Raw genomic sequence first — 72089 nt, 5'->3', positions numbered from 1 at the left:
TGATTGCTCCGGAAAGATAGAGATTTGTGGACTGACAAGAGTCTAGATTGAATGCAAGAAAATGATGAGAAGATTTGCTTGTTGGATCTATGCACCAAAAGCACCTTCTTCCCCTCCAAGGTTGCCAAAACACCACCAAAAGCTTCAAGAGGTCAACAATGGAGGCTATTTGATGTGCTTTATATTATTCAATAAAAGCTTTAAATTTATAAACCTAACTAATTTACTAGCTAAAACAAATGTGCAAGGTACCTAGCCGTGTAGTAGTATAGTAAAGTAAGTAAGGTGTCGAACATAGGGAACATAAATTCTAATTAAGAAAATAAATGCGACTAATTAAACTAAAAGAAATAACTTTAAATATCGGTTTTTATCTAATTTTGCTAGTTAAGAAAAACTTAACTCAAACAATCAATTATAAATACTTTATACTAAAACGAACTAGCATAGAATGACTCTTAAATTAAGAATAAAGGATACTTCGGTTTACCTTCGAATCCCCTCTTTTCCTATGATTGATTTCTGTGGAAAGAATTAATTTTGTTGGTCACCGAATTATAAGTTACTAGTTATGATGGTCTGATTTCCTAGTATTTTACCAATTCATGAACTACTATCCAATGCTCAAGCATAAGTTGGACACTAAATTGATTTTACATATAATTGGACTATGAATGATAAATCTAATTATTACGTATCTATGGTAAAGACAAGAAATACAAGCACATATTATGAATCTACAATGCCTTCTAATACAATCAAAGCTACTAACTTTTACCACCTAACTCTAGGATTTGTTCACTTACTAGATCTAACAATCCAATGTTCATAAACAACTAGATATCAATTTTATGCAATTGGAGTGATCATCTAACTATACAAAACTTGCAGGAAAAGCAATAAAGATTAGAACTTTAACAGGCTAGGATGATGATTTATCAAACACAAGTTAAAACCAAGTCTTCCATGTAGATTGTCCAAGAATGTTTCATGCTTTGACAGGTTACCACATTGTAGCATGTAAGTGACCACAACGTGGCACACATATTTTTTTGCATGACTTTTCTCTTCTTTTTCTCTATATGAACGCTTCCAACCTCCAAGTTTCCAACTTTTTCCAATTTGGCCATTTACCTATGAGAATGTCCTTTTTAGCTACAAAATAGATTTTACACTTTATAAGCACCAAATATCTTAATAATTAACCAAAATGTAGCTAAATATACTTAAATATTGCACTAAATATATGAATAAATATAGCACTATAAAAATACCACACACTTACATTTTGCTTGCCCTCAAGAAAAACTTATTATTTTCAATACATCACATCAAAACTTTATTCGCCATTATCACACAAAACAATCCAACTTGAACTCAATAATTACATATGACCTCAATGTATATATTTGTGTCTAAAGAAATCCTAAGTACTTCCCAAGACCTAAATACTTACAATCATCATAAACATTTCCTATTTATTTAGAACAATATTAATTTTTGCATTCCTACCACATATGCCCTTTTATTTACCCCCTCTCATTTCAAAAGTTATTGTCAAATTCCAAGTGACTCGAATTTAAAAGAATATAGTATATATAATAATTATCCTAAAAATATAACTAAAATTATTGCAACGTCTTGTTATTTTTGGAACTTTTTCTCTTTTTCACTTTTTTTTATATTTTTCACAACTTTTTCCATTTTTTATCTCTTCTCATAACTTCAATTTCTACTTTCATATATAAGAAAGCAAACAACTCTAACTTTATTTTTAGTAATACTATAGTTTGTGATTTTTTAAGAAATTCATTGGGGGTACTCAGAATCTATTAGGTCACTAATGGTACCAATGAACTTTGATGAAGCCCATGTAACGACTTTCTTCCTATCCATCCAAGTTTTTATAATAAGGTGGATAGAAATAAATATACATGGGAAGGATACTAACTGAGTCTCAAATGCCACATATTCACTTCACTCCTAAACTATTACTTATTCAATATATAACTAGACTCAGAGTGTAGAAATTAAATAGATAATACTTGGAACTTGACTCAGTTTATTTTAACAGAAAAGACCAAAGAGATAAATCGTCACCGGTAGGCTTTATATAGGGTCCAGATTTTCACAAAGCAAAACATCTTATGTCCTTCAAATAACACAAGTTCGCGTTTTTGTCTCATGATTTTAGTAGGATTGGGAAGCCACAAATAGATTATAACATATTTGTTTGACTAAATCTTAGAGTTCGCATTAACTCATCCCATACAACACTAGGAAACTAGTCCTAGCATAATAGTAAAAAAAAAAAAAAAAAAAAAAAAAAAACTGGATTTTTAAGTTAGACCATTTTTCAAGTTTATGTATTTCCATTGTTTTTAATCTAGCATTTTTTAATCATTTTTTTAATCTTCAAAATTCTTAAATATTCTCTCATAAATCCATGGAATAAGCTGACATGCACCCCATACTTATCAATAGTTGTGGCTCTCGATTGCTAACTTCAAATTCTCTCACAAATTTTTCTTTAGAATGTTAAACTCATTTTCTACATTCTAATTTCTACGAAACGAAATATCAAAAAAATCCTAAAGTAAAACAAAGCAAACAAACATCATTAGGTTACCATCCCAAAATAAAAACAAACCAAATAAACTAAAAACAATTCAAAACAAGCACACCAAACAAATAAAACATAAAAACTAAAAATAAAAAGGATAATAGTTACTCCTCATCATTAACATGAGTTCTACTCATTTAGCTCCTCCATCTTTGGGCGCACACAACTCTTGCCATGTCGGAATTTAAGAAAATTGTGGTGGCAAGTGCTCTGGTCGAACGAGTCCTATATGTGTAAACATCATATCATTCAAAGTGCCAATGTAAGATACTCCTCCATGAATATAGGCATAATATTGACCAACCCAAACTTGAAATAGGTCTACAGGTGGTATACCCCCATAGGTATGTTTCTAGTGGGATCTCGGGCTAATGCTTATGTCGGCGTCCTCCTATTATGTCATGGTTCATTTACTCCTCCCAACGACACCTCTAGATAATTAGATGGTATAGCATGTCAAACGCCAATATTGACTAGAACTTATATAGTATCTAAATTGTCTATCATGAGATTGTGACTCAAAATAAGTGTTAAAGTTTGAAGTGTGTCTGTGTATAGAATTCCATGTGATCATGCTATTTCGGTCACAAAATGACCCCTAGTGATAGGACTTCCCACTCATGAAGTCATTACTTTCCTTCCTAAGAAATGGGACAACACATAAGGAATGTTGTAGAGAACCAAAGAGTAATGATGCTCCATAAGTAGAAAATAGTAAGACACATGACTTTATCTCGATGTTGCTTGTGGTTGATGCTAAATATGATGAGGCGATAGATAAATCAGTGGATGGAGACTGGATTTGACTTTCATGTGATGTTCTCGGTTCGTGTAACCTATTTTTAATCGTGGTTCAAAACTCAAAATCATGAACCCCGACTGTGAAGTCCCATAGTAAGGCTCATAAAAACATGCCAAAATGTGGATTCATAGTTTCATTGCATCCATATAGTACCATCCTCCATGAAAGCTTAGCAAGACTACATACCCAATATTTCCCACCAAGTTGAAACGTGAGTGCTTGTCTATAGTGTAGGTCATATGTACTTTCCTCAAAACTAATGGCCACATAGAACTCAAAACAAAGCTCCTAATAAACGGGTTATTCAATTTCAAATAAGTGTGACCACCCATTACATGTGATCGCGAATCCTTCCCTAATGTAAAATTTAGTCCAATATTGGTTGAGACACTCTGTAACCCCATTTTTGTTCATCCATTCCCTTTCAATGATAGGCGATATGGAAAATTCTCTATTGTAAAGCCATCCAAGCCGATTGTTGTATGTCATCAAGATGTCTCGCAGAATGTCGCTCGGGAATTGATAAAACGGGTGCAATGGTGTTACATTTTCTTAGGGTTATTGACATGGTCTTCTCGTTGGAGCCATTTGACTGCAAATCAGATAAACAAAATAGCACCAAAAGATCCGCTTAATCATATTAAGATAACAAAGTTACCCACTTCCCACCACATGGAAACCAAGCCACTATGTCGTGGTGTTCATCCATGAATAACAAAAATTCTCGAAATCGGGGATTTGTTTTTAGCCAAATTGGCTCATGAAATCCAAGGGCTTCATCTAAAGGTAATTCTAAACATATCTACTATAAAATGCATCAATACCTCATAGTCAAAATATTCAATTTTTGCAAACCCTTGCCCTAAAATTGACCCAAATTTTCTGAAATCACGTGCATATCTATCAAAAATAAACAGATTAGGTTATGGAAATCATAACATTGATGGAGTAAGCATGAAATTAAGAAAAGAGCTAAAAACAAAAATTGAAGTGAAGTATAGGAGGTTGAGAGAATTACATCGTGAGTGTCGTTAGGTCGATGAAAAGCGAATAAAATTTATCGTTTAATTTCTTTCTAGTCCCCCCCACATGTCGCCACGTCGTGGTAAATATATAGCCACGTCGTGGGGACTATATGTGCACTAGGAGAATGCCCGCGCGCTGCGCAGAAACACCTATATAGTTGAAGTCTTTACAAATATATGGTTTTTTAAATATAACAATAACGTTGTTGTTAAATTTGATATAATAATTTGTATATACTAAATTGATATAACATATTGATTATTTTGAATTATATGATAATATATACATTTATTATAACTTCATAATCTCAATTGTTTGAATAACTTCTACCCGCGAGTTACACATGAATAAAATTAAATATAATATATGATTTGATGTTATTTATAGTTGTTTTTATTGTTAATTGATTTTTTTAAAATTTATTTGCTTAATGTTTTAATTTCTATCATTATAATTATTTAAAACATCAAACATTGTTGTTTTATTTTAAAGCTAACAATATAATCATTTATATAGAGTTGTTTTTAACTATTGTTATTGTAAGTTATTTTAAGCTACTTATTTGAAAACTTTTAACGATTATAAAAATATATTTAAGAAATATTTTAGTTAAATTGAGATTACAATTTAGTTTTTTTTTCTTTTATCACTACAATTTATCACTTTTTCCTATTTACAAAATATTACTTAGTTTTTTAAACGGAACTGAAATTTATATTTGAGTTGACATTGTAATGCGCAAAAACACTTATATAGTTGAAGTCTTTACAAATATATATATATTAAAATATAACAGTAACGTTTTTGTTAAATTTGATATAATAATTAGTATATTAATTTGATATAATATATTGATTATTTTGAATTATATAATAATATATACATCTATTATAATGTCATAATCTCAATCGTTTGAATGACTTCTACTCGCGAGTTATACATCAGTAAAATTAAATATTATATATGATTTAATATTATTTATAGTTGTTGTTATTTTTAACTAATTTTTTAAAATTTACTTGCTTCATGTTTTAATTTCTATCATTATAGTTATTTAAAACATCAAACATTATTTTTTGATTTTAAAGGTAACAATATAATCATTTATATAGAGTTATTTTTAACTATTGTTATTATAAGTTATGTTAAGCTACTTATTTGAAAATTTTTAACGATTATATAAATATATTTAGGAAATATTTTAGTTAAACTGATATTACAATTTAGTTTTTGCATTTATCACTTTTAACTATTTACAAAATATTATTTGGTTTTTTAGTGGAACTGAAATTTATATTTAAGTTGACACTGTAATGTTATAGTTAAATTAACAATTTAAGTATTTTGTCCAAACTGTTTAAAAGTTGTAGTTTTAAATTGATAATGGTTTACATCCAACAATATTTTAAATCAAATAAATTAAGTATAATATGTTAAAATTTAAAGACATAACTTGATAAATAGAAGTAAAAATATTATTTTAAAATTGAAATTTAATCTATTTATGATTACACTTTAGGTTTGATATTTATTTAACCTTATTAACCAACTTATAATCATTATTAGAAAGACACTACAATTTATCACTTTTAACTATTTATAAAATAATCTTTGGGTTGTTTAAGTTAAATAAAATTTATATTTAAGTTGAGCCTATAATGTTATAGTTTAAATAATAATTTAAGTATTTTATACAAATTGTTCAAAAACTATACCTTTAAAATGATAATGGTTTACATCCAACAATATATTAAAACTAATAAATTAAGTATAGGGAAAATGACTCTTGAGGGTAATTAACTTTTGCGTTTGTACTCATTTGGTCCTTTTTTTTTGTATTCAATATACCATCAAACTTGTTGTTGGTGTTTACCATAGCCCTTTTGACCGACTTTTGACCTGTGATAGCCGGTCAAAGGGTTATGGTGAACACAAACAACAAGTTCGATGGTATATTGAGTACAAAAAAAGGAAAGGGACCAAATGAGAACAAACGCAACAGTTGGTTACCCTCCTGATTCATTTTCTCTTTACTCATTTACAGCAAATCCCACGTCATCTCCTACTGAAACTAATTACTATGAGATTCATTATTTCTTCTCTTCAAAACATAACTCACGAAACGACATTATTCATGCATGTACAATTTTGTAATGCACTTGAATATTTATTAGGGGAATCTTGACTAAGCAGGCGCGTTTCATGACTATATTTACATTTGCAATCAAATGATTTATCGTATCATGGATTCTAGACAAGTCTATAAACGAGTGGAATCACAAGTGCTGTGATTTTTTAGTTTACTTAGCTTTAAGATCGAACTCATGGGATAAGATACAAGATCAATATGTACAATATCATGCTGCTTTTGTAGACACATCACCATAATATTGTACATATTGATGTTGTATCTTATCCCATGACTTCGATCTTAAAGCTAAGTAAACTCAAAAATCACAGCACTTGTGAATCCACTCATTTGTAGACTTGTCTAGAATCCATGATACGATAAATCATTTGATTAGAAATGTAAATGTAGTCATGAAATGCGCCTGCTTAGTCAAGATTCCCCTAATAAATATTCAAGTGCATTACCAAGTTGTACATGTATGAATAATGTCCTTTCGTAGGTTATGTTTTGAAGATAAGCAAGAATGAATCTCATAACGTCATTAATATCAGTAGGAGATGATGTGAGATTTGTTGTAAATGAGTAAAGGGAAAATGAATCAGGAGGGTAACCAACTGTTGCGTTTGTTCTCATTTGATCCATTTCCTTTTTTTGTACTCAATATACCATCGAACTTGTTGTTTGTGTTCACCATAACCCTTTGACCGGCTATCACAGGTCAAAAGTCGGTCAAAAGGGCTATGGTAAACACCAACAACAAGTTCGATGGTATATTGAATACAAAAAAAAAAAAAAAAAATAGACCAAATGAGTACAAACGCAAAAGTTAATTACCCTCAAGAGTCATTTTCCCTTAAGTATAATATGTTAAAAGTTAAAAAACATAATTTTGTAAGTAGAATTAAAGATATTATTTTAATATTGAAATTTAGTTTATATATGATTACACTTTAGATTTGATATTTATTTAACCAAATTAACAAATTCTAATTATTATTATAAAGAAATTGAAAAGTCATGGAAGTTTCAAATGAATGTGGTGAAATGAAAAAAGAATGGGGGTTTCAAATGCATGAGATTCAAGAAAAAATGCTAGCATTATAAGTATGTATGATTTTCAATTGGGAAAATTTCAAAGACCCATGTTGTGGTCATGTGGCGTCTACATCGTGGGTTATTTAATTTATAAAACACAAAACAAAACTTTCAAAATTTTATTTTTATTAACAATAAACATGCTCTAATGACCCACACTGGAACAAAGTTAGAAGATAAGACGAGTGAGTGACTTAAAAATGAAAACGAAAAACAAAAAGCAATAAGAAAAATAAATGAAAGAAAATGCAAACCATTTTAAAAAGCCGGATTGCCTCCCAATAAGCACTTTTTTTGTGTGAGTCTTAAGCTAGAGTCCTGACTTGATAAATTGTTAATCTTCTCATTGACAATTCGTTCGTTTCTGTGTACACTCTTTTCAGACCAATTTTGTAAAATCTGCCTTTTTGTTTCGAAAATCAGCCAGTTGAGCGTGAATTTATAAACTCCCCAAAAATTGACAAGGGTGGGAACTAGTTGGCCACTCATCAGAAATGGATTGTACATTAGAACCCTCTCCAAAGATGGAGTCGTCACCTCATGCTTCGAAACACAATCTGAAAAATTAGGAGACTATGTCGTGATAATGATCAAACCACGTCATGGTTCCGACAACTCAGATTGTTCTCGTTCTTTATCTAATTTTTCTACTAGCGATCCTTCTAGTTCCTCTAACTTTTATTCTATTTCATATCCCTCATCTCCTTGCTCTGGTTCCTAGACCACTTCCTCAAAAAAGTCATCAAAAGCAATGAGATTTGGAAAATACATAATAAGCAAAAAAAACTATATAAAAAAACATCAATTTGCACATCGTGGCATAGACATCGCCACGTCGTGGTCCCTGTAAACACAGAAAAACAAGAAGTAACTTTTTGCATATTTTACCCCACAAAAAGGATCGTTCAACTAATGGCATATAATTTCTAACTAAAATTAAATTGTTCCCAGACAACGGCGCCAAAAACTAGATATGTTTATATTATTCAATAAGAGCTTTAAATTTATAAACCTAACTAATTTTAATAGCTAAAACACAATAAGCCATGTACCTAGTCGCATAGGAGTATAGTAGAGTAAGTAAGGTGTACCGAAGTTTATTCTACTCCATATTTTGTGGTTATTATTTAGATATGCAATGAGAACTTCACTTTTATCACTAATTTCCTTCAATAATCTTTCATGCTCGGTATAACAGTAGATCTTCATAGCAGCCCATAGTTTGGTGTTGATGAAGTCACAACGAAAGTATTTCTTGAACTTGCTATATAAGCGCCTTATACATTATGTATGCTCAACATTAGGATAAATGTTCATCATGGCTACTTCTAACCCTTTTGCATGTCCGATGAGATAAAAACACCATTTAGCGTCCCAAATTCTTTTTTAAATGACTCAAGAAACCATGTCCATAATTTTTTATTCTCTGGTTCAAGCACACAATATGTTATTAGAAACATGGAATTGTTACTATCAATAACAGTTACAATGGCTAGTACACCATTGAACTTTCCTTTTAAATGACAAGCATTAAGAACAATATACGAACAACAAGCAGCAATAAACCCTCTATAACAAGTTAGAAAAGAAATAGAAAAACCATTGAAACATTTATTGTCATCAACTATGCAAAGTCAATTTCAACAACACTTCCTTCATTCCATTTTAGTAGTTCTTCTCTAAATCCATCCATCTTCATGAAATAGTTGATGGGTTTTAGTATACTATAACATCCTATGGTGCACATACAACCCTAAATACCTTGGATCTATGTTTTCACTAATTATACATGCAAATGGTTTCCAAGGCATTAATCCTATAACTAGCATGCAATTGTCATATACCAAATAAGATACTAGTTAGAGTAACATACCTTTTATGTAGCTTGAATTCTTGATGTATTTGGCCTTAAGAGCTTAGCCCCAATAGTGTGGAATCCTAAAATGAAGTCACAACACACCATGGACAAAGGATGAAACTTGTGAGAGAGAATTCATACACACCAAAACCGCCCATATACTCCAAGAACACATTAGTGGTGATTTTAGCTATGAAGTAACATATTTATCTGTGGAATTGCAAAGGTCATGGGTTATCCCAAACCCATACCCATGGGTTTATGATCCATGGTTCATGTGGCCCAACTCTTTATATATCTATACATAAACTTGGTCCAACTTGGATCATAAGCCCAACACATATAAATATAACTAATTACCATAATTAGTCCCCATATATTTAATTAGATTCTTTTGATCACTAAATTAATTCCAAATTAATTCTTGATCAATACTAATTACAACATATGATTTCATATTAATATATTAGAACTTATAATATATTAATAAATAATACATAACATTCTCTAAAGAGTATATCCTAACAAATTGTCCTGATGATATGCAACCCAAATGGACCATGCTACTCTCGAGTCAAGTACATACCAATAATAGTTATGGTCTTAGACATCTAATCCAACAGTCTCCCACTTGGATAAGTCTAAAAGTATTATTGCAAGTATGAATCCAAAACCCGACTAGCAATCATAGCTCTTCAAAGCCGTTGTCGAACTCTGACCTAGTCAATGACTTGTCCATTAGATAAGGGATCATATATTCCTCCATTCTAGATATCATATGGACTGATACATGGATTATAATCATTCTCTCTATCCATCTCTTCTTTCCCGATTTCCGATTTATGATGACTGACTAATTGAACAAATCAAATTAGTCTAGGCCTGGTCGAGCACTTACGTTTGTCATCACTAAATCATCGAGAGGGGCACACATATATCGCTTTTATCCCTACATGGGTAAAAGGAATGGATAAACTTCGACTCGTATGCTTGTACTAACTACTTGTTGAATCATAATCAAAGGCACGTTTTATAACATCAAGTTACTGATGCGTTTTCGTGTGATCAATGTACAACCAACTCAAAGTCAACGACTCATATCTCTTTTTTTCAAGAATATAAGATATTATCATCTCATGATAACTCGTGATAAAATCCATGAAGTGAGTCAAATGAGTGTTGGTTTAATCCAATACTCGAATATCATTCCAGGAGCACTCATGAATGTTGCATCACCGTTTTCTATGTCTAAACACTTTAGACATCTACAAGCCCAATTCATGACAGTATTGATTCATACCGACTTCCAAAGTATGATTGACTATGGAGAGTTTGAATAACCTAGTTATTCGGGAAGTCAAAACATGCAAAGTGAAACACAAGAATAATCGAATCCAATATGGTCTCAGAACTTATAAATATAAATAAAACACCTTTTATTTATCACCATATTGATTACACATTATTCAATATATATTTTTTCGAATAATAAACTTAATACTCGAATTGTAATAACAGTCATGCCATGCTCCAAGCATGCACACTATGTTTGTCCAAACAATAGTTATGTCATACTCTAAGTATGCACACTATGTTTTTCCATGATCCTTACTTTGTGAAATAGACCAATTGAACATGATTCCAATGTTGCTCACTTAACAATCACAAATCCTTACCACAAATGTAAGAATACAAGATTCTTTGCCATTTACTGAAATCTATTAGATTATAAACTTATATGCATTGATCCTCTTGTAATGACTATGCACAAAAGTCACAAAACTTGGCAACAGACATTTACAAAGTATTCCAATGGAGAGCAATTCCATGTAAACAAAGTCTCAAATTCAAAGTACATTCCTTTGAACATCCTTCTTGCATTAAGTTTTCTAATCTTACACTGATTTAATGAATAACTTCCACCTCTGGAGACATTTCCACATTCCCATTTTGACTATTACTTCTGAACAAGAGTTGCCTCTTTTCAAAATATTTCAATATGGTCCTTCCAAAATTAACACTATACTTCCAACTGTCCATGAGCAACCAATCTTTGGTAAACCTCAGATTGTCATTGACAATTGCTTAATCACTTTAGTCGTATCCAATTCTAGACCTTTTCCCTTCTTACTACCCTAGGCATTTGGAAAATTTAGAAAGGATAAATTATTATAGCACATGTAATCGATCCTATACCCGAAGCATATGGGACACGATTCATGATGTCTCACATAAAGACATGATCCTAGACTAGTATTTTTTCTACAATATTTTTTTATTTTCCATGTTTTCATAATTCGAATATGAAGAGGGATGTCATAATCATAATCGAATTTTGAGAACGCAATATATATATAGATTTTCCTTATGTTGAACCATTCCAACATAAAATTCATAAATATATCCTTGACTAAAGATGATTAAAATCTCAATATAAGCTTTTAGAACTGGGATGAAGTATAATTCCCTCTCCCTTAATTATAACAAAAACAACTTTTCAAACCCTACATCTTTACAAATTTGAAACTTTGTTTTCTATAATTAACATTGCTAACTTGCAATACTTAACACAATAATCATGCTGCCACTAACATGATAATTATTAGCATAACACTTATGCTCCTACTAACGACTTTGAGAATGAAAATATCACAATTGCTATCTACTTAAAATCTACTTAGTGAAAGCGTTTCCTTACCATCATTTTCATGAATCGGAGAGGAACCTTATGACACTTAGATTTTATGGTGTATGTGTTCCTATCCATGTTAATTTGTCAAAACCATAATCAAAAGACAAGGTTAGTGACAAATCTAAACTCATATGGACTGAACTTGTTTAATCTTAACTTCTTGCCACCTGGTAGCACAAGGCCTACCATTTATTCCAGGTAGATATGCAAACAATTTAGAACTCATAGAACTCACATGCATAGACAAATTTAATTGGAATGGGCACATAAATAAGAATATGTCAACACGATAGATTACAAACCTCAAGTCGTGTGATAGTGACAAACAACAATTCTATTCTTGATTAGTTCTTCAAACTTTTCAAGACCTTTAAGACTCCCACTAACCTCTTAACATATAAGATTCTCTTGTTAAGAACCATTCCTTGACAAAACAAATATTCAAGAGTTAGTGCGGATACTTATCAAGATAAACACTTCACACAATTTGTCTTAGTTGGTCTTTGTTTTATCCAAAACATCACAAATTACCAATTTCAAATGTATAAGACTAGGAAAACATTTTACTCTACATTTGACAAGTGTTATAAGCCTTCTTAAGATTATGTCACTCAAGTTACAATCTTGGAGTATCACTCTAAGACTTAATTTTGGAACGAAGTATGATTTATCTTTTTGATTTAACCAATTCAACAATTCACGATTCCTCTTCTTAGTCAAGCAAATGCACTAAGATGTCCTTAGAGAATCAATTGTGATATGGTTTCATAATCACTAAGACAATCATAAAACAAGATACTCAAGTACTCTCCCATCATTTTAGATTGAAGAAACTTTTATCTTTCTGCCTAATTTAATTCTTCTCATTCGTTCTGCCATACATTTGAAACATTTTTAATGTTTCAAAATTACACTTAAACTTGTAATTATAACCATATTCACTAAACTTTAGTAAATCATGACGAATAGCCTTATCGATCTTTGTGGTGGACTTGACCAGCGTACACCCAAGTGTACCTGATCCTATAGTCCTTCCCTTGAATCACACAAACATGTGAACAAGGAATTAGTCTTAGTTTTCCAAAGATGAAAAATTATCATTCATCATACAATACAAGCTGCACGATTCCAAGTTTCTATCCAACTGAAACTTGGGTGATGAGAATCTTTCCTTATTTGGTAAATTATGACACTACCACAAACGAAATAATCAAATCCATTTTCTAATATTGCTATCAATGGAATCATATAAACAACAATTTTCACTATTCTATTGTAAGGATACTTAAAATAAAAATAAATAAATAAAAAATTCTTTTTATTTTAAAATTGTGGAAAAACTTATCCTTACAACGCAAATATATATGAAAACTATGTTGTTATCTATTCCTAAGCAATCTATCATAACTCTCAGCAGCAACTCAATATTCTGATCATCGAACCATGCGATCGAAATCCATTTATTCACGATCAGAATAAGCTAATTCTTCTTTTAAGTTCCCTTTCATTTCTTCGATTCTACAAAACATCAAAATGCGACCTAGTCACATCATGTAATAAGAGTCTTCAAATAGGAATTTAATAGACTTAGATAGTGGACTTTGCCTGAAGTAGAGTCAAACATTTTCACTTTACCATTCTCATGCTCTTTCAGGTAAATAGGGCAGCTTCGCAACCAATCCCCCTTCCTCTGGAAATAGAAACTTAAGGACTCTTTGGGAATGGTACATGGGACTAACTCAGACTTAGCCTTTCTCTGTACCATTCGGTCAATCGGGTTGACTTTGGCCGATCCCTTTCCATTCGTAAGAGAAAGCTTTTCTGGATTTCTAATGTTACCATTGTCAGTGTCCATGGAAGTTTGGGAAGTAGATTTTCCAATCAAATTTTTTTTACAAGTGCTCTAAATCATTGTTGATTCAATACCATCAAGCAAACAGGTAAGATCATTAAGGGTCATGTCATGGCCCGTCACATAGTAGTCCTTAAGGAACTCACTATGTGACTCAAGAAGTGATTGAAGAACCTAGTCAACAACCAACTTCCTCAAGATTTTGACACCAAACTCTCCCAGCTTGTCAATATGTGACTTCATCTCCAAGATGTGGGCACATATAGACATTGCTTGCCAGTAGGGATTGAGTGAACTTGAACTTTTCAAGAACTTGTGGGTTATGGAGAATAATTGGAGGAGGTGGAGGAAGAGAAGTATGATTTCCATGATCCAACCACATGACATCATCTTCATTAGGAAAGTTTGTTTCAAGAGATTTGGGAAGATCATAGTTGTCTGAACCAGACATCTACATTGGTAGAAATTCAAGTTAGTTGATTTAAGTCCTTAATATAACACCCAAAATGAGATATTAATGCTAGGACCCAACACAATACTTTATAACTTGGAAGAGGGATGTCGTAATCCAAGCAATAAAATATTTGAAGGTAGGTAAATGACGATTTACCAATTTCCACCACGAAAAACAAAAAAGAATTTTAGGTCTTAAGTGAATTAAAACTACTAGATCCCTTGAGATTCATTGAACTTTTCAATGGCATGTTTAACTCTTGATTGTTCCCTCTTAAGTTTATGACTGGGATGCTGAGGATCACAAAAAGGGTGTGAATAACCCTGCAAATTAACTTGGTACCCTTAATTTTTATCACCTTATCGATGTGTCGGTTACCCACACGCGCTCCACCAATCTATGATAAACATTAAGTAACCCTTTTCTACTCTTACTAGTCCATGTTAGTGTGCCAGTTACTCACACACGCTCCACCCACGACTAGGTAAGGTACAAAGTGTAATTTCATGGGTTAGCACCAAATTCACATTTTCCTAAAGTAACTAAGATAGGGAATTTAATATAGTTTAGTTGCTTTATATTTATCATTATACATTTAATAAAAGGAGAATTAATGTACTGTCAAACCCGTTCGACTAACGACCCTCCACCAGTCAACTGCCATTAAACTGCCATTTTATAGGCAGTAACCTTATACCCCCCCCCCCCCTTTTAAACCGGCTTCATGAATGAGGCATACTATCGGTAAGACTGACTTTGTTCTTATATATATATATATATATATATATATATATATATATATATATATATATATATATATATATATATATAACTATTAACTATTAATATTATAATAGTATAAGGGTTGAATTTTAACTTTTAAAGTTCTAAGAGTTTAACATGGAATTAAAGAATTCATGGGGGAAACTTTACAAATTCCAAACTTGAGGGCATGTTTTGAACAATTCAAAAACTTTTGGTTTCCATAACTTATGAGTTTAAAGTAGTTTTAATGAAAAAACTCTTCAAGTTCCATAACTTGATGACAAATTATGGAAGAATTTAAAACATTTAAAAAATGAGACTCTTCATTTTCATAACTTATGAAAATCTTATGAGTTTTAAAAATCATAAATGAGACTTTTCATGTAACTCGAGGACAAGTTACAAAAACACATTTTATGAACAACTTTTAGATCAATTTGGATCAAAAACAATTTATCACATAAATTTTCTATTAATCTAAAGTAACTCATAAGTATAAGATAATTCATATCAACAATCTTCAAGAAATTAGCATAAACACATAAACTAATAAAAAAAACTTGAAATTATGACAATTATCTTTTAATTGGATGAGAATCATCATTACCATAACAACAAAATCAAATTTTATGAGCAAAAACAATTTTTGGTAATGATTCTGATCCAAAACAGGCAAAAAAAAACTTGAAATTTTGCTGTCAGGGGCTCTAACTCGCCGAGTGCAAGGACCAACTCGACGAGTTAGATGAGTTTACACATGGACTCGTCGAGTCCCTCAATGGACTTGTCAAGTCTCCTGTCTAGACAACAAAAAAAGTTCGAATTTTTTTAGCTTTTTTCAGCAATTTACATCAAGTATAATTGAAAACAAGCCTTGGCTCTAACACCACTGATGAGTTTTAATATACTACAACATCCTATGGTGCACATACAACCGTAAATACCTTGGATCTATGTTTTCACTAATTATACATGCAAATGGTTTCCAAGGCATTAATCCTATAACTAGCATGAAATTGTCATATACCAAATAAGATACTAGTTAGAGTAACATACCATTTATGTAGCTTGAAGTCTTGATGTATTTGGCCTTAGGAGCTTAGTCCCAATAGTGTGGAAGCCTCAAACGAAGTCACAACACATCATGGACAAATGATGAAACTTGAGAGAGAATTCATACACACCAAAACTGCCCATATACTCTAAGAACACATTAGTGGTGATTTTGGCTATGAAGTAACATATTTATATGTGGAATTCTAAAGGTAATGGGTTAACCCAAACCCATACCCATGGGTTTCTGATCCATGGTTCATGTGGCCCAACTCTTTATGTATCTATACATAAACTTGGTCCAACATGGATCATAAGCCTAACACATATAAATATAACTAATTACCATAATAAGTCTCCATAGATTTAATTAGTCTCTTTTGATCACTAAATTAATTCTTGATCAATACTAATTAAAACATATGATTTCATATTAATATATTAGAACTTATAATAGATTAATAAATCATACACAACCTTCTCTCAAGAGTTTATCCTAACAAATTGTCCCGATGATATGCAACCCAAATGGATCATGCTACTCTCGTGTCAAGTACATACCAATAATAGTTATGGGCTTAGACATCTAATCCAACAAGAGTCTCCCTACTTACCATACCTGTTGATATAAACTTCCTCTTTCTATCTATGGACTTTTAGGTATGGCATATTAACATTGTAAGTTTTCGTAATCTAATTTTTAAGCTCCTTAGGATAACATCCCCATCAGATTTCAACTTGTCAGTAACTACATTAACAATCCATCCTTGAGTGGCATGTATATTTCTACTTTCATTGCTTCGAGTGCAAGTATGTACTTCTACCATTTTCTAAACTAAAAAATAATTAAATAAACATAAATATTGTTTAATGGAAAGCATGTTAAATGTACCGAGGCTATACACTTACTTCGAAGGTAACTCATCTTGCATAATAGAAGCATGAATTATCCACTCACGATCTATGTTTTCACACCTCACTATGAATCGTGTTGGATCACTTTTCTGAATGAAAGTAGTCAAACTCATTTGTGGTTTCATAGTGGTTTAAAGTTCTCATAAAATCGACCACATTTTCAAATTTTGAGCCAACTTCATGCTTATATTGTTCTTACTAAATGGGTAAGATTCATCATCAATCATCAGACTGTATTCATTATCAAAACTAAGATGACTATGATAACTTTCTTCACTAGGACAATGGTCTAAATCATCCTTATTGTACGGTTCATCTTTGTTCTCACCCACATGGTTAATACGGTTATTGAAGCCGAGGTTAATCTATGTTGTCACATAAATGGTTACTTTTTTCTCTTTAACGTACATGTTAAGCATATCCATGTAATTTTCATCAGAATCAAGATGAATAAATGATTTGGCTTGTGTGTATGTCAACATAGCGAATAGAAAAAATTCGGGATGAATAACTCTTTACGACTTTTCATTTAGCTAACTTAAGTTATATAAAAATGTGACTATGTAGATAGATTTTTGAGAGCTAAAGCAATATATTTTCATACAATTTTTATTCGTTAGCGATAAGTAACCCCCATTTTCAATTTTAACTTGAACTTGGATGTTGGTAGACGCCTGAAATTAGTAGACAAATGTTCATACAATTTAGTGAAAATTTAATAAATTAAAATTAAGATATTCGTACATACATACTCAGTTATTGGAAAAGCAACCCTACTCTCCCAAATTGGTTTCAAGCTGCCATTAAATGTAATATATTTTGTTTGAGAATGATCTTATGACATTGATTTGTATCGCCTGTACAACATAATGTTAAGTCGTCAATAAGAAGATATAGAGATGGAACAAATAGCATGGCAAAGCTCTAAACTTATCCATACATTGGACAACTGCATCCATGAAAAGAAACATTAAATTTTGGGACAATACGTATAAATAGCAACGAACTTTCATATTTGAACAAATAAATAACAACTAACAATGTTGATATAAACTTAACATGAGTTCTGCTCAGACATTCTCAAATCAAAAATGGCAACAATCATTAACCTTGGAACCAAAAAATAAAAAAAGCATTAAACTTTGGGACAATAGGAATATGTACAACGAAACTTTTCATCTTTGAAACAATAGATAGCACCCACCAATGTTGAACTAAACTTAACATCGGTTCTACTCACATATTCTCATATCAAAACTAACAAAATTCGTGGACCTTAGAACAAAAAATAGTGACCAAATTAAATTCAAATGACATCTCTTAATATTGGTGTCTCTGTTATATGGATATTTCACACTAATTCACAAAGAATGTTCAATATTCATGCATATTTCACACCAATTCAAAAAGAATGTTCAATTATCGAAGAATTTGTATGTTGCATTAGTTCATTACTTGTAATCTCACATTCAATGTTTAATTGACAAATAAAGCCAACAAATAATTTGTTGGTTGTAGCTGATTGCAAATACAATCTAATCACGCATTCTCATAAAATTTAAAGTTATCCATACTTCTAATCACGAGTTAAATAATCAATTAACAAATAAAAACATAAATTTACCTAATAATGTATTTTATTGACATAAAGAATTGGCAGAAGGCCGGAAAAAAAACGCAGTAAGAGTTATAGATAAACGATTATGCTAACAAATCTTGCAGGTAATGGATTATTGTGGTCCATAAGGCAAGGTTATTATGGTCCATTTGGTTATTTTTTTTTTTTAATTTTAATGATTTTTAAAATATAAAAAAAGACTATTCATAATAAAATTTATTTGAAAAATAGATTCGAGCAAATCCGATATTTTATTTAAGAAGGAAAAATATAATATTTAGAGTTTAAATCGGGAAAAATATGATATTTTAGAGTTTAAGTCGGCCAAATATGATATTTTAGAGTTTTAGTCGGATAAATACGATATTTCGATGTTTAATAAAGGTATATACGGAATTCTAATGTTTTTTTGTTAAAAAAAATCCACTTTGTTTTCCTTGTTTTATGAATACTCAAGGCTTTTTTATAGAAAAAAATGATAAATACATCAAAATTCAAATTTTGTTGGTACTTTTTAAATAAAGGTTCATATCGATATATATATATATATATATATATATATATATATATATATATATATATATATATATATATATATATATATATATATATATATATATATATATATATATATATATATATATATATATATAAAAGAAAAAAAAAAATCAAACTTTGTTCAGATTTTCATTGTATCTTAATTGTATTGATTTTTGATAAAAGAATACGCATGTGAATGCTTATTGTATCTGATTTTTCCAATAATTTTTTATCATTTACATGTGAATTTAAGTAAATTCACTTACGATTCAAGTAAATTTATTTTGGTGTGATCAAAAAGCTGAAATCTACAAAATTCGAATGACCGTCGTTTAAAAAATATCGTTAAAATGTATCGATTTCTTTGTCCATAGTAACACTTTGATTATAGAGATGAACTAAAATATTTATTTGGTTGCTCACCAAAATAGATATATCAAATTTACATATAAACTCGAACAAAAATTCATATTCACAAGTGAATCTAACTAAATTCAATATGACTACATATATTCGCTAGATTTTTGTGATGATTTTCACCTTTTGATCGTACATAAATAAATTTACTGAAAATCATAGTTAAATTTACTGAAATTCACATGTAAATAATCAATGATTGCTAGAAAACGTTGATACAATAAGCATTCACATGTAATTTTAAAAAAAAATCGACATAGGTGAAATTCACATGTAAATCTGAGCTAAAATTTCGAAAAAAAAAAAATACTTTTTTATATCAATATGAATTTATCTGTAGAGAGTACCAAATATAAAATTTGATACATTTATTAATTTTTTCGAAAACAATAAACCTCAACTTTTCAAAAAACACAGAAAACAAAATGGTTTTTTTTTCTCAAAAAAATAAAGGCGTTCTTTTTTTATATATTAATATGGATCGCTAAAGAAAGGGGGCAAAAATTTATGAAAAGTGGTATATTCGATTTTTTTTGATAAAAAGCATCGCCAAAAAAATTAAATAAAAAAACGAACTGGGTTTTTTTTGTATAATCTAATCCATGTGCGTTCGATATACAAATCTTCGGCCCTTACATTTATCGTCGATCGCTTTATATTATGATGTTTTAGATTCGTTCATTTGTTCCTTATTAATAATGGTTCTTTATATATAAAGGGCGTTCGCGGTGCGGTTTGATGCGGTTTAAAGTGAAAACCGTAAACAACACAGCATATGCAGTTTGCGATTTTTTCAAACTGTAAACCGCACTACGAAAGTCGTAAACTACAATATGTGGTGTGGTTTAGTGCGATTTGACACATGTGGTTTTGCGGTTAATGTGCAGTTTGATAAGATACTTAACCTTATTACTTTTATTCGTATCATTCAGTTTTAGATTCGATAATATTTGAATATGTAATCTATGTCTTTATGTTTGCAAGTTTACGCATTGCTTTCCAATCCATGCTTGACTTTGCATGATTTGTTGTTATGATATAACGTCCAACATTAAGCAAAAATAATATATTACACAACTCCAAATTTATTAAACGATATGTGCAATCGGATTAAACAATTGCTGCAAAAATAATTTAAAAATGATAAATTGAAGAACATGCTACAAGAATCAAATAATCATAGTTAAAGGTTATCAAGTATGCATCACTGTATTATATCATATTTATGGGAGAACATTCATTTTGTAAAATATGTATAATAGTTTTTATATGGTAAATATTAATACTATAATATATATATATATATATATATATATATATATATATATATATATTAATACTATAATATTAATACTATATATATTAATATTAATACTATATATATATATATATATATATATATATATATATATATATATATATATATATATATATATAGAGAGAGAGAGAGAGAGAGAGAGACATGTCACAGTTTCCTTAAAATAAACCACACTGCAAAACTCCAAATCTGCACTGTAAATCTAACTAACAATTATTCACACTGTGAATCTTAACTAAAAATAATTTAGTTTTTAACATATTCATAATGTGAATCTGAGCAAAAATTTTGAAAAAAAAACTGTTTGCTTACGTCAATATGAATCTATATTTAAAGAATATCAAATGTAACGTCCCAAAATTTATAACCAAAAAAATCAATTTATATTACATAAACAACCAACCAATTCTTGTTCATAGAAAACCAAAATGGAAAATCAAAGTATATCATCCACATCCAAAATACATCAGAGTCAATAATGCAGAAAACTTGGTGTGTACAATACGATCAGCCCGAGCTCTTCCCCTTCGAACTAAACGTACATAAAACATAAATTCAAAACCATAAGCACAGAGCTTAGTAAGTTTTTCCTAAAATACCACATACCATACATACAATGGGCCCCAATCGACCTCCATCAAACCCCGCCCAGTACAGGTATGTCAGTAACTTGCGTTGGCCTCCACCCAACACATTCATCAAGCCCCACCGGGTATACATACAAAGACATACAATACATGCAAGAGCCACACATACAACTAACATCCTATAAACATAAATCAATAATCGACATTGGTGCCTTTGACTCGCCAAAGACTGTGAGAAGACTCACCTCGATCCACTGACAAATAAATAACACTCGGGCTGCTAAACCAAAAAATCCCCGTACCAAATCACACATATTAAAAACCTAATTAACAATTAGACCATAAATCATAACCGAGACTCTAAATGCATAATCTCAACTCCTAGGGTAAAAGACCGTTTTACCCTTCACATATTGGGCCTAACTAATCACGGTCTAAAACCCAAAATGGTCTAAGGCCTTGAAATAACCAGAATCCATAAAGTCTTAAGGCCCAAAAATGGCCAAAACCCCATATATCTTATGGCCCAACAATTGCATGTATTAGTTCAAGGCCTAAAAGCCTGGCCGGTGAGTAAGCCAAGTGTACCACCAAATTACGCCCAACATACAGTCCAAACAGAGAGGAAGAAAATGGGACTTAAACCCAGTACACGCAACGTACTCAGATGTACGCCTAGCATACTGGTCACTGGCTTTTTCTCATCCACATGGCCTAATCCATTAACACCTTAACGTTTAAATCTCAAATCTACTTGGAAGCTTTAAGCCTTTGCATGGCTCCAAGGGGTCCAAATCCTAGATCTAACATTCTACTTTCATAAAATGGCCATAAACTTTTTCATGGTTGGTCCTCAACCATCAAGATGCAAAATTTATCATCAAGGAACCTCAGAAACATTAAAAGAACAATTCAAGTCCTCTGGAGTAGCATTTACTCACAACGACTCATCCATGAGACCTAAATACAATCAGATCACAACTAGTCCTAGATCTAAGCATAGAATAGCCAAGTTCAAGACTTTATACCTCCTAGAAGCTAAGAAAGATGAATAGAACCTGGATCTACAAGCTCCAACTCAATCAATTATCCTTCAGCAAGCTTCTTATTGTTCTAGATGCACCAAAACACACTAAAATCACTCCAAAATAACAAGATCCACACAAATGGAAGCTAGGGTTTCGTCGGGTGTCTTCAAGGGAATAGGGGTTGATGAGGGGGAAGCCTCATGGTCTGTAATGATGCTTAAATAGCTTCCAAACCCCAAAAATTAGGGTTTGCCCCTAACTCGAGTATGCCCATCGTATCATATGTACGCCCAACATACAAGGTGAAAAAGCTTTATGTCCAAGATTCGGAAAGGAACGCCCCACATACCATGATTACTCCTCGCATAGGGACCTAGATTGCAAACTTTTTATATTTAAATCCAAAAGGAGAAATATTGCTAAAATGAATGTTACAATTCTCCCCCACTTGAATCAGACTTTTTCCTCGAAGTCCGCTATGGCAAATAACTCAGGGTAATGCTCCCTCATATCATACTTAGGCTCCCATGTCCATTATGAACCCTTTCGGTGCAGCCACTATACCTTTACCAATTCCACCACCTTGTTTCATAGAGTCTTCATCTTCCTGTCAAGGATCACCACTTGTCTCTCTATATAATCCAGGCGCTCATTCACTTGGATGTCCTCCAATGGAACTACTGCAAAATCATCATTCAAATGTTTATTTTTCTGAGAGATGTGAAATGTTCTGTAAATCTGACTGAGCTCCTCAGTTAAATCCAAATGATACAGAACCATGCCCACCCAGGCTAACACCCTGAAAGGACCAATATACTAGGGCCCATCTTTCCTCGCTTCCTGAATCCGATTACACCTTTCCAAGGTGACACCTTCAGGAGTACCATGTCCCCAAACTGGAATTTTAAGTCTGACCGAATGTAACACTTGATTCCAAGTATGAAATTATTCCTAATTTTTTTATGAGTTCTTTTTGGCCATGGCGTGGTGACAAGCTTTTAGGACGGGGATTTTTTCGGACCACTACGGCATGGTCTTATTGGGAATAACAAGAGCATCAATGAATAATTAAAGTTTCATATCAGAATCTAGTTTTCAAGAAACTGCTAGAGTTTTAGCAAAAGCAACTCTCCTGGGCCGTATCGATTGGTTGAAAGGCCTGAAAGAAAACGTTGTTAGATCTTGAAGAATGAGGATGATGGAAACAAATATTAAGCAAGCAAGTTCCCATTCTTCACCTTTGCACTTTTCTAGACCTTTTTAGGTGTCCAAGACTCGGTTTTTATCATTCCAAGTTGTTAGATCTTGAGTTTTTTCCCTTTAGTTTCTTGTTCTTGAATGTTGGAATGGTTAGACCTCATAAACTTTGCAACTTTATGAATATCTAGGTCAAGGAGATCTAGGAGTGTCTTGGATCTGGACTATAATCAAGTTTTGATCTCATGCATAGATATTTGGTCACATATCCTCATTTTGATCTAATATTGGTTCAAGACAAGCATTTGGCGTGTATGTATATAAAGCACAAACCTTTGGGAAGATTTAGGTGTTAGAATCACTTCTAAAAAGGATGGACTTTGGATTGTAAGGATTAAGTGCTTATTGGTTAAGCCCTTGTATTATTAAGCTTTATAGGTTGGGTTTTGGACCTTTTTGGGTAGTCCTAATGGATAAACTTGGAAACTTTATCCCTCTAGATCATATTTTGGGCTAGATCTGAGTCTTTGAGCTCTTGGAATCGAGGAAAACAGTTGAATGTATTAAGCTGTTGAAACACAGGCAACCACAGAGTGGTTGCATGTCAACACGACGTGTTGGCTAGGGTTTTTCCCGACTGTTTGGATGTGGGCAGAACATGGCGTGGCCAAACGGCAACATGATGTGTTGGGTCAACATGGACTATTGACATTGACTTTTGACTTTTAACTTTGTCCAAGTTTGACCTAAGGGGTATTTGAGGTATTTGGAATTGTATCTAAGGGATGGTCACAAATTGATGAATAAGTGATGGGTAGAGTTGATATTTTGAGTCGGGACCTATTCAACAATTATTCATATTTAGAGGTGAGTTTCTTCACTGTGTTTAGTGGGTCGAAGGCACCATTTTCGGCTCATGGTTATTATATAAGATGCTAGATGTTTGCGTGACTATTGCATTTGTATGTGATTGTTTGCTTACTTGGTGGGGCCTGATGGTTATTCTGTATGCTAGTATCTTGTTATGCCTATATGATTTGTATGTAGGCGGTGCCCGTTATGCGGGTTTGGGCGGAGACCATTATACTCAGTGGGGGGGCTTGTTACACTCAATGGGCTGGGCCCGTTATATTCAGTGGGCGGGGCCCATTATATTTAGTGGGTGGGGCCCGTTATGCGAGTGCGGATGGGGCCCGATACACTCATTGGACGGGGCCCATTATGTGTTTATTTATGTATCGTATATGGTATTTTAAGGAACTTACTAAGCTTTGTGCTTACAATTTTCAAAGGGAAGAGCTTGGGATGATTGCTGGGAACACAGCACTCGATTCCGCATTCTACGTTTTACTCTGATAACGATGATGTATTGATAAAACTTTTATTGCCTTAGTTTTATGAAAATGATATGATTTAATGGTTTATTAATTTGAAAATGAAAATTTTCGGTCTTATTATTGGGACGTTACTTGTTGGTATCAGAGCCTTGGTTTGAGGGAGTTGAGAATACTATTGGGTGTGTCTGAACTCAAACCGAGGGTTTGGTAAAGTTTTCAAAAATAAAAGTATTTTTAAGAAAAGAGATTCCTAAGATAAGAAAGGGTATGGTGCATGCAACCAGCTCAAGAAAGTTTTTCCCAAAATACCCATACATGTTATCTGATATGATTTGATTTATGAATCTATGAATCGCATGCTAGTTAGGTCTAAGGATCTACTAATTGTTTGCATGATAGAATGATAGGAGAGATGCCTTGTATGCCTATTATATGTGCTTGTAGCCTTGCATGCTAGTTCTGTTAAGTTAATGATAGATTGGCTTGAAATGTGATGCCTTGTAGCCTAGGAAGCATGGGATGCTTGATTGGGTATTATTTGTATGCATAAGGCAATCAGCAGCAAGAGTGGGAGTTCCTAACATGAGTTGTAGTAAGTGGGATTGGATGTTCTTGGTTATTCTATGATTTGAAATGTTTCTGCATGAATGCTACTTGCTTTGCCATTTGGGGAACTCATAAGTGATGTGATTTAGCTATTAAGTGAATATTGATGGGTTTTGAGCATTCTAACACTTCCTAAGTGTACATGCAACCCTAATAACCTTGGATCTATGTTTGTCTAATTATCGTGCAAAGTTGAATTCCAAGGTTATATTCCTATCTAGCATACATGGGGAACAATTTTTAACTTGAATGAAACATAGAATAACTTACCTTGTTGTTGCTTATGATCCTTGAAACCTTGTGAGCCTAGCACCCCAAGTGTGATGCCTCAAATGCTTCACACAACACCAAATGCTTTTGGAATAACTTTAGAGAGAATACACATTTCTAAAATCGGCCTGGCCCTCTTGTTTCTTATGTGTGTAGCCGATTTTGGTGGAGAATGGGTTTCTTATATAGTGTTGACACATCTAGGGTTACACCATGTAAACCCTAACGTGTCATGACTCTTCGTTTCCATGACCCATGGGTTTGTAACTCCCATGGAGCGTCCATGGAGCATCCTATGGGTGGAACCCAACTTAATAATCCATGGAGCCTCTTAGCCCACAATACAAGTTATGGATGATTTACATAATCAACCAATATATTTAATTAGTTATCTTTTTGATCACTTAATTAATTCTAAATTAATTCTTGATCAAACTAATTAAATAATATTATTAATATATCAGAACTTATAATATATTAATAATCCACAAGTGTTAACTCTCTCATTTAGTCTATCCAATTGCACGGTGCCATGCAACCCATTGGACCATGCCGGGTCGGGTCAAGTACATACCAGAAATAGTTATGGACTTAGACACCTTATCCAACAGTCTCCCACTTGGATAAGTCTAATAACTATAACTGTAATACTTCAGGAACCGAACGGAAATCGTAGCTCTTTCAAGGTCTCTCAGAACTGAGAAGATGATGATACGCCCACTACTAGAAAAAAGGCCTTTAATGACGCGCATTTTATGACGCGCATGAATTTACGATATGCAAAAGTATGTGACGTAAAATAATATCATCTCTCCAAAATTTTGAATGATTTTGGACGCGCATTTTTGCGTGCCCAAAAATTTGTGTAAAAAATAAAATAAAAATAAAAACACGGAGGGCACTCATTATAAAGGGTGTGTCGTGTAAGTATGTCGCTTTATAATTCTTGAACGCGCCTCCGGACTATTTATTTTATCAAAAAATCAAAGGGATCATTCAAGGGTTCTTTTCAAGATGGGAGTGCTCTTTGTAACGTTCGCTGCCTTGGCTCACCTCATCCACCAGCGATCTCGACTCATCTCTTTTAGCCGGCGAGCTTGGGCTAACCTTACCTCGACGGAGACCACCACAGATGCTCAAGTTTACAAGCCCTAGGTCTGGTTTAACGGCCATTAGATCTTCTTTGTGATCTGTCTCGCACAACAAGCCCCCCTCTCAATAACGTCATCTTCCTTGTGTTGAAGGTATGCTAATATCATCTAAAACTCAGTGGGCTAATTCTCACCCCCAAATATGTGATTCTAAATACAATAATCGAGACCACAGTCCAAAAATAGTCGACATAGGGCTTTCAAGCATGAGATTTTATGAAACTTCAAACCCCGCCTCTCTCAAATCGGCATTATTCACTATATAAACATATATGGTGTTAAATTCTCTTTTCTATTGTTCGAATTTTTTCTTGGTTATGTCGATTTTGCCCTTGATTTGGTGATTCTCCCCCTCATGTTGACTTTTATTCTCTGAATAGTACTTAATTTTGACAAATTGGTTCAAAACACAGACAAATTGGAAATTTAGGGTTACTTATGGCTTATCATAAAATTATCAAGACAAATTGTGTAGTCCAAAAGATTCTTTTTCCTATAGAAAATTGTAATTCTGTTTGGAATGAGGGAGCAACATAATAGAAAACTAGAATGTGCGTGAATTCTAAAGCGCAAGAAACATTATCCACGTGGCTTCTGAATTTCTATTTGTCTGATACATGCAAAAAACATTATCCATGTGGCTTCTAAATTTCTATTTGTTTCATGTATATGTATTTGCACAGGTAATATAAGATTGTTATAGACTTGTGTAAAGATGGAAAATTCATCCATACCTGGTATCCTAGAGAAGGTAAGAAGCTATGGAGTTCTATCCTTTCTTTGTGGAGATTTTTCTTTGGGTTATATGTATACCGTATTTAGCATGTATTGAGGTGTTCATGGTTGAATTTGCAGATGACTGGGAAGGACAAAGAGTATAGATATATGGAAACTTCAGACCTATTAAACGAATTAAACAAAGAGGGGTTTAAACTTGACAACGACCTTGAGTTGAGATTGTCCAATATTGTTCTACAATACTGTTCTACAACAGCTTGATGGTGCAGCTCGTGACGTGTCTGGATTGGTTGTTAAATGTCTTGCTCCTCTGGTGAAGAAAATTGATGAGGCATATATATATATATATATATATATATATATATATATATATATATATATATATATATATATATATATATATATACTATTATTCAACTTGGTCAATAGGTTGTTACGAAAGGTAGACACTAAACAATAAAAATAACATTAAGACCCCTACAATCTAACACCCTTTGATTATTTTAAATAACAAACCTCTCCCATAATGCAAGTTTTATCATTACTTCCAATTTTTTCTTTTGTGAAGGATATTGCTATAAATATGATTGGGTAGAACAGATTTTTGAAAGTAGGATGCTATAAATTATAATAGAGTAATAGACAGACAAATGAATGAATGGAAGTTTGTTGAGTTTTGATATACTGTGCACTGCAGGTGCTTGCTTTGGAGTATCTACATTCTCTGCGTGTGGTTCACCGTGATGTAAAACCGGATAATTTATTGATTGCACGTGATAGTCATATTAAGGTAGTTTATCTATCTATCTATTATAAGCTGCTTCTGGGTTTTGGTTTTGGTTATAAACATACAAATAACTATTCGGTAAGAATTGTTTTGTGTTTTGTGAGTAGTTAACATATTTTGGGCTGTCAAAGGTTGGTCTAATTAACAGTACAGACAATTTATCTGGTCCAGCAGTGAGTGGCACATCACTATTGGGTGATAATGAGACTCAGTCATCTCTCTCATCTCCATCTCTTTCTGCCACTGAGACTCAGCAAAAAAGACACAAAAACCGCTTTGCTGTTGGAACTCCAGACTATTTTGCACCCGAGATTCTTCTGGGAACTGGACATGGTTTGTTCACAACTAACTTGATATAATAATGACATGAATTGCTTATAAAATCTCATGCATTAAAATGTTTTATTCAAATATCTTTCAGGTACATCAGACGATTGGTGGTCTGTTGGTCTAATACTATTTGATCTGATAGTTGGCATTCCTCTTTTCATTGCAGAGTACCCTCAGGTGGGGTTGGGTTTCTACTTTCACTTTTTTGTTAGTTGCTGTAATCTTACCTTTTCTTCACTGTTTTTACATGATATTTGACAAAATTCTCAACCGTAACATATCCTGGCCTGCAGTGCCTGATGAAATGAGCCCTGATGCCTAGGATCTCATTGATCAGTAAGAGAAACTTTTTAATTATCGTCTTTAAAATTTAAATACATTTTTCTGAGTTAGGGGAGCAACCGAGGTTTGCTTTCTTCTTTTTCTTGATCAACATTAATCATTGTGAACAGGAAGCTGAATAATTTGATAAATGCAGGTGAAACAACATCTGTATTTTAGGGATATTAAGTGGGATACCCTTGCCAGGCAAAAGGTGCATGAAATACATTAATTATTAAACTTTTTTGATCTAATCATTTAAAAGAAAGTAGAAAATAGAAATAATTATGTTTTGTGTCAGGTTGCATTTGTGCCTTCATCAGAGAGTGCACTGGACACAAGTTATTTCACAAGTAGGTACACATGGAATAACTCAGAGCATGTATATGCAACAAGTGAAACAGAGATCTCTAAGACTGATGATTGATAGCTTTATTTCAGTTTGTATGGCCACAAGTGGTACCTGTATTCAGCTCTTCCTCCTACCATGTTCTGCCACGACCCTACTATACCTGCACCGCTTGCCTTCTTCTATGTTTTATTAATCTTTCAGAGACATGACTTTTAAACCAGACACTGAAGATGAGAAATCGGTCAAAGCAGGAAACTGATTTTTGGTTGGGATTTAAAGGCCTGCCACCACCTCCTCCACCTGAAGAGATAATCATAAATTAATAGAGATTCATGTTGTTTTTTACTTTAACACGTCTATTTTTACAGTTTACAAATTTCCTTGTTGAATTTCTAATTTTAATTATGAATTTTCAACATATTTCTTTTATTTTGTTCTGGAAATCAAGCAGGAGGTTTTTGGTGGTTGAGTATTTTCAAAAATAGCTAAACAAAGGGACCAAATATTAAGAGTAGGATTTGAAGACCCATAATGAGTAAAATTCCCTTGCTAACTTACATGGATATAGATCCCTTGGCTCTATCATAGGTGGTTGCTTTTGGAGTTGAGCCTTATGAGCATTTGGAATGCATGGAGAATGAGTATGAAGCCTTGGCTACTATAAAGTGTAAGGCACCTTATTGCTTTCCAATAGTGTACCCACCTGCAGTTGATTGGTGACCGATTCGATTTTTGATTTTTCAGTTTTTCATAATTTTGTGCTTATTGATGTGTTCAGGTTAGGGCTTCCAGTTCAGTTCTGGGCTTTATCTCTACATTTCTATTTAACAGTTTCAAGCAAAAGCACAAGAAACAGAGCATCTTTCCTATCACTTTTAAGGTATCTTAGAACTCCTAATTTTCAAGATTTGTTCTTATTCATTCAGGATTTATGAAATTAGATAATATGTTGTGTCAAATAATTGGAAATTTTACAGGTGTACAATGTTGGAAAGGAGGCAACAATTGTATTGCAACTTAAAGGTGATTGTTCTCTTGGTTACCTCCATATCGTGTAAGCCTTTAACCGTCTTCTACTATTAATCAGTTACCCATCTTCCTTTTCTCTGTATCCTTTTACCATTCTTGAGAAATTGACACCTTGTCTGGCTTCAGACCTGGAGCTTAAACAATTATTTCTTAAAGATCAATACTTCAACTCACACCCATTTCGATTAGCAGCCTCCAGTAATCTAGGAAACTTGAAGACATGATCAAATCATAAATTAGTTGCTCAATGAACTGATCCTTATTTGGAGTTTTTTACTTGAATTTTGTTTTACAAAGTTGAGTTTCTTTATTCGTTATTTATGGTTTTGTTTTTCAATTTGGATTATTAGTTGAGATTAGTTAATTGCTTTAATTAATTTAATAATTCATCATTGAAATTAAAATCTAGATAATCGTTTGTTGTTTGTTAACTTATGTTTGACTGATGATTAGAGTATGTATGTGTTTGTACTTTTTTAATTAGAGATGAATTATGATAAGTTTCAATTTGGTTGTTATTAATTATGACTTTTTTGGTGGACACCTGCTTTTATGCTCACCGGAGAACCTGATTTTAATTGAAGCTCTACAGAAGATGTGCTAGAATATTTTAGGCAACAAAGGTAATGTTCCAACTTAGAGGAGTTATGTCTTTCTATCAATTATAGTTTACCTTCAAATCTTTTTTTAGTACTAATGACCACCTTTGTGTATAGATAGGAAGCTGATCATATCCTAAAAGTGAAGGTTCTTAATTTTATGGAAAGTTAATAGATCATATAAGTAAAAGCTATGCACCATCATCTGTATAGGTATACTTCATGTCTCCCCATAATTAGATGCCCATTTTTCAGAGTAATTATAGAAATGGTACATGTGGCTGTAAATTATTTTTCCCCTGATTTCTACTTCACAAAATTTAACAATAAGACAGTTATTTTGCATAATCTTCCTCCATCCTTCCTTCTAATGACTAACAGTTGGCATTTTAAAAATGTCATGGTGTTGAAATTATGTCTAAGTTGGTTGTCATGCACTAAAATTACTTGCCAAAGTGCCCTGCATGTTATTTTTTATTTTTTTGTTGACAAATTGAAAATAATGTGTTGCAACGGGGGATGCCTTCTAGAGAAGCAATGCATTCAAAAATTTCAATTTTTTGGAGGTTGTAATCACATACATGGAATATATTTTAATAATTTGGGTTGTGGATACTTTGACACCTAAATTCTAATATGAACTTTACACCTCTTTTTTTTTTATAATTAAGTGTTTTTGGTTATAGGCAATGAGAAGGACCTCTCACCGTATGGGAGATTTGATTTATGGCATCCATAATTTTGATTTTGATTTTATTTTATTTATTTCTGCATCATGTCAACATTTTTTCATATTTTTCTTAATTTGAGTAACTATTTAATCATGCATGTATGATGCTCGAAAAAATTCGTAACTCTGAAAGTTGTGCATAAGCTTGAACTTTTAGACATCTTAAAGGCATGGATCCATTAGTAAGATTTTTGATATTAAATATTGTTTAAACATCTTCTTAAAGGCATGGATCCATATTTTGTTATTGTTACTTCATGATTTCCCAGAGTTTCTCTGTGATTATCATTTCAGTTTCTTTGATATCATTCCTCCAAGTTGCATTCAGATGAGAAATATAGTACTCAGTGCTTTCCCTCGCAACATGAGACAACCTGACCCTTCAACTCCCAACTTAAAGGTTCCTTGTTATTTTCTTTTCTTATTCATAGTATAATTAATTGTAACTTTCAGTGATCATCATTGATTTATTATTATTAATATTTTAATTATTCAGATTGATCTGCTAGCTGAGATTAGTCGGTCACCTCGCATTCTGTCGGAAGTTGATGCATCTCTGAAAACTAAGCGAATGAAAAATGATGTGGACGAGTATCTAAAGGTACTTTAAAACTAAAGCAAACTATTAACAATTCTGATTCATTTAAGACTCTTATTTAATTTATAATTTTGTTTTGTTATACTTATATAGACAAGGCCACAAGGGACTTCTTTTCTGTCTGAACTAAAGTAGAAACTTCTTCTTTCACCAAGTGAGGCAGCAAGGGCAGGAACACGATACAATGTGCCATTAATGAATTCTCTTGTTCTTTATGTTGGAATGCAGGTATTTTTTTTTGGTTAATATAATTTTCTTTTAAATCTTAAATAGTTGTTGGTGTAAAGAATGATCGATGATAAGAATTGCGTTGAATGTTGAGGCAGGCAATCTAGTAGTTGCAGGCAAGAACGCCACAATGACAATCCATGGCGAGCAATGCTTCGCTGGCGATCTTCTTGGTGGGAGCTTGAGACAAAAGGGCACTACCTCTTTTTGAATGCAGTTGCAAATCAGTTGAGATATCCCAACAACCATACACATTACTTCTCCTTCATCTTTCTCTACTTGTTCAAAAAATCAAATCAGGTCTGCTACCTCACTTTCAATAATATTGATTATAATAATTATTATTATATGGGTTATAATAATAATAATAATAATAATAATAATAATAATAATAATAATAATAATAAAATGTAGGAGGCGATCCAGGAACATATAACGACGGTTCTGTTGGAGCGGTTGATAGTTAACAGGCCACACCCTTGCGGGCTTCTAATCACCTTGGTTGAGCATATCAAGGTAGTTATCATAAACATTAAGTCTAATATAATATAATATAATACATAGTGGTTGTTGAGTTGTTTTTATATTAATGATTAATGATTAATGATGATGTGGCCGAATCCACGATACAACTTTTGGAGCCGATCTTTCACAAGGTGTGCACCGGAGATTGAGAAGCTATTTGAATTGGTGTCGAGATCGTGTGGTGGGCCATGGGTTTCTTTTAATGTTGTACATGTTTTGTTTTCTATGACAAATATTCTGCAATATTAGCAATGTGTTACATTTACTTACTATTGGAATGATTATTTGTATTTGACATATCAATGCAATGAATTATCTTTATTGTTTATGGTATTTTATTTTGTATTATGAGACTTTTAATGTGTTATTTAATTTAAAAATTAGTAAATCTATCAAAAATATATAATTTTAAAAACATTTAAAATTATGACGCGCAAAAATGAGTGTTGTCTTCCTTTATGACAGGGGCTTCCTTGATACGCAATGCGTGTCATAAATACGCGCGTCGTAAAGTTACGACACGCAAATGCGTGTCATATTCCTTTATGACAGGGCCTTCTTTGATACGCATTGCATGTCATAACTGTGCGTCGTGAATGCATGTCATAAATGCGCGTCATAAATAAGCACGTCATCACTCGTTATGACAGGCCTTCCTTGACACGCATTGCGGGTCGTAAAAGGCTGTTTTTATAGTAGTGGCCATTTGAGATAAGTGATCATATAATCCTCTGTTCTAGATATCAGCAGTTTGTTTCCCGATTTCCGATTTGTTTGACAAAGAACTTAACTGAACACATCAACTTAGTTCAGACCGGGCCGGGTACATAGGTCAAAACAAAATCATCGAGGGGCCCAGATATCAACTTCTAATTCAAGAAGGAACATATAAACTTCGACTCATATGTTTGTTCTACCACTCATTGAATTATACACAAAAGCACGTTTTATAACATCGAGTTACCAATGCGTTTACGTACAATCAATGCATAACCAACTCATAAGTAACAAATCATATCTCTAGGTTTGAAGACTTATATGATATTACCGTCTTACGATCACTAGAGATAAATTCCATGAAGTGATTCCAGTGAGCGTGGGTTGAGTCCAATGCTCAGAACTTATGAGCACTCATGATTGTTGTAGCCATGTCCAACACCTTAGACCTCTGCAACCAATCATGACAGTCTTGATTCATACCTACTTCTGACATATGACCGACTATGGAGGTTCGAATAATATGATATACCAAACATAATTATTCTGGAAGTCAAAACATGCAAAAGAAATATAGTAAACGATTGACAAGAGATAGCAACACTTTACTCATAAATAAAACACCTTTTATTCATCATCTAATGTCAATTACACTTTACAAATTTCAAGGTTATCTAACTACTAAATCTAATATCATCCTTCAGCCCTATGCTCCGAGCATGCTGGAGATGCTTAACCCGAGTCAGTCCCTTCGTGAAGGGATCTGCTGGATTCTCATCCGATGATACCCTCTTTTGTGACATCCCCAATTTCACGGCCAGAAAAGACCGATTTGTTTATGCTTTGTTTTTATAAAATCAGAGTAATCCTTTGATTAAAAGAGTTGCAGAATTTGTTCCCAAAATAAAATATGATAAAATAAAATTTATCCAAGCATTTTTTAAAGAAATCTATTTTCATTAAATAACAAAATCTCGGGATGTCATGTTCTGATCTAGACCAAAAGCATAAACAATATAAAATAGACCCTACAACAATTATTTATAAGTACTGATCTATAATCCAAAATCTCTCGTCAGGTCCACCAACTTATACTCTTGTGCCATTACCTATAATGCAAAGAAAACTGACTGGGTCATGCTTGGGAGCCTGGTGAGCATATAGGGTTTTCAACCCACAATAATACATTTATTATATTCAATTATCAAACAATCAACCCAAATACCCATCCCCATTATCCTATTTATTTCTTAAGGTTTTACCCTAAGAATCAACTATCCTTTATCCATTCGTTCCTAAGGATTTACCTAAGGAATCGACACGAAGTCCATTGCTGCCAAAGTTTATCTATCAGGTACTAAATCCATAGCTATCAGGCGCTAACTCCATAGTCACCAAGGTTTACTCAACAAGCGCTAACTCCATAGTTGCCAAGGTTTACTTTAACAGGCGCTAACTCCATAGTCACCAAGGTTTATACAATAGGCGCAAACTCAATAGTCACCGAGGTTTAAACAGTAGGCGCTAACTACATAGTCACCTAGGTTTATACAATAGGCACTACGTCTCATAGTTGCCACTATTTCATCTACCCAAGTTCTACCAAACATATTTTGTAGATATAAAATACATATATAGTTTGAATCATTTAACACTTGTATAAAACATCAATTTCAATCCCATCTCAAATAGACAAATAATACATAACACATAGCATGTATTTCATAGCTAATACTTTATATTTATGTGTTAGAAGAAAGTAACCACACACTCATACATATAAACAACAATATACACACATAGCACGTATATTATAAAATACTTCATATCTATGTGTAAGATGAAAGTGACTATACACTCACTTGATTAGACGATGCTTGGACATCACTGCGGCTCTTCAAGTAGAACTCTTCATTGAAACCGGGATATCTTCACACATCGGGTTTCTCGCGGACAGAGCTTCGGCTCGTAAACTCTTTTCTTCTTGGGATCTTCGGGCTTCGGGACTCGCTTTGGGCCTCGGGATGTTATCGGGGCTTCGGGGGGTTAAAATAGGGCTTAGAGGGTGTATCAGGAGTGGAAGAAAAAGGATGGAGCAACCATAATCGGCTGGCCCTTCAAATCTATTTATACGGCAAATTTTTCATTTTCCACGTCATGGACAGTGTTTCCACGTTGTGGGCTTGATCGTCACTGCATGCGTCATCGCAAGTTGCATCTGGGGGACTCTAGGAGGTGTCAGAAGACTTGCCACATCGTGGCACTGCTTGCCAATTCGTGGTATCCGACAGTTTTGAGGTTTCGCGCCCCGAACTTCATAAATTTATAATATTCGCATACGAACTCTGTTTTCGATGTTATTTATATCGACGCGTAGGTGAGATTATGATATACAACTATCGTTTAGACTTCATTGGTTAATTTTGATTTTATTTTCAATATATTATGAATATATTACTTATATATTATTTTTAGTATGACGGGACAAGAAAACTCCGTTATAAATTCATAACTTCTTCATCTGACGTCCGTTTTCGCCTATCTTTTTATCGTTTCTCTACTATTAACGAGATCTTCAATTTTCGTTTAGATTGTTTTGGCTAAAAACCGCTCGATCTCAAATCGAGTATTCAGGCTGCATACTGCTCAGTCGAAACTTCAGAAAATCATAACTTCCTCATACGAAGTCAGATTTAGGCGTTCTTTTTATGCATGCTCTCGGTTTAACGAACTCTTCAACGTTCTCTTAGATTGCTAAGGCTAGATATCGTTCTATCTTAAATTCGCATTTTACGTCACGTTGTGTCGTGCCGGTTCTTTAGCGAAACTTCGATAGGTCATAACTTCTTCGTTATAACTCGGATTTCGGCGTTCTTTATATGTACAGGATCCTTGTAACATACAATATAACTTAGTTAAGATTTATCCTTCTAAATAATCATCCATCAAAAAGTCATTTTTGATGCTTATCGTCTCTAAACTAACTAGCCCGGATCTATGGGTGTTACAATTATCTCCCTTTAGGATGATTACGTCCCGGAATCATCAACGAAGTAGGCTTGTATAATGATTCCGTATGCTATCTCTTCATCCTAGGTAATAACCGTAACTTCTATGTTTCTTCGAAAGGGTATCTAAATCTAGGGCTTCTTGACTTCAAACGATGTTCAATCTTACATCTGCTTTTCGTACTATGTTGGACTTTCAATCATAACCTTCAAGTTACAAAATAAGTCCAAATTTTGGACTCCTTCTTCTTCTTAGGATAAATACTTTCCTTTATCTATTGTAATAGACTGATGGGTCGTGTCCCGATGACCTCTCATCGTAGTCGGACTCAATTTGGTATGACCACTAGGGTCGGAATAACAACCATCTTACTAGTCATTACCGAAATAATGGTAAAGATATACTTGAATAAAATGGAATCAATTACTAGCTTCTTGGTAACCTTGCGACTTCCCGTGATCCAAGCGAGAGTCCTTTGCTTCAGGTAGCATAGATCTCTACTACCATTCACACCTACTCATAGTCGTCCGAAGTATTGTCTCTCAGTCCCCAAGTCCTAAAATCACCAAACAATTTAACACATACGAATGCGTCCAAATAATCATAAAAAATTTCCTAGACTCTACTAGGACTTCTTCCATGCGTATCTCCAGTCATCAAATTTCCTAGACTCTACTAGGACTTCTTCCATGCGTATCTCCAGTCATCAATCCTGCTTCACCTTGGTTGGTGGTGGAAAGTTCATCCGATGGGACAACTTCAGGAATAACACCAATTGTTCCATCATTCTGCCAATCGAAGGTGTACTTTAGACGTACTGTACTCCTCTAAACATTCCATTATTTTATTAGACATAAACTAAAGGCAAGACACCATTCTGACGATATCTTCTGATAGGTGTCATTCACTATCATAAGCCTTTCATTTCCTCCATTTACTCAATTCTCTACGAGTCTTCACCATAACGTTTTGTACACCTAAACTGACGTACGGTGTACCGGACAAGCATTTAAGATAAGAAAGCTTTATTTACGATAGACAACAGACCATAGATCCGAACAAACAATAGCATATAAGGCAAACATATAACATTTAGCACATAAAAGCATTTTAGGCATCTTTCCTAAAATATACTAGTGCTCGTGTCTAAAATATGGTGGACACTCATCTCACAATCATCGCTTAGCATTCTAAGTTTAAGTCTAGAAATCCTACAAATTCCTAGTCCGCTTAATCTAATGCTCTGATACCAACTGTGACATCCCCAATTTCACGGCCAGAAAAAACCGATTTGTTTATGCTTTGTTTTTATAAAATCAGAGTAATCCTTTGATTAAAAGATTTAAGGAATTTGTTCCCAAAATAAAATATGATAAAATAAAATTTATCAAAGCATTTTTTAAAGAAATCTATTTTCATTAAATAACAAAATCTCGGGATGTCATGTTCCGAGACAGACCAAAAGCATAAACAATATAAAATAGACTTTACAACAGTTATTTATAACTACTGATCTATAATCCAAAATCTCTCGTCAGGTCCACCAACTTATACTCTTGTGCCATTACCTGTAATGCAAAGAAAACTGAGTGGGTCAGGCTTGGGAGCCTGGTGAGCATATAGGGTTTTCAACCCACAATAATACATTTATTATATTCAATTATCAAACAATCAACCCAAATACCCATCCCCATTATCCTCTTTATTTCTTAAGGTTTTACCCTAAGAATCAACTATCCTTTATCCATTCGTTCCTAAGGAATTACCTAAGGAATCGGCATGAAGTCCATTGCTGCCAAAGTTTATCTATCAGGTACTAAATCCATAGCTATCAGGCGCTAACTCCATAGTCACCAAGGTTCACTCAACAAGCGCTAACTCCATAGTCGCCAAGGTTTACTTTAACAGGCGCTAACTCCATAGTCACCAAGGTTTATACAATAGGCGCTAACTCCATAGTCACCAAGATTTATACAATAGGCACTACGTCTTATAGTTGCCACTATTTCATCTACCCAAATTCTACCCAACATATTTTGTAGATATAAAATACATATATAGTTTGAATCATTTAACACCTTTATAAAAACATCAATTTCAAGCCTATCTCAAATAGACAAATAATACATAACACATAGCACGTATTGCATAGCTAATACTTTATATTTATGTGTTAGAAGAAAGTAACCACACACTCACACATATAAACAACAATATATATACACATAGCACATATATTATAATATACTTCATATCTATGTGTAAGATGAAAGTGACTATACACTCACTTGATTAGATGATGCTCGGACAACACTACGGCTCTTCAAGTAGAACTCTTCAGTGAAACCGGGATATCTTCACACACCGGGTTTCTCGCGGACCGAGCTTCGGCTTGGAAACTCTTTTCTTCTCGGGATCTTCGGGCTTCGGGACTCGCTTTGGGTCTCGGGATGTTATCGGGGCTTCGGGGGTTAAAATAGGTCTTAGAGGGTGTATCGGGAGTGGGAGAGAAGGGATGGAGCAACCATAATCGCCTGGCTCTTCAAATCTATTTATACGGAAAATTTTTCATTTTCCACGTCATGGATAGTGTTGCCATGTCGTGGGGGACTCCAGGAAGTGTCAGAAGACTTGCCACGTGGTGGCACTGCTTGCCACGTCGTGGTATCTGACAGTTTTGGGGTTTCGCGCCCCGAACATCAGAAATTCATAACTTTCGCATATGAATCCCGTTTTCGACGTTCTTTATATCGACGCGTAGGTGAGATTACGATCTATAACTCTCGTTTAGACTTCTTTGGCTAATTTTGACTTTATTTTCAATATATTACTTATATATTATTTTTAGTATGCCGGGAAAGGAAAACTCCGTTATAAATTCATAACTTCTTCATCTGACGTCCGTTTTTGCCTATCTTTTTATCGTTTGACTACTATTAACGAGATCATCGATTTTCATTTAGAGTGTTTTGGCCAAAAACCACTCGATCTCATATCGAGTATTCGGGCTGCATACTGCTAAGTCGAAACTTCAGTAAATCATAACTTCCTTATACGAAGTCAGATTTGGGCGTTCTTTTTATGCACGCTCTCGGTTTAACGAACTCTTCAGCTTTCGTTTAGATTACTAAGGATAGATATCGTTCTATCTTAAATTCTTATTTTACGTCACGCTGTGTCGTGCCGATTCTTTAGCGAAACTTCGATAGGTCATAACTTCTTCGTTATAACTCTGATTTTGGCGTTCTTTCTATGTACGGAATCCTTGTAACATATACTATAACTTAGTTAAGATTAATCCTTCTAAATAATCTTCCATAAAAAAGTCATTTGTGATGCTTATCGTCTCTAAACTGACTAGCCCGGATCTACGGGCGTTACATCTTTGCCACGAGGAGTCCTTCTTCTATTCGATGTCTGATGAAATGGTATTTTTTGTCGATGTGTCTGGATCTCCCGTGATCCCTTGGTTCCTTGGCTAAGGCAACAACACTTTCACTATCATAGAAAATTTCCATTGGCTCTTTAATAGCTGGTACAACTCCAAGGTCTCAAATGAAGTTCTTCAGCCATATCGCCTCCTTTGCTGCCTCGCTAGCTGCAATATACTCTGATTCACAAGTTGAATCAGCCACTGTCTCTTGCTTGGAACTCTTCCAAGAAATTGCTCCTCCATTTAGGGTAAAGACCCAGCCTGACTGAGAGCAGAAATTATCCCTATAAGTTTGAAAGCTAGCATCACTATACCTTACAACTCTCAAGTCATCACTCCCACCGAGGGTAAGGACCCAGTCCTTAGTCCTCCGTAGGTACTTGAGGATATTCTTTATCGTAGTCCAGTGTGCCTTGCCAGGGTTCCCCTGATACCTGCTAACCATGCTCAAGGCAAAGGCTACATCAAGTCGAGTAGACGTCATAGCATACATGATCGATCCTACAACCGCAGCATTAGGTATTCGACTCATTTCTGCTATCTCAGCCTCAGTACTAGGGCTTTGTGTCTTAGTCAGTCTGGCGTTACTCTGGATGGGTAACTCTCCTTTCTTGGAGTCCTACATGTTGAATCTCTTCAGCACCTTATCCAAGTAGGTACTTTGACTAAGTCCAATTAGTCTTTTACTCCAGTCTCTCAAGATCCTTATCCCTAGAATATAGGCAGCTTCTCCTAGGTCCTTCATAGAGAAACACTTCCCAAGCCAGGACTTAACTTCCTGCAGAGTTGGGATGTCATTTCCTATGAGTAGTATGTCATCGACATACAATACCAAAAAGCTAACTATACTCCCACTAGCCTTGAAATATACACAAGATTCATCTTCACTCCTAGAAAAGCCAAATTCCTTGACTTTCTTATCAAAGCAAAGATTCCATCTGCGAGGTGCTTGCTTTAATCCATAAATGGATTTCTCAAGCTTACACACTCTATTAGGGTACTATGTATTGACAAAACCCTCTGGCTGACTAATGTAAACATCCTCAGCCAACTTTCCATTAAGGAAAGCGGTTTTGACATCTATTTGCCATATTTCATAGTCATGAAATGCGGCTATGGCTAATAGAACCCTAATAGACTTAATCTTGGTCACTAGAGAAAAGGTCTCATCATAATCAACTCTCGGAGTTTGTGAGAAACCCTTTGCAACCAGTCGTTCCTTATAAGTGTGTACCTTACCATCCATGTCGGCCTTCTTCTTGAAGATCCATTTGCACCCTACAGTCTTACGACCTGGTACATTCTCAAACAAGTTCAAACTTGATTGTCATACATGGACTGTATCTCGCTATCCATTGCCTCTTTCCACTTGGCTGACTCAGGGCCTGCCATGGCTTCCTCATAACTGTTAGGTTCATCCAGACCTACCAGTGTCTCATCACTGATAAGTGTATCACCTTCCGCAGTAATATGGAATCCATAGTAATGCTCAGGTTCATTCCTAACCCTTGTGTAACGCGTAAGAGGTACAGACTTTTCAATTGGCTCAACAAGAGTTTCCTCCTCAAGTTGAGTGTTAGGGTTTGAAGTTCCTTCACCACTTGACTCTTGAATTTCTTCAAGTTCAACTTGCCTCCCACTATTTCCTTGGCTTATGAACTCTCTCTCTCTCTCTCTCTCTCTCTCTCTCAAGACAGCCCTCCTAGCTACAAAGCCCACATTTTCACTAGGTCTGTAGAAGAGGTAACCAAAGGATTGTTGTGGGTAGCTAATGAAAATACACCTCTCGCTTTGAGGTTCGAGCTTATCATGAGTCTCGTGCCTCACAAAAGCCTCGCAACCCCAAATCTTGATGTGGTCTAGTTTGGGTACTTTACCAGTCCACATCTCATGAGGAGTTTTGGGAACTTTCTTTGTTGGGACAAGATTAAGGATATGGGCGGCAGTCTCTAAGGCATACCCCCAAAATGAGATTGGTAGCGAAGCTCGACTCATCATGGAACGAACCATATCTAAAACGGTTTGATTATGCCTCTCAGCCACACCATTCAACTGTGGTGTCCTGGGAGGTGTCAATTGTGAGGCAATCCCACATTCCCTAAGATAGTCGAGGAATTCTGAACTAAGATACTCAACACCTCAATCGGATCGAAGCATTTTAATGTTCCTGCCCAATTGATTCTCGACTTCATGTTTAAATTCCTTAAACCTTTCGAAGGTCTCTGACTTGTTCTTGATTAAGTAGACATATCCATATCTACTGTAATCATCAGTAAAAGTCAAATAATAACGATTAGCGTCCCTTGTGGCATGTTTGAAGGGTCCACACACATCCGTGTGTATAAGATCCAACAAACCTTCACCCCTCTCACAAGAACCTAGGAAGGGTGACTTTGTTATTTTTCCAAGTAAGCATGATTCGCAACTATCATCTGACTTTAGGTCAAATGACTCCAAGACTCCATCCTTTTGGAGTTGGTCTGTGCTTTTCTTGCTTATATGTCCAAGACGACAATGCCTTAATGATGCTTTATCCAAGTTATTATCATTAACAAAATCAATACACAATACATTATTTCCTAAGTTATCAACCATAGATACTGTTTCATACACGCCGTCACAAGGTAATGCTTTAAAATAAATAATATTATTAAAGAAAGCATTAATCGAACCAACTTCATTATCAAATGAAAAGGTGAAACCTTATTTATACAATGCATGAAAGGAAATAATTTTTCTTGCCATTTCTGGCGAATAACAACACTTATTCAAATCTAAACTAAATCCACTACTTAGCGATAAAGTATAAACCCCAATCTTGGTGACAGGTAAATCTTTCCTATTCCCCATGATTAAGTTTATTCTTCCTTGCTCCACATTCTCACTTCTTCTTAGTCCTTGCAAATCAGAACATATATGAATACCACAACCGGTATCAAGGACCCAAGAATTCGAATGGGGTGAGTTATTAGATAAGATGGTGTAAATACCTGCATGGTTGGGTTTAACTTTCCCAACCTTCACATCTTGCTGGTATTTTGGGCAGTTCCGCTTCCAATGTGACTTTTCATGGCAATAGAAGCATTCAGCCTCTTTTGGGCCAGAAGAAGGAGTGACGAAACCTTTCTTGGTTCCACTTAAAGAAGAGCCACCAAGGGTCCTAGCCTTGGTACCCTTTGAAGATCTCTTTCTCTTCTTCCATCGACTTTTCCCAATTGCCAAAACCGGGGCGGAGTTTGGAGTAGGACTGTTAACAACCGACTTCCCCTTAAGACCTGTTTCTGCGGTCTGGAGAAGTCCCTGAAGTTTGCTGAGTGTTACCTCTTCCTTATTCATGTGATATGTCATGCGGAATTGATCATGGCACGATGGTCAGGAGTGCAAAATGATATCTATTGCAAGCTCCTCCGGGAAGTTCACATTAAGCTTCAGCAACCGATCTACATACCTTTTCATTTTCTGCATGTGGCTCGTGACGGATTCCCCGTCCTTCATCATGGGTGTTATCATGGAGCAGATGATTTCATACCTCTCTTTTTGTGCACCTTGATGGTATCTTTCCATCAGATCTTGGTGCATTTCAAAAGGGTAGAATTCCTCATAGGACTTTTGGAGTTCCGTTGGCATGGTGGCCAGCATGATGCATGCCACTTTGGTAGCATCCCTTTCATGTGCCTGAAAGTCAGCGATCTCCTGGGGAGTTGTAGTGATCTCATCAATCTCCTTAAGCTCCTTGTCGAGGACATATTCTTTGTCCTCGTGGCGGGTAATCATCCTGATGTTTCTGATCCATTCATTGAAGTTGGATCCATCAAAAGTGACTTTCCCACACAAGTTTATAAGGGTAAAGGAGCCATTAGGATTAGAGCCAGAAGCAGCATTGTTTGAAGACATCTGAAAGAAGAGGACAATATTAGTTTAGATATTAAGAGAGTCCTTAATAAAACACCCAAATGTAATATTAAGGCTAGGATCCAATCATAATATATTATAACTTAGAAGAGGTATGTCGTAATCCAAGCTATAACATATTTGAAAGGTAGGTGAATGACGATTCACCAATTTCCACCATGAAAAACGAAATATTAAATATTAGGTTTTTTGATTGGTTCTTAGAAATTCCTATATTCTTTTGAGATTCAATGAACTTTTCAAAGGCATGTTTCAATCTCGAGTGTGCCCTCCATGTTTTGTGACTGGGATACCGAGGATCACAAAACGAGGTGTGAAGTAACCATGCGAATCACTTGGTACCTTTAAATTTTATCACTCAATCGATGTGCCGGTAAACCACACACGCTCCACCGATACTATGATAAACCTTAATTCACCCTTTACCTACCTTGTTAAGTCCAAGTTAGTGTGTCGCTTAACCACACACGCTACACCAATGACTTAAACAAAGTGTAAAGTGTAATTTCATAGATTAGCATGTAATGCCCGTGTTTGTAGGCTAGGCATTAATATTGACATTATAGTCTAGGTTAAACGTTGTGACTCATTTTGGAGAAATGAAAAGGAATTATGTGAATTATGTGTTTTTTGCTTAATTATTAAGGTTTAATTAATTAAAAATAAAAATAAACGTCAAAATTAAAGTGTGAGATAAGCCCGATATCTTTACATAAAGTTGTATTGGTTGAAATAAGGATTTCGGGGATATAAAGAATACCAAAAATCCGAGTTATAACGAAGAAGTTATGACCTGTCGAAGTTTCGCGACAAAACCGACACGGTGCCAAATGTCGTAAAAAGTGAGTTTTTGATAAACTACTTTTTAGCCTTAGTGATCAAAATGAAAGTCGTAGTATTCGTTAAACCGAGAAGTTCGATAAAAAGAACGTCCAAATCTGAATTCGTATGAGGAAGTTATGATTTTTCAAAGTTTCAGCTTAGCAGTAGACAGCTAAAAACTCGAATTTTAGATCGAGCGATTTTTAGCCGACACAACCTAAATGAGAATTGAAGGTCTCGTCATTAGTAGCACAACGGTAAAAAGTCTGACAAAAATGGACGTCGGATCAAGAAGTTATGAATTTTTAACGGATTTCCTGTCCCGGTCTGTTAAAAAAATAATAAAAAAATTAAATTCAAAATTATCCAACGAAGTCTACACGGAAGTTGTAGAGCATAATTTTGGCTACACGTGCATATAAAGAACGTCAAAAACGAAGCTCGTATGCGAAAGTTATGGATTTTAGAAGTTTTGGCGCAAAAATCGAGAAAATTCGCATAGTCACGAGTTGCCACGTCACCCTCGCCTCACATGTGCCACGTGTCCAAAAAAATGCTGTTGTGTCATCCGAGCATGTGGCCTTATCCGAAGTGGTCCAGTGAGGATCCGACGCGTGTCTTCTCCCTCGTGTCCGAAGCCCTCGCAAGCCGCCACGAACCCCCTCCCCCCCTCATCGGATCCGGACTTCGGTCCAATCACAGACCGCCAATAGCTCCTTCGCATGTGCAGCCCACGTGCGAGCCCTCCCCTGCGAGCCTTCGGATCTTCGCCACCTAAACTGTATAAGTATTTTTATCTATAAATATGTTGGGTAGAACATGGGTAGATAGTGATGTGTGATAAAATGAAATTGAGGAGAGGCCTCGATGTGTTTTGAGATCCAGTCATCTAGCGGAGTTTGGATGACGACCACGGACTTTCTAGACAGTCCAGTGGGAAACATTAACAGGCCCGCAACCTGTAGGTGTTAATGAACTTGGGTGTTCATTCGCTGTACTCCATCCCCCTCATGGTTTCCTTTAGGACATGTATGGCTGAGGAAACCCCTTAGCAGTAGTGTCCATCCCAATGATATTCTTTAGGCTAGGTCCCTTGTGAAAAGTGTTTAGGGACGTAAAGTGAGGATAATGGGAACGGGTAATCAGGGTTATTGTTGATTGATGAACTTAGTAAGTTTATTATTATTATGGGTTGAAAACCCTATATGCTCACCAGGCTCCCAAGCCTGACCCACTCAGCTTTTTATGTTACAAGTAGTGGACCCCGAGCATAGTCGGAGGACGAAGAGAGATTTTTGGATTATAGGCTAGTAGTTGTAAATAACTGTTGAAAGGCTTATAATGTCTTGTTTATGCTTTTGATCTGTATCGGAACATGACATCCCAAAGTTTTAATATATATGGAAAATATATATACCTTCTTAATGAAGGGTTTTGATAAACTTTTATAATATGTTGTTTGGGGACCAATTCCGCAACATCTTTTAAAAATATTTCTATAATTTTATTTTAAAAAACATAAATTAAAATCGGTCTTTTCTGGCCGAGAAATTAGGGGATGTCAAAGTTGGTATCAGAGCATTAGTTTAAGCGAACTAAGAAATTATAGAATTTCTAGACTTAAACTTAGAATGCTAAGTGATGATTGTGAGATGAGTGTCTACCATATTTTAGACACGAGCACTAGTTTATTTTAGGAAAGATACCTAAAATTCCCTTATGTGCTAAATGCTATGTGTTTGCCATATATGCCATTATTTGTTCGGATCTATGGTCTATTGCCGACCGGATCGGAGGGATAAGGGAATTTAAATGCCTATCGAGGGTAAAGACCTAAATTCGCCTTATATGGTATATAGATTGTAATGGCAAGAACTCGTAGTGGAGTTGCAAATGCAATCGGAAACAGGGATCAACAGCCTCAACCTCATGAAGTTGAGCAAGTACCTATTGTAGGAGCTACACCTGAGCCAATGACGATGGTTGGGGTACAAGGAATGATGCAGATGATGTTAGATCGCCAAATGGAGGAGACAAGACAATTACTAAAACAGCATAGGGAAGAGACTATGATGCCTGTTGAACAGCCCATATTGAATGAAGGGCAATAAGTAGGAGGGAACTATAGTGGGTCTCTTGGTCAAGCCAACCCACCGATAGTTAGACAAGACATCCAGGATGGAGGAGTTGATGGATGCAGGTGCAAATACAAAGATTTCATGGCATCTAAACCGCTGTGTCTATCTGGAAGTCCGACATCGGTGGAAGTCATGAATTGGATCTCCGAAATGGAGACAATGTTTGAAAGTTGTGAGTGCACCAACAAACAAAAGACCGCACTTGCAACTCCTCTGTTAAAGTCTGGTGTGTTGAACTGGTGGAAGTTACTAGCTAATTAGATGCCCAAGGGAGAAGCTAGTAAGATGTCTTGGGAAGACTTTGTACTATAACTGAAACTGCAACACTTCTCTGAGCAGGATCTTCTGGAAATCAACAATGAGTTCTAGAATTTAAAGAAGGGAAAGATGAGCTTTACTGAATACGCTGCTAGTTTTACGGAAAAGATGAAGCTTGTTCCTCATCTAGTTCCAACTGAACTCTCTAAGGTCAACAAGTTTGCCCTCGGATTACCAGCGGACTTTGGTCCGATAGTTATGCAAGCAACCACTTTGAAAGCCGACATCTGGGCTGCTAAGAACGTTGACGTTCATATCAGAGAGAAGGGTCTGGAGAGGGCGTAAGTTGGTGAAAAGAGAAAATTTGAAGGAACTTCATGTTCCAGTAAGAAAAGAAAATTTTCTAAGTTTAAGAAGTTTGGAGGAGGAGGTGAAGTGAAGTGGTGTGAGAAGTGCAAGAAAAAGCACTCAGGGAAATGTATTGAGGAGGTGACTTGCTTCAAATGTGGAAAGACTGGGCATTATGCCAACATGTGTCCGTCCGACAAAAGGGTATATTTTGAGTGCCTTGAAGAAGGGCATGTTTTTAAAGACTGTCCGAAGAGGAAGGATGCTGCAAAGCCCAATCTACCACTAAAGCCGAAGGCGAGAGCCTTCCAGATGACACTTGAGGCTACAAAAGAAGAAGATCAAGTTATAAAGTAGTAATGTGAATAGTAACAAGTGGTTTAGTCTATTAGAGACATAGTATAGGGTAAACTTGAACCTTTGTGTAATCATTTCAAGGAAATAATATAAACCCTGGTTTTGTCATATGATGAATTGAATGACTATGTAAAATTCTTGTATGGCAATTTGGAGAACTGTGAGACAATACTTGGGACGAGTATGAGTAGGTGCGAATGGTAGTAGAGGCCTATACTACCAGAAGCACAGGACTCGTACTTGGATCAGGGAAACTCACAAGGTTACCAAGGAGCTAATATTTGATTCCTTTTTATTCTAGTCTGTCGTTACCATCGTTTCGGTAATGACTAAGAAGATGATTGTTATTCCGACCTTAGAGGCCATATTGAATCGAGTTCGACTAAGATGAGTATGTTACGTGGTTCAGAGAACCAAGTTCGATGTAGCATTTGACTTAAGCCAGAAGATTGAGGTGAAAGATGATCAAAGCGATCAACAGAAGTATCACACTCATTGTTAAAGAAGTTGATATTTAGGAATGATACATGTTAAACTTTGATTGTATCACATTAGAACATGAAGGAAGGTGTAGTTTTTTCCGAAAAATTGTTCCTAGGAGATCTGAGTCTAAGTAGTGCAGTATACAATGAGAGATCATTAGAACATGACCCATCGGTCTGTTACAATAAATGAAGGAAAGTACTTATTCCAAGAAAAAGAAGGAGTCCTCAATAAGGATTTATTTTGTAACTCAAAGGTTACGATTGAAAGTCCTATGGAGATCTGAAACTTTTTAGGATTAGCTGGATATTACCACTGATTTATCTAAGGCTTTTCTTTGATCGCGACTCCATTGACAGCTTTGACCCACAAAGGAGCTGTCTATACTTGGAATGCGAAGCATAGGAAGCTTTGAGAAGTTAAAGAAGAAGTTGTGTGAAACACCGATTCTTTCTTTACCTGAAGGAGTTGACGACTTCACAATTTATAGTGATGCCTCTGGAGTTGGGATGTGTTCTGACCCAAAGGGATAAGGTGATAGCGTATACATCAAGGCAATTGAAAGAGCATGAAAATAACTTCCCCACTCATGATCTGTAGTTGGCAGCGGTAGTATTCGCCTTAAAGGTATGGAGAAGGAATTGAACATGAGGCAACGGCGCTGGCTAGAGTTACTCAAGGGCTACGACTGTGAGATACTTTACCACCCTGGTAAAGCAAATATTGATGTTGATGCTCTTAGTCGGAAGGTGAACCTTGAAAAGAAAAGGCCAAGAGCGTTGAGAATCGAAGTTGTCTCTACAATTGTGGAAAGTATAAAGAAAGCTCAAGAGGAAACTTTAGAGAAAAATGACCGGAAGGAGGAACGTTTGAGTAAAACGTTGGTGTTTGATATAAACGGTCAGGGATTGAAGGTATTCAAAGATAGGATTTGGGTACCTAAGACGGGATGAGTAAGAGATCTTCTGATGGAAGAAGCTCACAAGACCATGTACTCGGCTCATCCCGGCAATACGAAAATGTATATGGACCTAAAACCCTATTACTAGTGGTTGACAATGAAGCTCGATTTTGCTAATTATGTGGCCGAGTGTGTAACTTGTGCTAGGGTTAAGGCACAACATCAGAAAACGTATGGGAGTTTAGAACCTTTACCTGTACCCATGGGTAAATGGGAAGATATCATTATGGATTTTGTGACTAAACTGCCTAGAACGAGGAACGGTCACGACATGATTTGGGTGGTCGTTGATCGTGTTGGATTAGTGTCTAAGTCCATAACTATTTTGGTATGTACTTGACCCGATGGTGCATGGTCCTTTTGGGTTGCCTTCACCAAAGCAACTTGATAGGATGAATTATGGAGAGAGAATATTAATTATGATTTATTAATATATTATGAGAATAATATATTAAAGGAGAAATGATATTGTTTAATTAATATTAGTCAAGAATTAATTGATAATTAATTTTGTGGCTAAAAGAGATTAATTAAACTTAAGGGACTGGAACTATAATTATAAGATAATTGCATTTGGGCTATGGATTACCATGGAATAATAGGTTGGACGAATTCTATGGGGAAACCCATTAGAAATCGTCCAAGGGATATTCTAAAAGGGTCCATGGGCTGCTTAGGGCTTAAGCAGTCAAATTAGGGTTTCCTAGTTGAAAACCCTAATAGCCTACATGTATATATAGTACCCTTAAGCCCCAAAAACGTGGCTAAGAGTTCCACTAGGGTTTCCACACATTTTGGGCAGCCTCCTCTCTCCTTATTCTTCATCCTCTTGCTCTTGGTTTTTGTGAACCATTAGAGGAGTGACACTTGTGACTCTAAGCTTTCTAAAGTCATTACAAGGAGGATTTTAGATTGTTATTTCTACATAACAATCAAGGTAAGATCTAAAAACCCTTTCACATGTTAATATGAACTAGGGTTTAAAGTCTTGGATGAATTGCATGTACAATAGAGAAACCTAGATCCAAGCATTAGGGTTGCATGAGCAAATAGGATGTTCTTATGGCTAAAACACATTAGTGGTATCAGAGCCTAGATTGGTTTCTATTGTATTGATGCCTTGGTTACTTGTTCAAGCTTCAAAAATCGATTTTTTGGTCCCATGTCTGATGAACTCGGCGAGTTCCAATGTGGACTCGCCGAGTTGCTCCAACTCGGCGAGTCCATAGAGGAACTCGGCGAGTTCGAGCGTCAGAAGGTTTTAGTTTCGGGATTTCTTGCTATTTTGCTTGAGGATACTTGCCTTAATTGTTTTGGATCTTTAATATTCGAATTTTATCTTATATTTGATAATATCCTTGATTAAACAAAAGATATTTACCAATTGATTAGATAATAACTTCCTTATATGATTAAAGATTGATTTTTTATATTAATTGGGTAACTTATCTTGCAAGAAATTGAGATTAGGTCAAATATAGATAATGACCAAATTAATTCTTTAATTTCTATTATTTGTTATTTGATCTTTATGTTGTGAAAAAGTTTCGATTATCTACTTTTTATGTTTTATAGTTTAAATTTGAACTTAAAGGTTTTGTTTTGAAATTTAAATAGTTAAAACCCTAATGTTTTGAAATGTTTCAAAACTTTCCCTTAAGTTTTGGAATTTCAAAGTTTAATTTAGAAATGTTAAATTCTAAAATCCTAGTATTATTTTGAAAAGTTCAAATCACGCCCTTATGGTTTTATTAATTAATTAAGGTGTATAACTAAAATAGACTTAATAAACCCATAAAGTTTAGGTTTACATATAATTAAAAGTATAATTTATTAAATTAGAACACCTAGTATTTTAAAAGTGTAAAATACACCCTATACTATATATAACATTAAAAGTCTAATATATATGTATGAGTAAAAGTCAGTCTTACCGTTAGTAGGACTCATTCAAGAGGCTGGTCTATAAGGGGTGTTTAAGGAAATTGCCTATAAAATGGCGATTGAATGGGTATCCACTCTTACCCACCGCACTCTTGACTAATGGAGGGTCGTTAGCCGAACGGGTAGGATAGGACAGAAACCTTCCATTATAAGTATAATGAAGTACAAAAGTAACTAAATTCTTTTACAAATTCCCAATCTTAGTTACTTTAGGCAAAAGTGAATTGATGCAATTCCATGAAATTACACTTTGTGCCCTTGCGAAGACGTTAGTGGAGCGTGTGTGGTTAACCGGCACACTAAATGGTTCTAAGAAAAGGTAGCAAAGGGTGACTGAATGTTTGTCATAGTTCGGTGGTGCGTGTGTGTTTAACTGGCACATCGAATAGATGACTGTAACATGTAGGGGCACCATGTAAGTTTGCATGGTTATTCACACCCGCTTTGTGATCCTCGGTATCCCAGTCACAAACTAGAGGGGCATATCGAGATTTAAACATGCCATTGAAAAGTTCAATGAATCTCAAAAGATCTAGGAATTTTCAATAGATTTAAAACTTAATCTATTTTTCATTTTTCATGGTGGAAATTGGTGAATCGTCATTCACTTACCTTCAAATATTCTGCAGCTAGTTTACGGCATCCCTTTTCTAGGTTGTAGAGTATTGTGTTGGTCCTAGCCTTAATATCTCATTTGGGTGATTTATTAAGGACTCAATCAATCAACTAACTTGAATTTAATTATTTTTCCCATTTTGTAGATGTCAAAGTATGACAACTATGGTCTTCCTAAATCCCGTGGAACAAGCTTTTCACATGAAGATGATATTCCACGATTCGATCGAGGAACACGAGATCATGCTTCACTTCCTCCACCTCTTCATATTATTCTCCCTAACCCACAAGTTCAAAAGATCGAAAAGTTCAAACTCACTCAAGCCCTTTTGGCAAGTAAACATGAAGAACGAAAGTCAGTGTGTGCACACATCCTAGAGATGAAGTCACACATTGATAGATTAAGAATGTTGGGATCTGTTGTCTGTGAGGAGCTGGATGTTGACTGGGTTCTTCAGTCACTTCCTGACTCATATAGTGAGTTCGTAAGAGAGTACTATATGATGAACCACGACATAACCCTCATTGATCTCACCTATATGCTTATTGCTGCTGAATCAGCAATGATTCGGCGCACTGGAAGAGCAAAGTTGATTGGTGGATCTGCCTTCAAGACCTTTGTGTATATAGGCAATGAAAGGCATGCCATGATCAAAGGGTTTGATCATAAGAGAAATGCAAAGTCTGAAGTAGTTCCATGCGTTGTTCCAAAAGAGTCAATTTGCTTCTATTGCCAAGAGAAGGTGCATCGGAGACGAAGCTGCCCTATTTACCTAAGAGATCTAAGAGACGGGAGAGTCAAAACGTATGGCTCTGCTTTAGGTAAAATCCATTAACTAACTCTCTTAAGTTCCTATTCTAGACTCTTAATACATGATGTGATAAGATTACATTTCGATGTCTTGTAGGATCGAAGAAAAGAGAGGAAGCTTAAAGGAAGAAATGAGCGGAATCTAATCGTGAAGAAATGGATTTCGATCGCATTACTTGAAGATTAGAATCTTGAGCTACTACTTGGAGTTAGAATAGATTGCTAAGAAATATGTATTAACATAGTTTTTCAATGAATTGCGTTGTAAGGACAAAATTTTTTCGCAATAAAATAGATTTTGATTTTATATTTATCCTTGCAATGGCGTGTATGAAAAATTGATGTTTGAATGTTTCCGTTATTAGCAATAATGGATTTGTTTCTTAATTATGTTATTTGTGGAAATGTCAAGAATTTACCAAATAGGGAAAGTTTCTCATCGCCCAAGTTTCAATTGGACAGAAACTTGGAATCATACAACGTGGTTGCATGATGAATGAGAAATTTCATATTTGGAAATTAGACTAATTCATTGACAAAGTGTCAAGTGAAGGACTAGGAGATCGAGTACACAAGGTTGTGTGTTGATCAAGTCCACCACAAGAGTAGCAAATATATTCATCATGATTTACTAAGGTTAAGTAAATATGATTATACTTATGATATTAAGTATAATTCTCAGTTGATTGAAAGGTTTTCAATCAATAGCAGAACGAATAAAGAAGAATCTAATAGGCAGAAAGATAAAAGTTTCTCTATTCTAAGAAGAAGGGAGAGTACCTTTTATTATGTTTTATGATAGGTCTTAATGATTAAGAACCATATCTCAATTGATCCTCTAAATGAGTCTTAGTACAATTGTATGTCTGAGAAGAGAAATCAAGAATTGAAGAAATGGTTAAATCAAGAAGTCAATCATACTTTGTTCCAAAAACAAGTCTTAGAGTTAAGATTGTGACATTGAATGACAAGTCTTAAGAAGGTTTATAACATTCATCAAATTTGGAAAGTTGTGACGTCTTGGATAAGACAAACACCAACTAAGACCAATTTTGTGAAGTGTTTTGTCTTGATAAAAGCTATGCTAACTCTTGAATATTTGTTTTGTCAAGAAATGTTTATTGACAAAAGAATCTTATATGTCAAGGAGTCAGTGGGAGTCTCAATGCTCTTGAATGGTTTCGAGAACAAATCAAGAATAAACCTTATCGATCATCACTAGCACACGACTTGAGGTTTACAACCTATCGTGTTGACACTATCTTGTTTCTGTACGGTTCTAATTGAGTTAATTATGCATGTGAGTTCTATGAGTTCTCATTTGAATGCATAAAAGGCAAGGACCTTGATCAATGAAAAGTACATTGATAAGAAAGGAGGAGTTGCTTAACTACTTGAAAGACATGGTGGGCAGCCGCATTACCATACGGCAAGAAATCAAGATTGAGAAGGTTCGGTCCATATGAGTTTGGGTTTGTCGCAAACTTTGGTTTTGACAAATTCGCATGGATAGGAACACATACACCATTAAAATCTAAGTGTCATAAGATTCCCTCCTTCATGAAAATTATTGTGAGGAAATGATTTCACTAAGAGAGATTTTAAGAAGATATTGATTGTGAAATTGTATTCTCAAATTCGATTATGGTTACGGTATCCCTTTCCATAATTCGAATTGTGAGATTTGGTAATTAGTCTGAATTGTTTAGACACACATATGAGCTCTCTAAGGCAAAGGTGTATAAGTTTAAGAAGCTTAGATAAAGGATTATCATGTCAAAGCTAGTGGGAGCATAAGTGTTAAGCTTATTTGATAATAATCATCATAATAGTGGGAGCATAAATGTTGTGCTTGTATGATTATTAAGGCAAGTATTGAAAGTTAGCAATATTAATTATAGAAAACAAGAGTTATACTTTGCAAAGTCGTAAGGGTTGAATAGTTGTTTTGCTATAATTAAGGGAGAGAATATTATGCTTCATTTCAAATCTAAAGGATTAGGTTGTGAAATGTTAATAAATTTAGTCAAGAGTACATAGTGCGTTATCAAAATTTCGATTATGATTGTGGCATCCCTCTTCATAGTTCGAATTGTGAGAATGTGACACATAAAATATTATTGCAAAAGATTGATAAAGTATCGTATCTTTATGTAAGACATTATATATCGTATCCCATATGCTTCGGGTAAAGGATCAATTGCAGATGCTATAATATTTGACCATTCTAAAATTTTCAAAATGTCTAGCGCATTTAGAGGGAAAAAGGACAAGAATCGGTTTTGACTAAGATAATTAAACAACTATCAAAGGACGATCCAAAGTTCGCTGAGGATTGGTTGCTTGTGAGTAGTTGGAAGTATGGTATTGGATGGACCATATCGACATTATTATGAATAGATAAGATTCTATTAAGAATAATTTGTCATATGGCAAATATGGAAATGTTTCCATATTGGGAGTTGGATATTGAGAATCTATATTAGAAACTTTTATGCAAGAAGGATGTTGAAAGGAATGTACTTTGAGTGAGAGACATCATATTTATAGAATTGTTTCTGATAGAGATTAGCCAAGTCTTGATGACTTTGAGTTATGACTTTACGAATTTGATATTCTTATACTTATGATAAGGATTGGGAGTTGTGAAATGAGTATGATTGGAAATGTGTTCATTTGATCTATTTCACAAAGTAAAGACGGTAGGTAAACATTGTGTGCATGCTAAGAGCATGGGACAATTATTGTTATAATTCAAGTAAGAAGTTGATTACCCGAAACAACAAATAATGAGTAATCAATATGGTGATTAAATAAAATGTTTTATTTATACCCAGAGTTTGGGGCCATATGTGATTAGTATTATTCTTGTGTTTCACTTTGCATGTTTTGACTTCCTGAATAATTAAATTGGTTCAGAACAATCAAATTATTCAAACGGACCACAGTCGTTCATATGATGGAAGTAGGTATGAATGAACACTGTCGTGAATTGGTGTGAGGATTGTCTAAAGTGTGTTAGACATAAGCAAATGTTTGCTACAACACTCATGAGTGCTTATGAATATGATTTGAGCATTGGCTTAAACCCACGCTCACTTGGATTACTTCCTGGATTTTATCACGAGTGATTGGTGAGATGATAACATCTTATATTCTTGAAACCAAGATGTGTGAGTTGTATCTTGCGAGTCAGTTACACATTAATAATATGTAAACGCACCAGTCTCACACCCCCAAACCAGAACGGCAGAAACGTTCGGGGGCGGAGGACGTCATATTCAGTATCATAACAGTTCATAGAAAGGAAAGTACACACCACCATACATATATAAAGGTTTTAAAAATGTTTACATAATTGTATTCATTACATGTTCAAAAGATAAATACATAAACATCTTTCAAAAGAAGTAATTAAAGCCAGCGCATTAATCCCCAAAAGTTGATTTCCAAACCTGCTTAGCGGTTCCCTGAGAATACAAGTTATTTCAAAGAGAAAGTGTCAACAATTAAGTTGGTGAGTTCATAAGTGGTTTAGAAAATTTGTATTCCATTCCAAATTGAGAGTATGTTTTCCAAGAAAATCCCTTATTTTCTTATAAAAGTGTGAAATGCATGAGAATATTTGTATTGAATAATGTAGATAGTTGAATCAAGAAAATCCCTTATTTTCCTATTAGTTGTTTGTTTTGTATACAGGAAAATCCCATATTTTCCTAAAGTAATAGTTAGCCTAATGTCCCAGACTAAAAACCGAAAGCAAATGACATGCTTTAGAAGGTTGAAGCATAGATTTATATAATAAAACCTATAAGAAGATTTCAGTTTGCTAGATGAAGAATAGTTTTAATAGCTACTCATTCATCAATCAGAAGTACTATAATAATTGTATATCCGATGAGTTTTATAACCATACTAAACATAATATGCCAGTAGCGACGTTCTTCAGGCGTCGTAGCATTATGACAAACTGTCACCCCAAAGGACGGACTGTAGCTAACAGTCAGGGCGCAGGATCATGACTTCCCGTATAGATCTATACACATTTGACACGTTCTCTGAACGGGAGACTCTGGTTATAAACAGAACTTGTAGCGGTACCTTTTAGCAAAAAGGTATTATTTGAAGATATACACATCTCACGGATTCTCAACTAAGTATGTATTAAAGTAGTAGTTTTGTATGCAAAGTTTATCCTTTTTCACAATGTTGGACAAAGCATAAATCATAAGTTCTTTGAATGCATAAAATAATTTATTAAAGAATGTTACCCTTGATATGATGTATTTGTATGTAAACGTATAAATAAAACATTATTTCTATTTATAAAACATATTGTATCCCAAGAGGGTAAAGCTATGTTGTGAGGTGTTTTGCATGATGATGACTTCATAAGATAGTTAAAACAACAGTATGAAAAGTATAGCACAAGATCGATGTTTCACACGATAATAACCGTATGTTTACTTGTATTCCCCCCCTTAAAAGAGTATAAAAAGCATTTAAAACGTATTTAAAGTGTGTTTGTAGGGGTATGAACTCACCTGAAGGTTTGAAGAAAGCGAGATGGAAACCGGGCAGAATTTCATCTCGGGAAACGGATTTCCTCGGGATTCTCGGGAATCTCGGGATTAAAAACGACCTTCGGGACTTGAGCAAAATGACCGGGGCTTCAGGTTAGAACGGGCACGGAAAACGAGGCAAGAACGCACAAGAGAGGAGAGAAATGGAGCCCTTTCCTCGGAACCCTCGCATCCCTTTTATAGGGGCTGGAACCGTCTCGGTACGCGGGGCGTACGCGTACGTCATGCATGACCGAGTCCTCGACTGCCTCGGATTTCGGATGGGACAATGCTACTTCGCATAGACCGGGACGTGGACGATCCGAGGCCTAGGCCTTGAGTACGCGGGGCGTACGAGGGTACGCGGGGCGTACTTCGGCCCTATCTGATGACTCCCTTCGGATAATACCAAACATTTATAATTAAATTTATATTTAATTTAATTAATAAACTTCTAAAATTCATATCTTCTTCATACGAATTCCGTTTTCGATGGTCTTTATATCCACGCGTAGGTGAGACTAGGCTCTACAACTGTCGTTTAAACCCCGTCGGCAAATTTTGAAATTATTTTTATTATTTATTTTCAAAAGGGTCATGTTTAAGGAATTTCTTTAGAAATTCATAACTTCTTTCTCTGACGTCGGTTTTTGCCAGACTTTTTACCGCTGAATTACCATTGTCGAGACCTTTGATTCTCGTTTAGGTCATTCCGGCCAAAAGTCGCTCGATCTCCGATTCGAGTTTTTAGTTGTCTGCTGCTAAGCCGGACTTAGAAAAATCATAACTTCAATATACGAAGTCGGATTTGGGCGTTCTTTTTACGTACGATCACGGTTTAAAGACATCTATCACAGTAGGTAATTAAATAGAAACTTTTTGGACATTTTATTTTCGAAGTTAATTTCATTATCACAAAAGTGGTTACAATAATTGACTTTTCAGGTCATTACATAGAGTTGAAATATCGGGTTGTCACATCATCCCCCCGTTAGAGGGAATTTCGTCCCAAAATTAAATACAAAAGAAAAGTTTTAGGGGCTGAGGAAAAGATGTGGATACTTCTGTTGCATCTGATCTTCTCGTTCCCATGTGAATTCAAGTCCTCGCTTAGCGTTCCAGCGAACCTTTACTATTGGTATTCGACTCTGCTTAGTTCGTTTAATTTCTCTATCCATGATCTCGACGGGTTCTTCCACAAAGTTAAGGTTTTCGTTAAGTTCGATTTCTTCGAGTGGAATTACTAGTGTTTCGTCAGACAAACACTTTTTTAGGTTCGATACGTGGAATACTGGATGTACTTTGTTAAGCTCGATTGGAAGTTGGAGTTTGTAAGCCACTGGACCAATTTTTGAAATGATTTCGAAGGGTCCAATGTACCGAGGATTTAGTTTCCCACACTTTCCAAAGCGTATCATGCCCTTCCAGGGTGAGACCTTTAGCAGTACACGGTCTCCAATATGAAATTCCAAGGGTTTTCGTCTTTTGTCGGCATAACTCTTTTGCTTATCCCTTGAGGATTTCAGTCGTTCTCGTATTTGAACGATCTTTTCAGTCGTTTCTCTAATGATCTCCGGACCAGTGAGGGTGCTATTAAGGACTAGACCTTTTGCCAACTGCGTGTCGCCTACTTCCGTCCAGCACAGAGGTGACCTGCACTTACGGCCGTAAAGGGCTTCAAATGGAGCAGTCTTGATACTAGTATGATAACTATTGTTATAAGAGAACTCGACTAAAGGTAAGTAAACATCCCACACTTTACCAAACTCGATTACACATGCTCGCAACATGTCTTCCAAGGTTTGGATCGTCCTCTTACTCTGTCCATCAGTTTGTGGGTGGTATGTTGTACTCATATCCAACCTTGTTCCCATGGATTTTTGCAATGATTGCCAGAATCTGGAAGTGAATCTGCTGTCCGTATCTAAGATATCTAAGATGATAGACATCGGAACTCCATGAAGTCGTACGATCTCCCGGATGTAGGTTCTCGATAGTTTTTCCATCTTATCAGTTTCTTTGATCGGTAAGAAATGAGCGGACTTGGTTAGTCTGTCGACGATCACCCAAATAGTATCTTGGCCACCCTGAGTTTTGGGCAGTTTTGTTATGAAGTCCATGGAAATCTGTTCCCATTTCCACTCAGGTATTTCAGGTTGATGGAGTAGACCTGAGGGTTTTTGGTGTTCTATTTTTATCTTGGTGCAAGTCAAACACATGCTCACATAGGTAGTAATCTCTGCTTTAATGTTTGGCCACCAGTAGAGTTACTTGAGATCTAGATACATCTTATCTGACCCTGGGTGTATGGAGTACAGACTCTTGTGTGCTTCGCTCATAACTACCTCTCTGAACCCACCAAACTTGGGTGTCCAGATTCGGTCCATGAAGTAGCGTACTCTGTCACTCTTGATTTCTAGGTTCTTGTCCATCCCCCTAAGGGTCTCACCTGTCACGTTTTCGGTTTTGAAGGCCTCTATTGGAGCCTCCTTGACTTGTGCTGACAGGTGCGAATGGATCGACATGGTTAATGACTTCACTCTTCGACCAGAGTACTCCTTACGACTAAGGGCATCGGCCACGACGTTTGCCTTTTCGGGATGATAGCGAATATCACATTCATAGTCGTTGAGCAATTCAACCCAACGTCACTGTCTCATGTTTAACTCCTTCTGGTCGAAGATGTGTTGAAGGCTCTTGTGGTCTGTAAAGATGGTGCACTTGGTCCCGTATAGGTAGTGCCTCCAGATTTTTAGAGCGAAGACCACTGCTCCAAGTTCTAGGTCATGAGTGGTGTAGTTGACTTCATGCGTTTTCAGTTGTCGCGAGGCATATGCAATAACCTTTCCTCTCTGTATTAGTACACAGCCCAGCCCTTGCTTCGAAGCATCGCAATACACCACAAAATCTTCGGTCCCCTCTGGAAGAGAAAGAATGGGCGCACTACAAAGGGCATGTTTCAAAGTTTGAAATGCAGCATCTTGTTTTTCTCCGCAGTTGTAGGTCACCCCTTTCTGAGTTAAGGCGGTAAGAGGCTTTGCGATGCTGGAGAAGTTTTGAATGAACCTTCGATAATAACCAGCAAGACTAAGAAACTGGCGAATCTCTGTTGGTGTAGTTGGTGCAGACCAATTTTTGATAGCCTTGATTTTTTATGGGTCCACGTGGATTCCTTCCTTGCTGACCACGTGACCGAGGAAGTCCACCCTTCTAATCCAAAACTCACATTTCGAGAACTTTGCATAGAGTCTCTCAGTTCGTAACGTCTCTAAGACGTGTCTCAGATGTTGACTATGCTCTTCTTTATTCTTTGAATAAATGAGTATGTCGTCTATGAATACTATCACAAATTTATCCAAGAATGGACGACATACCCGATTCATTAGGTCCATGAATACGGTCGGGGCATTGGTGAGTCCGAACGGCATCACTACGAACTCGTAATGTCCGTATCTCGTTCAGAAGGCCGTCTTGGGAACATCACTCTCTAGGACTCGCAACTGGTGATTTCCTGACCTCAGATCGATCTTGGAGAAGTAGTTGGCTCCTTGGAGTTGGTCGAATAAGTCGTCGATTCAGGGTAGGGGATAACGATTCGGGGTAGTCGATGCACATCCGGAATGATCCATCCTTCTTTTTCACGAATAATACGGGTGCTCCCCAAGGCGAGAAGCTCGGTCTGATGAATCCTTTTCCGAGTAGCTCATTCAGTTGGCTGGATAGCTCTTGCATCTCCGCCGGGGCTAACCGATAGGGCGCTTTGGCTACTGAGGTAGCTCCAGGAACCAGGTCGATTCTGAACTCGACTTGTCTCGCGGGTGGTATTCCTGGAAGGTCCTCGGGAAAAATGTCGGGAAAATCGCATACGTCAGGCACATTCTTGACCCATTGCGAATACTCGGCCCCTTCCGCCGGTATTCCTGTTGTTTGCCTTCGGGCAGTCCTTGCAGTAGTGCCCCGTGTCTCCGCACTGAAAGCAGGCGCGACTTACTCCGGTATTAGCAGCGGGGGCGGATTGTTGTGTCGGTTCCTTGCAGTAGCGTGCTGTATGCCCCTTCTTATTGCACCTAGTGCATTGGAGGTCATGGCAGAGACCGTGGTGGTGGAAGTTGCATTGGTTGCATTTCGGAAGTTTCCCATTGTATGAGCTTGTGGGGGAAGTGTTGGTAGGTACAGTAATAGCGTGGGTCGCTACTACTTGTTGTTTCTTGGGGTTCTCCTGTAGGGTTTGTCCCCTTCTCTTGTTCCAAGGCCTACTCTGGCCCTGTGCCTCCTTAGATGGATTGGCGGTAGTTGCAATGGTACCCTGTTTTACCCCGTGGTCGATGAGTCGCTGAGCCAGGCGTTTAGCGTTGTTGTAGGTAATAGGGTTGGAAGCTAGGACATGCCCTTGAATCTGGGGTGACAACCCCCAAATGTACCTTTCAACTTTCTTTGATTCTGGGTTGACCATGGTAGGGCACAATGCAGCAAGGTCGTTGAACCTAGCTGTGTAGGCGACTCGATCAGACCCAGTCATCTTCAGATTCCAGAGCTCTTGCTCAAGCTTTTGCACTTCGCCCCTTGGTCATTATTCTTCCGGTAGTAGAACCTTCAGATCCTCCCAACTCATGGCGTTGGCGACAGTGAGAGTCACAAAATTCACATGGCTTTTCCACCAAGTGAGGGCTCGATCTATGAAGGTGCAAGCAACGAACTTAACCTTTCTTGTTTCTTGGCATGAGCAGATCTCGAAGACTGTTTCGGTCTTTTCGAACCATTGCATTAGTGTAATGACTCCCCCAATGCCATTAAAAGTTTTTGGCTTTGAGTTGGAGAATTCCTTGTAAGTACATTCTCTTACTTGACCATGACCAGTGCCACGATTGGAATGATTCGTCCTGCTTCCTGTACCTCCATTCCCATTGGAGTTTATTTGGGAGAGAGCTGCTGTTACTGCTGCTGTGATAGCAACCTGGACCATGGCCGGATCATACGTTGGTGGTGGAGGTGGTGGTAGCGTCGTGCCCGGTCTGGGCCTTAGGTTTGGACGAGGAGGCATCGCGTTGCCAAAAGAAAATGAAAGATTATAAGTTTTGGTGGTTGAGAGTTGAATGATATTGAGTTAACTTTCTTTAATAGTTCAAGAATTTGGTTTGACCAACATAGGGTCTGGAGCTTGATTTACAAATGGTGTTTGAATAGATATATTGATGAATTGAATGAACTGCACATAATTAACATACGAAAGGGATATGCCCTATATATATTAAACATATAGTTGTGTTACATCCGAGTTTAGACAAAAAATTTTGACCTTTCTAAAGGTCTCTGGTTATAGAAAGTTTAAAGAAAATAATACTCTTATCCGAAGTCCTAATTTATAACAAAATTTGAAATTTTGGCAAGCACTACTTGCGATGTAGGTTGCGCTTGGAGCTTGACTCCGCATCCGATTGCTTCGATTCCATTAGACGCCTATCAAAAGCGGCTTGTTGTTCCCTTAATTCGGCTAGGGCTGCAATCATTTGTGCTTGGAATGCCTCGGTTTGGAGTTGGGCATTGTCCTGAATTCTATCCAGCCTACGGATGTCAGAAGTGTGAACCTGTACTTCTACGTTGACATCTCGAATCCGGCTAGCTTGAACTCTGGATTGGTAGGACTGATTAGCTAGCTTGCCCACCATTACTGGTAGTGCCCGATCAGCTGAACCTCCGCCGCGGACATCGTAGAAGTCACGAAACATGCCGTAGGGAGGGCGTAGGTTTTGTTGTTGGCTCCAATGGTGGAGGTGACTCCCCCATACAGGAGTGGGTCCTTGGAAGTTCCTCACATGGACGGGAGGTTGTGGGGCGGGTGGACTGATAACCTCTGGCTCTGAATCTGTACCAGAGTCATCTCCTTCATCCAACTCTATAGGTTCTTCGTCTTCTTCGGGATCTTCTTCGATCCATCCTCCATTACCTTGGTTGGGGTAGTAGGGGTCATTGGGGTGGTGGAATCCAGCCATTGAGTCTGTACGAGAATAGGGTTAAGAATTTACTATAAGCTAGAGTACATGAAATTTACCCTTAAGTTTAATGGTTGTTGATACTCAAATACTCCCTTAGTATTATTTAACGATATGTTTTTGGTAAGTTTTAAATTTGTTGTCCACTGCAGACACTCCTCGACACATGTTAGTCGGCTCTCGGACAAATAAAGAGTATCAGGCTATATTCTTCCCAGTTCCGATTACATGTCCCAAGGCGTACCTGCACTGCACAACTTATTTATAATACTTCTAAAATGGTCCGATGTGAAACTGTTATTTGTATGAAATGAGTGCATGCTTACTTTACAAAAAAAAAACTAAATAAATTTAATTTCAAAAGTATGACTCTTCTCAGAGTGTTTTTGCCCAGTTGAGTTTATAGTTGTATACCAAAAATGGTTTTGGTATACGTAATTCACTATAAACAATGCTCTGATACCAATCTGTCACACCCCCAAACTAGAACGGCGGAAATGTTCGGGAGCGGAGGACGTCATATTCAGTATCATAACAGTTCATAGAAAGGAAAGTACACACCACCATAGATATATAAAGGTTTTAAAAATGTTTACATAATTGTATTCATTACATGTTCAAAAGGTAAATACATAAACATCTTTCAAAAGAAGTAATTAACGCCAGCGCGTTAATCCCCAAAAGTTGATTTCCAAACCTGCTTAGCGGTTCCCTGAGAATACAAGTTATTTCAAAGAGAAAGTGTCAACAATTAAGTTGGTGAGTTCATAAGTGGTTTAGAAAATTTCTATGTCATTCCAAATTGAGAGTATGTTTTCCAAGAAAATCCCTTATTTTCTTATAAAAGTGTGAAATGCATGAGAATATTTGTATTGAATAATGTAGATAGTTGAATCAAGAAAATCCCTTATTTTCCTATTAGTTGTTTGTTTTGTATACAGGAAAATCCCATATTTTCCTAAAGTAATAGTTAGCCTAATGTCCCAGACTAAAAACCGAAAGCAAATGACATGCTTTAGAAGGTTGAAGCATAGATTTATATAATAAAACCTATTAGAAGATTTCAGTTTGCTAGATGAAGAATAGTTTTAATAGCTACTCATTCATCAATCAGAAGTACTATAATAATTGTATATCCGATGAGTTTTATAACCATACTAAACATAATATGCCAGTAGCGACGTTCTTCAGGCGTTGTAGCGTTATGACAAACTGTCACCCCAAAGGACGGACTGTAGCTAACAGTCAGGGCGCGGGATCATGACTTCCCGTATAGATCTATACACATTTGACACGTTCTCCGAACGGGAGACTCTGGTTATAGACAGGACTTGTAGCGGTACCTTTTAGCAAAAAGGTATTATTTGAAGATATACACATCTCACGGATTCTCAACTAAGTCTGTATTAAAGTAGTAGTTTTGTATGCAAAGTTTATCCTTTTTCACAATGTTTGACAAAGCATAAATCATAAGTTCTTTGAATGCATAAAATGATTTATTAAAGAATGTTACCCTTGATATGATGTATTTGTATGTAAACGTATAAATAAAACATTATTTCTATTTATAAAACATAGTGTATCCCAAGAGGGTAAAGCTATGTTGTGAGGTGTTTTGCATGATGATGACTTCATAAGATAGTTAAAACAACAGTATGAAAAGTATAGCACAAGATCGATGTTTCACACGATAATAACCGTATGTTTACTTGTATTCCCCCCTTAAAAGAGTATAAAAAGCATTTAAAACGTATTTAAAGTGTGTTTGTAGGGGTATGCACTCACCTGAAGGTTTGAAGAAAGCGAGATAGAAATCGGGCAGAATTTCGTCTCGGGAAACGGATTTCCTCGGGATTCTCGGGAATCTCGGGAGTAAAAACGACCTTCGGGACTTGAGGAAAATGACCGGGGCTTCGGGTTAGAACGGGAATGGAAAACGAGGCAAGAACGCACAAGAGAGGAGAGAAATGGAGCCCTTTCTTCGGAACCCTCGCATCCCTTTTATAGGGGCTGGAACCGCCTCGGTACACGGGGCGTACGAGGGTACGCGGGGCGTACGCGTACGTCATGCATGACCGAGTCCTCGACTGCCTCAGATTTCGGATGGGACAATGCTACTTCGCATAGACCGGGACGTGGACGATCCGAGGCCTAGGCCTTGAGTACGCGGGGCGTACTTCGGCCCTATCTGATGACTCCCTTCGGATAATACCAAACATTTATAATTAAATTTATATTTAATTTAATTAATAAACTTTTGAAATTCATATCTTCTTCATACGAATTCCGTTTTCGATGGTCTTTATATCCACGCGTAGGTCAGACTATGCTCTACAACTTTCGTTTAGACTCCGTCGGCAAATTTTGAAATTATTTTTATTATTTATTTTTAAAAGGGTCGTGTTTAAGGAATTTCTTTAGAAATTCATAACTTCTTTCTCTGACGTCGGTTTTTGCCAGAATTTTTACCGCTGAATTACCATTGTCGAGACCTTCGATTCTCGTTTAGGTCATTCCTGCCAAAAGTCGCTCGATCTCCGATTCGAGTTTTTAGTTGTCTGCTGCTAAGCCGAAATTGGAAAAATCATAACTTCAATATACGAAGTTGGATTTGGGCGTTCTTTTTACGTACGATCACGGTTTAAAGACATCTATCACAGTAGGTAATTAAATAGAAACTTTTTGGACATTTTATTTTCGAAGTTAATTTCATTATCACAAAAGTGGTTACAATAATTGACTTTTCAGGTCATTACATAGAGTTGAAATATCGGGTTGTCACAACCAGTAACTTGATGTCATAAAATATATTGTTGTGTGTGATTTGGTGAGTGAGTGCAAGCAAGCATTGAATCAAAGTTTATCCGTTCCTTTTATCCAAAGTAGGATGAAAGCGATATCTGTGGGCCCCTCGATGATTTATTGATGACACTATGTGCTTGGCCAAGCCGGGACTAATTTGATGTGTTCAAATGTAGTCTGTTGTATGTCGTCATAAATCGGAAATCGAGAAACAACACATAGATGAGAGAATGATTTATATCCATGTCTCGGTCTATACGATATCTAGAATGGAGGAATATATGATCCCTTATCTAAAGGACGCGTATCTGATAAGATCAGAGTTAACAGCGGCTTTTGAAAGCTACGATTGCAGATCAGGATCTGAAGTCATACGCATAATAATTATTAGACTTATCCAAGTGGGAGACTGTTGGATTAGTGTCTAAGTCCATAACTATTTTGGTATGTACTTCACCCGATGGTGTATGGTCCTTTTGGGTTGCCTTCACCAAAGCAACTTGATCGGATGAATTATGGAGAGAGAAGATTAATTAAGATTTATTAATATATTATGAGAATAATATATTAAAGGAGAAATCATATTGTTTAATTAATATTAGTCAAGAATTAATTGATAATTAAATTTGTGGCTAAAAGAGATTAGTTAAACTTAAGGGACTGGAACTGTAATTATAAGATAATTGCATTTGGGCTTTGGATTACCATGGAATAATAGGTTGGACGAATTCTATGGGAAACCCATTAGAAATCGTCCAAGGGATATTCTAAAAGGGTCCATGGGCTTCTTAGGGCTTAAGCAGTCAAATTAGGGTTTCCTAGTTGAAAACCCTAATAGCCTACATGTATATATAGTACCCTTAAGCCCCAAAAACGTGGCTATGAGTTCCACTAGGGTTTCCACACGTTTTGGGCAGCCTCCTCTCTCCTTATTCTTCATCCTCTTGCTCTTGGTGTTTCTGAACCATTAGAGGAGTGACACTTGTGACTCTAAGCTTTCTAAAGTCATTACAAGGAGGATTTTAGATTCTTATTGCTACATAACAATCAAGGTAAGATCTAAAAACCTTTCACATGATAATATGAGTAATGGTATACTTGAACTAGGGTTTAAAGTCTTGGATGAATTGCACGTACAATAGAGAAACCTAGATCCAAGCATTAGGGTTGCATGAGCACATAGGATGTTCTTATGGCTAAAACCCATCAGATCGCTTCACTAAGAATGCGCATTTCATGGCCGCTAATAAAAAACGTTCTATGGATAAACTTGCAAAATTCTTATGTGAAGGAAATTGTGAGGTTACACAGTGTTCCGTTAACGATTGTATCCGATCGTGACAATCGTTTTACCTCAAGATGTTTGAGGAGTCTGTAAGAGGAATTGGGTACCAAGTTGTGTTTGGATATAGCTTACCATCCGCAAACCGATGGTCAGAGCGAATAAACGATTCAGACATTGAAGGATATGCTGAGAGCATGTACCCTGGAATTCCAAGGTAACTGGGATGAACATTTACCTTTAGTAGAATTTTTCTAGGGTAATAGTTTCCACTCAAGCATCAAGATGGCACCTTATCACGTTTTGTATGGGGAAAAGTGTTTAATGCCGTCATGTTGGCTGGAAGCTGAGGAAAAACAGTTTATGGGACTTGAAATAGTCCATTAGACTGCTAAAAAGTTGTAAGTGATTAGGGAAAGGATGTTAGCTACTCAAAAGAGCTATGCTGACAAGAAAAGACAACCGATATCATTCGAAGTTGGAGATTCGGTTTTACTCAAAGTCTCGTCGTGGAAGGGACTTATAAGGTTATGTAGAAGGGGAAAGTTGAGTCCAAGGTTTATTGGACCATTTAAAAGTTCTTCAGAGGATCGGAAATCAAGCTTACAAGCTAGAATTACCAGAAGAACTAGAGGGTATTAACAATACCTTTCATGTGGGTTATTTGAGGTAATTTACGGGAGGTGTGCCCGACATAATTCCCATTTCTGAATAAAGGTTGGATGAGAGCAAGAGGTTAATTGGAGAACCTGAGGCAGTCGTTAACTGTAAGACTAAGAAGTTTTAACGTAAGATATTCGATTTAATGCTTGTGCATTGAAACGTTATAAATGGGCCAAATCCCACCTGGGAAACGAAAAGTGACATGGTGAGTCGCTACCCATAATTGTTTGTCATTATGTGATTCCGAGGACGGAATCATCCTAAGGGGGAGAGAATTGTAATGCCCGTGTTTCTAGGCTAGGCATTAATATTGACATTATAGTCTAGGTTAACCTTTGTGACTCATTTTGTAGAAATGAAAAGGAATTATGTGAATAATGTGTTTTATCCTTAATTATTAGGGTTTAATTAATTAAGAATAAAAATAAGCGTCAAAATTAAGGTGTGAGATAAGCCTGATATCTTTACATAATATTGTAGTGGTTGAAACAAGGATTTCGGGGATATAAAGAATACAAAAATCCGAGTTATAACGAAGAAATTGTGATCTGTCGAAGTTTCGCGACAAAACTGGCATGGTGTCGAATGTCGTAAAAAGTGAGTTTTTGATAAACTACTTTTTAGCCTTAGTGATTTAAACGAAATTCATGGTATTCGTTAAACCGAGAAGTTTGATAAAAAGAACGCCCAAATCTGACTTCGTATGAGGAAGTTATGATTTTTCGAAGTTTCAGCATAAAACTAGACAGCTAAAAACTTGAATTTTAGATCGAGCGATTTTTAGCCGAAACAACCTAAATGAGAATTGAAGGTCTCGTCATTAGTAGCACAACGGTAAAAAGTCTGACAAAAACGGACGTCGGATGAAGAAGTTATGAATTTTTAACGGATTTCCTGTCCCGGTTTGTTAAAAATAATAATAAAAAAATTATATTTAAAATTAGCCGATGAAGTCTAAACGGAAGTTGCAGAGCATAATTTTAGCTACGCGTGCATATAAAGAACGTCAAAAATGGAGCTCGTATGCGAAAGTTATGGATTTTAGATGTTTTGGCGCGAAAATCGATAAAATTCGCATAGTCACGAGTTGCCACGTCACCCTCGCCTCGCATGTGCCACGTGTCCAAAAAAATGCTGCTGAGTCATCCGAGCATGTGGCCTTATCCGAAGTGGTCGAGTGAGGATCTAGCGTGCGTCTTCTCCCTTGTGTCTGAAGCCCTCGCAAGCCGCCACGAACCCCCCCTCATCGGATCCGGACTTCGGTCCAATCACAGACCGCCAGCAGCTCCTTCGCATGCGCAGCCCACGTGCGAGCTCTCCCCTACGAGCCTTCGGATCTTCTCCACCTAGAAGCTTCTCAGCCATCCGATCAGAAGCTCACTCCCATAAATAGGAGGGTGCGAACCCTCCCGACTAGAATTTAGAAATTGCCACTTTTAACCCCTTTTTCACTATTTTGGCTGTTTTCACATCCCATGAAGCCTTGGTACTTATTCCAAAGCCCGTAATACTCCACGAAGCGCCCGAGAAACCCAGAAAATTTATCTTTTCGGTTTTGAAGCCCTACCTTTGCAAAGCCCGGTTTCTCAATAAAACTCCCGATTTTATTAGAAACGATCGTTTTAGGAAACGAATTGCTACCTGATTATCATCAAATCATGTGAGTGTATAGTCTTTTTCATTTTACACATAGATATGAATTATTTACCATATCGTACGTGCTATGTGTAAATATATTAATTGTTTATTTTAGCTGACTGTTGAGTTGATGTTTAATACAAGTTTTAAACTGTATAAGTATTTTATCTACAAATATGTTGGGTAGAACATGGGTAGACAATGATTTGTGATAAAATAAACTTGAGGAGAGGCCTCGATGTGTTTTGAGATCCAGTCATCTAGCGGAGTTTGGATGACGACCACGGACTTTCTAGACAGTCCAGTGGGAAACATTAGCAGGCCCGCAACCTGTAGGTGTTAATGAACTTGGGTGTTCATTCGCTGTACTCCATCCCCCTCATGGTTGCCTTTAGGACATGTATGGCTGAGGAAACCCCTTAGCAGTAGTGTCCATCCCAATGATATTCTTTAGGCTATGTCCCTTGTGAAAAGTGTTTAGGGACGTAAAGTAAGGATAACGGGAACGGGTAATCAGGGTTATTGTTGATTGATGAACTTAGTAAGTTTATTATTATTATTGTGGGTTGAAAACCCTATATGCTGACCAGGCTCCCAAGCCTGACCCACTCATCTTTTTATGTTACAGGTAGTGGACCCCGAGCATAGTCGGAGGACGACAAGAGATTTTGGATTATAGGCCAGTAGTTGTAAATAACTGTTGAAAGGCTTATAATGTCGTGTTTATGCTTTTGATCTGTATTGGAACATGACATCCCGAGGTTTTAATATATATGGAAAATATATATACATTTTTAATGAAGGGTTTTGATAAACTTTTATCATATGTTGTTTGGTGACCATTTCCGCAACATCTTTTTAAAAGATTTTTATGATTTTATTCTAAAAAGCATAAATTAAATCGGTCTTTTCTAGCCGAGAAATTAGGGGATGTCACATAGCACCTTATTCACATTTTTTCTAAAGTAACTAAGATTGGGAATTTAATAAAAGCATTTAGTTACTTTATAATATTCAGCATACTTTTAATGAGAATTTATAAGTCCTTGTCTTACCCATTCGGCTAACGACCCTCCACCGATCAAGGAAGCGGTGGGTAAGAGTGGACACCCATTAAGTTACCATTTTATAGGCAACAACCTTATACCCCCCCCCCCCCCTTATAGACCGGCTTCGTGAATGAGGCGTACTAGCGGTAAGACGATTTGATCTTATATATAGTACCCTCTAATCGGTCGAGTAGCGCCTAGGGATTAATCGGGACCTAGTCGAGATTTTTACAACAGTGATATATATATATATATATATATATATATATATATATATATATATATATATATATATATATATATATCGGGTTGTCACAACCAGTAATCCCTACATATATAATGAGTGAAACGGTATAAAACGATGAAATTTTAACATTTTGAAGATGTTTTATCTCAATGGAGTCTATTTGAGGCATGATTATTGTTGTATTAATCATATTAACCTATTTTATTATGATATTAGTGGTATTTATGAACTTTGATATGATATTAGTCATATTTAATTTTTTAAAATTCAGCAAATTAGCAATTAATGGTCCCCGATTAATCCCCCGGTTAATCTCCGCCTAGCCGATTAATGACAGAACCCCAGTCCACCGACTATCTGACGTCAAGCGTTTTTTACAACCATGATATATATATATATATATATATATATATATATATATATATATATATATATATATATTATAAAGTATAAGGGTTGAATTTTAACTTTTAAAA

The sequence above is a fragment of the Lactuca sativa genome, chromosome 4 (genome assembly GCF_002870075.4).
Source record: "Lactuca sativa cultivar Salinas chromosome 4, Lsat_Salinas_v11, whole genome shotgun sequence".
Lineage (NCBI taxonomy): Eukaryota > Viridiplantae > Streptophyta > Magnoliopsida > Asterales > Asteraceae > Lactuca > Lactuca sativa.
Note: the sequence above shows the minus strand (reverse complement) of the source record.